The sequence below is a fragment of the Erithacus rubecula genome (assembly GCF_903797595.1).
Source record: "Erithacus rubecula genome assembly, chromosome: 4".
Taxonomy (NCBI): domain Eukaryota; kingdom Metazoa; phylum Chordata; class Aves; order Passeriformes; family Muscicapidae; genus Erithacus; species Erithacus rubecula.
This window is the reverse complement of record NC_136686.1, coordinates 40,069,367-40,141,455: the sequence shown is the minus strand read 5'-3', so window position 1 is coordinate 40,141,455 and position 72,089 is coordinate 40,069,367. Positions and strand designations below refer to the sequence as shown.

General features: G+C 38.7%; 1 protein-coding gene and 1 long non-coding RNA gene across 2 annotated transcripts; one reads left to right on the top strand and one right to left on the bottom strand.

Annotated features, from left to right (window-relative positions):
- Positions 1-15,930: 15,930 nt before the first annotated feature.
- On the bottom strand, positions 15,931-36,469 carry SLC38A4 (solute carrier family 38 member 4). The gene is made up of 16 exons (XM_079305131.1): positions 36,383-36,469; positions 32,636-32,859; positions 31,749-31,839; positions 30,342-30,457; positions 27,466-27,539; positions 27,239-27,331; positions 25,635-25,716; positions 25,461-25,543; positions 25,298-25,356; positions 24,654-24,932; positions 24,456-24,535; positions 23,263-23,363; positions 22,169-22,293; positions 19,442-19,586; positions 18,410-18,507; positions 15,931-16,986 (listed from the first exon to the last, which is right to left on the bottom strand). Exons 2-16 carry the CDS (start codon positions 32,752-32,754, stop codon positions 16,885-16,887), a joined length of 1,647 nt encoding a protein of 548 aa, XP_079161257.1. The 5' UTR covers positions 32,755-32,859; positions 36,383-36,469; the 3' UTR covers positions 15,931-16,884.
- Positions 36,470-46,017: 9,548 nt separating this feature from the next.
- LOC306801664 lies at positions 46,018-57,177 on the top strand. Its single transcript, XR_013774154.1, has 4 exons — positions 46,018-46,108; positions 47,444-48,126; positions 49,540-49,687; positions 56,214-57,177. It is a non-coding gene; the product is annotated as an uncharacterized lncRNA (long non-coding RNA).
- The last annotated feature ends 14,912 nt before the right edge of the window (positions 57,178-72,089 follow it).

Sequence of the window (72,089 nt, the reverse complement as noted above, 5' to 3'; positions counted from 1 at the left end):
ATCAGATGTCATTGTGGATAGCTCAGTGAAAACATCTGGTAGGGAGGATCAAAGGCAAATGCTATTTTGGGTTGGAATAGAGTGCTATTGAAAGTAATATGATAACATAATGTTTCAATCAATAGTGTTTGGTAGGTTGTGTTCAGTTTCAAATGTAGAGGTACAGCCAAAGAAGCACATTGGAAAGAACCAGATTTTTGGATGTGGTGGTGCTGAAGAGACAGGTTGATATTGGACCAACAGGGTGGCTGGGCTCTCCTCCTGATACTGTTGTTGGATTGTGGGACACTTAAATCAAGACACCATTTACTTATTTGACATAAGGTAGGCAGCTGGAACTGCTTAGTTATGGTAGTAGTAGAGACTTCAGCACTAGAAATCTTTACCCAGGGCTTGATGTTTTATCTCCATGAGAATTCAGAGAGCCCTCCAGTCTGTGCTGACATAAGAAGAGGCTCATTGCTACATAGCAATCCTTAGCCTTAAAGTGTATCAGGATCAAATAAGAGAGGAAGGAGAATATAAGGAGAAAATTAGTGACCATTTAGAAACCACATAAAGATTCTAGAAGCACATTTGAAATATGGAAGAAGCATGCCAAATAATTTCTCACTGAGGAAAACTGGTGAACTGTAATAGACCCAGCAGAAAAGCTGTGTTCCTAGTTCATCCACATTTATGTAGCCAGATTATCCACATTTAAACTCACCAGATGTAAAATACTTTGTCCATGTCTGAAATCTTTTTGTTTTCCTAGAAAGAAATAGGTCTCACATGCCAGAACAGCACCTGTTTTTTTTTTTTCCTTTGACCAGTCTACAAAGAATAAGATAGGTCTGAAATAATCCACACTAGGTTTTTTCCCCCAGATTTCTGATTCCAACATAGTTTAACCCATGAGGGACTCTATACATACACTAGAACAACAAACATTTTGATAAATTAGCTGTCTTAACACAGACTGATGAATTTTATCATGAGCTAGTGGACAAATGCAAGGCATAATCAATCTAAGATGGATGAGGTTTACTGAGGAGAGCAGGAGAATTCCAAGTTAAATCCATTGGGGAAATGTCATTATTAAACTTCAGCTGATTGATTTACAGAATCATAGAATCATTAAAGTAGCAAAAGATCTCTAAGATCATCACCAGGTTAGAAGTTCTGTGTCTAGTGAAGCGAAATCAGATGTGGGGTTACAAACAAGATGCAGGCATTTAAGATGCAGGGTCTATAATGGAGTGCAAACCAACAGCAGTCAGACATATAGAGGCACACTGTGCTTACTGAGCATCACCTGTGAGCATTGAGGTAAACTGCTTACCTATCCTCCCATTCTCTGGACTGACTCTACAAAACTTATTCTGCTATTTTAAAGTGATTCTGGAGCATATGAACAATATCTGGGATAGCAAATGCAGACAAAATAGGTGGAGATCAAAGGTGGGCAAAAGAGAAACTCCTGGGGGTTTAGAAAACAGGACTTGTGGGAAAGGCTGAGGGAAATATGCAATTATTTGGGTTGAATATTCTGTTTAAGATAGCTGAGAAAGAAAAAAAACCCCAAAAAACTAAACATGGAGAGTGGCTATTTTAGTGAGTTATGCTGAATATTTAGCTTGGGTAGCACATGCCTCAGAATTTCTTATTGCAAAACCTGCTTCGTATTTGATGTCATATGGCTGCTTAGGCCATGTGTTCCAGAACAGCATACCACCTTGAAATAAGATCTTGGAAGGAGGATAGCTCAGATGGCTCCCAGGGAATGACTATGGGATTCTGGGTTTCAGCCCTTGGGTGTAGGATTATCAGGGCATGTCCTGTGGTCCTTGGCAGAATGTGTTATCTAGTACCTATGACAAGAAAATAAAAAAAGGATTTCATAGTGTTGTGCCATATTTTTCCATCAGGAAATGGAGACCCTTTGAGAAGAGATTCCTTCCAAGGCTATGTCTTGGCAAACAGAGGCCAAGTGGGGCATTATCTTCAAAAGCTCATCTTAGGCTCCCTTGTGCAGTGAAGTCTAATAATTCACAGGAAGGATATGTAAAATGTTAACTAAATGCTGTTTGAAGACTGTTCAACAATAGCCAGCCTGGAGCTGCCAATCTTTCATGGTCTAGGAGCCAGAAACCAGAAAAAAATGGGGTAATAAAGGGCAGTGTGTCTTAAAGTGCTCAATTTATTATGCAAAAAATGTTATGATCAAACACTGTGCTGTTTGCTTGATCTTTGCTTTCTTCAACTCAATTATCTTTTAAACATACCAGTAAGTATGCTCATTATTGCATGCAATGATTTGTATGTATCTACAAAATCCTGCTCTTGCAGCAAACTTACTGGCTATAGTTACCCAGAGGCAGAACTACAGAATGAAGCCATCTAGGATTAATCTCCCCATGACTGTTTCATGCTACCCTGCAGCACCTATAAGGCTGAAATTTGGCTCATGAACACACACTGCTAACCAACTCCCAGGTGCTGCAGCCTCACCTCAAGTCCTGGGACTCTGCATCATTACTTCCAAGTAAACAAACAGGAAAAGGCTTATTTTAGCAATTCCTAGATGCTGTAAGCCATGGATTCCAGTGCTTTCCAGCCTGAAAGAATTATCTCCATCTGCCCAGCCAAACACAAGTGCAGTGGGGAGCAGCTCAGGTGGTTTTGTGCACGGCTGAAAGGTGCTATTGGCTCAGATTGTGCCTTTTGAGGGGTAAAGCCAGGCAGGTTAGTCATAGGTGGTATCATGAAGAAGATGCACAAGTTTTTTCCAGTCACACTGAAGATGTGCTGTCTGAGGAACATGACTGAACAAGTTCCTCATGTAGGCAAGAGTCACCAAAAAACCCAAAAGCATCACAGAATCATTAAGGTTGGAAAAGATAGTTTAGATCATTGAGGTGAACACGTTACAATGGTTGAATTTACAACTTTATGACACCTAGTGAGGAAAGCCAGTGTGAGACCAGTGCTGCAAGTGCAGAGGGCTATTATCAGGCTTTTTGAAAGCAATTGCTGCCACATCTAGGTGTGTCTCATAAACTTGGTTGAAATTTCCCCCCATTTTGCAAATACTTATTTATAATGAGAAATAAATAACTTCCATGTTCAGTAGACATACAGATCTGAAAAATCACATGGGAAAGTCTGTAGAGGTTGGAATTTTTATTTATTTTGCTCAAATTTGGTCTCAATTTCAGAATGAAGTGTTAAGACTGTAATGACTGCTGTACCTGCAAGGACAGCCTACACCTAGGAACATCTCCTCTGCCACAACTTAAAGGACAAGCAGATCACCCTTTAGCTGAGTGAAGCATCATTGATCTGAACTGCAGCCCCAAGTTGCAGATAAAGCCATCAGCATGGTACTTAGCCTGTGGATCCCAAGCCAGTCAGGACCTTTTAGCACAGCAGCAGTACAAATGTTAATAATAAATCAGTGAATGGTTGAGAGATTTGCCCTAAAAGGAAATCTCCCAGCTCTATTCTTTCCAGCTATGTTGTTTCTGGGAGGTTGCTGTGCTGTTTTCCTACCAAAAAAGCGCCCTTTTTTCTCCTCTATACGAGATGCCAAGTCTTGAGGTCCCACTGCTCTGAATAATTAAGAACAGAAAGTCCTTTCCTGCAACGTGACTTAGGCCTTGTGATCTGCTATGGTTTTCTGATTTCTGATTCTGACTTTAAATGACCAGATTTTGAATTCAATATGAGGCTGAATAAGCAGTTACTCATACATGCAACCTGATTTCATCAAATGGAGCTAGCTGAGCATGACTGCTTAGCTGCTGGCGTAAAGAGCTCATGACCTGCCTGCAATGATGGTGTGGTCATTTTTAGCAACAGTACATTTTCCTTCCTTTTCAGATTTAGGGCAAGTATGTTACTGGACACAGGAAAGAAACACAGTATCTGACATTCCATATGAAGGAGAGGAACTGACTAACTGAACAAAAAGTGGGGCAAAAGTCCTCAGCTGAGCGTGTCATGCCCGTGAATCAAGTTGTGTTATTACCTTTTGGTGTTCTTTTTTAGCCAGCGTGCTAATCCCATGATTCAAATGGCTCTTAGGAGGCAGGAAAGGGCAGTCTGACCTCTTGTAGCCCCTGAGGGAGGCCACTGTGATTTTTCCAAACAGCAGGTGTTTATTCCAGAGAACTGGCAAAATGCAAACCCCGGATTAGAGCTGCCATCCTTGAGCAACCACTACTGAATTGGTAAAAGCTTTGCTTCAATAAGAGCTGGATGAAAACCAAAGATGGTCTCAGGGTCTGATCATGGAGGTCTTATCCTGCTTCCTGTTCTCGGTTGAAAAATTTGTTTTGTGGATGTTTTCCTGCTTGCAGTTTTGCTGTTGTGTAGTTCTGTGTTTCAGTCCAGAAATGGTAACTTTTACTAGCAGTTGAAATGGCTCATCTGTTACCTCACCAGTTAAAGAGGTGTTAGATAATGATACTTAGTCAGTTAAAGAGCAATTCAGGACACTTTGGATTTCATATGAAGACAGATTTGTAGATGTTAAGCCTGTTGAACAAACTTACATTCCTGGCCCTAATTTGATTACAGAAGTAAGTTATGAACAATCAGAAAGTGTGGAAGGTAACATAAGCATTGTGCAGAACCCTGAGAGAGGCTGGGAGGCAACCTGCCAGAGATAAAACTAGTAACAGAGGTATCTGGGAATTACTTGGTATAAATCTTTCCTCTTATCAAATTTCCCTGTGGCCTCCACAACTAGTAGAAATCTCTCTATCTATAGAAGAACTTATGGACAGCTGCCAGTAGATGATGCCTGGAAATCAAGTATGAGACAGCTGGTGCTTGACCTTGCTTTACTTGATCCCTATTTACAAAAAAAGCTGGACATCTCAGGGCTCCCATGACTCCAGTGGGAATCACCCTTTCCAGACCCGTGGAACAGCCTTCTCAAGAAGATCTATAAGCCACAAGTGAAATTTTCCATATCCCCTGGAGACTTCCTCCAGCTAGCCATTGAATCATATCCCCAAAGGGAGTTTCAAAGATGTTCATTGAGAGTGATTGATTTTTTTTTCCAAAACTGTCATTGGAGTCTTGGAATAGGCCATGCAATTGCAGCCTGAGAAAATCTAACTAACAGCCTTGCAACAGATCCAGAAAATTGCACAACAAGGCTTAAAAACTCTTAGCATATTGCCTGAGTGACACAAGGATTTTAAGAGGCACGTTGATAATTAAAATAAACCTGCCATATTGACAAAAATTGAAGGAAAAAGAGTGAGTTATGTAAGAACTACCCAAAGCTTTAATCCAGAGATTTTAGAAAAAAAAAAGGAAAAAAAAAGAAAAAATCTACCTTTTTTCTGTCTTCTTCTTTGCCCTCTTCTGCTGTAGCCTGTCCCTCAACCTAACAAAAGTAGCTCAGAAAAAATTAACATTTCATACTAATTTCCAGATTCCAGGATCTCCCAGTAGAGGGAAGTATTGTTTCATTTCCTTTGGCTTTGAAAAGCTTTGCCAGGGGAAATAAAGCAAAAGTACAGGGAGATCAATAATGTACAAAGAAGGAGATGGAAATGATCACTTAGACCTTAGTCTTGCAGGTACACACCTTCTTGCATACGCAGGAGCTCAAAATAAGTGAATTCATAAAAGCTGCATTGTTGGGCTCTACATCATTTAATATGCATGTGAAGGACACAGAAACTGTACCAAACAAAAGTCCTGCAATGGAAACTAAAAGCACAAATTATTCTTTTCCCTGCTATTATCAGTGGATGATAGTCTGTAGTCTAAGCTTTTGCATGTTTCCTGCTGTTATGTGTCAGCTCTAATTATCCAGGGGAAAGTGGGGATGAAATATCTGAGTCATACAGATACCATGGCTTCCCAAGACAGCTCTCCAAAAAGCCAACTTGAATTTCTGCACGATGCTGCCAGGTGAAATAATTCAGGGAGGGCTTCCCAATTATTGTGTGCTGTCCTGTGGGTACTGGAAACTAGCAGAGGGTCATTGCTCTTGAGGTCCTGAGGCAGGAAGCAGGAGGCAGTCAGGCTTGGATCCTGCCACGTGTACCAGCTCCTGGTGCTGTGCTCTGGGGCTGTGGATGTGATGGATCAGTGGGAACAGAGTCATCTGTTTGTGCCCAAACCAAATAAAACTGATTTGTGTGCCCCAACCATACTAAAAATACTAGGACCAGAGTAAAAACTCTGACAGGCATCCTTAATTTATTCACACACCCCTCAGCTGATTTTCCCCTGTGCTAATTCAGTGTCCTGCAGACCAAGATAGACAGGGACAATTTGGAGAGCTTGGCCTGGAGGCAGAAGTGGCATAGTCATCTTAGTCTGGGTTGAAAGTAAATTTGCCCACATGGACATGATCTATGTGGTATTGCATAGATCCATGTGCCTGAGTAGAAACAGCTTTGTTCTTTCTGCCCTGTGAGGTGTTATCTGCAGAGGGATTAAGTTGCTGGCTGGTGAGAGAGAGCAGACAGAACAGATCATGTTGCACAGCCTTTCTGCACCTCAGAATGACAGTACCTTATGTGGCTTCACCTTTCAGGTGCTGGTATCAGTGTGAGCTCCAGCACCCTGAGCTGCAGCACTGGCCTGGTGCCCTGGGTAATCATCAAGGGCTGAACTGCTCAGGGATCCCTTCTTCTGCTGCCCCATCTGCATGACTCTCAGGATCCCCTCCAAACTTGCCCTAGGTGCACCTCATGGAACGTCTCAGAGGTGACTGAGTGAGTTCTTTTTCCTGTGGGACAAATGAGGTGATCCTCCTATATCCTGGTTTTGAATAATTTCTCCCAGCATTTTAGGTTCTGTCATCAGCTTAGCAGTACAATGCTATTTGCAAAACTTCTTTTTCCAGACAACACAATGCTGCTATTTTCCCAGTAAAGGCAAAGACATGATTTTTATGCACTTGAATATGATTCCTCCTTGCTCTGTTATCTTTCTTACTACCCATGGCAGCAGTAATTAAAACTTTAATGGCCACAACTTTGTACTTATGGACCATCCCAATTATGTTTTTTCCTACCTAGAAATACCATATAAAGTTATTCTTCCTTTTTTTTTCTTTTTTTTTTCCCTTTTTCTTGAAATAAATGAGATAAAATCTGTCTTCCCCATGTAGAGTCAAGACAGAAGTACCTTTTCTCTCCCAGTTCAGAAGTATATTAACCTAGTGACTGACCTGGCATTTTCTCAGCTGTAAGTGGGGAAAACACATTTTTTCCCTGTCTAGAATCTATTGCGGTAAATTTGTCATCTTAAAGTCAGATTTATTTCTGCTTCCCCACTTCTGCTGACTGCCAAATACCTCAGGAATCATGTGAAATTATTCTGCATGCAGCAGCTCATGGTGGCTTTGTCAAAACATGAGTCAAAGAGCTGGACAGACAGAACACCACTACTCTCTGCATGGTGGCATAGAGCAAATAGTGACTGTGTATGATCTGTCTCCATACATGGCTCTTAATCAATCATTTTGAGGGTGATGTTTTAAAAGGCAGGAGTGGGTATGGCAGAAAATCCTCCTTAGCTTGTTAGTGGTAGTTGTGAGGATTAGTATGTCATGCTTTGCAGGAACTCAAGAACCTGTTATACTCTTTACAGAGGTATGAGCAATAGGGAAACAGCAATGTAGAGATTGTTCTAAAATATACATTTTTCTTGTGCACATTGTAGGTTACTGAGTGCAGAGCTATTTAACATTGCCAGAAATGTCAGAGAAATTTTCTTTCCTCATACAGAATGTTAAGTGCAATCAGGAGCAGTTTTGTTGGTTACAATATATAGATTAACTCAGAGAACAGGTATCAATCGATTTGTTTTAACATCAATTTAACTCAGAAGTTAAAGGATATCAGACAGCTGCCTTCAGTGACCTCACATGTGATGACAGATGAGCATGTGTTCACTGGAGAAAGGACTTCAGCACTTTGAAATAACTTGTCTTCTGCTCTGTTACTGCCCTTTGCTAGAAATGCTATCCCATGGCACAGCCACTGGGAGGGAGGTGTGAGTGCTCAGCCAGGGGTTCAGAGCATGATCTGCCTGCTGGGTTCAGGTTGCTCTGGCGAGCTCTGGAGAGGAGCCTGGGCACTGCTGGGTGCATGCTGGGGCAGGTGATCCCAATGGCCAGCAAGCAGCTGTTTCTGCTGTCACTAGGTGACATTCATTTCTCTTCCTCCTTCTGGAAGGATTTAGTGTCTCACTCTTAGCAGTTTATAAGGTTTTGCTAATGCTGAAAACCCTTGTCAGAGTTATGTGGCCACATGCTTTCTCCAGGCAGAAGTGTCAGCAGAATTATCCGCAGGCACCAGTCAGGGCAAGTGTCTGGCTGTTTCTGATTCCTTTGAATAAAAGTTGTTGCTGGGTCTAGAGTGGAAGCATGCCAGTGAGCAGTGCCAATTAGGAAAGGGCATTTAACACAAAAAGGAGATCTAATCAGTGTCTAGTAAACAAAGACATCTTGCCTTGTGTCAACAATACACTGGGCACATGGCTATAGCTTCCTCCAATTGTGTGGCCTCCATGATATGCAACTTTGTCCAACAATGTTTACAACAGCCACCCACATAAGCTGGTCTTAAAAACGACATTGTTTTAGGCTGAGACTCATCAGTGTGATGACAGACATTGTAAAAGAAAAGGCAAAACACAATTCCTTATATTGCATAAATCTCAGGACTGGATTATTGATTTTTTTTTTTCTGTCAGGTTACACCCCTGCCTTCCTTCTTTCTGCCTATCATATGTAAGGTTGTAACCATGGACAGATATGACAGAGAGCAACTGCTAAATGTTCTCTCAAAGACAGGACAAAATTTCATCTTCTCCTACTACTACTGCTGCTACTACTACTACTTTACACATTTTGTGTCTTACTGGGATTTACTTCATTGAATTTAAAATCTCTAAGAATTTTGGATGTAATTAAGCAGAATGCTTTCAAAGGGCCTATTAATATTATCAGTAGATCAATGGAAACTGTATACAAATGTTCATTTCACACCCAACTCAATTATCTGAGTGCAGGGTAAATGTAAATATAAGGTGATTTTAACCCACATGTTAGAAATATTGCATATTTGGTTCAGTACATCACATGCTTGGCATATCACATTTTGTGTTCATGGTTTCAATGAAGATCAGTAAACAGTGACACCCCAGAAGAAAGCCCAGTGGATTATGCTGTAATTGATATATTATACAGAGGTGACAGATTCTGTGAATAAACCACATGCTCAGTGTGCGTGCAATTGTTTTCCATTATAAGTTAATACATGGTGATCTTTAAAACAGAAGGGAAATTATTTCAGGATTATGTAGAATATGTTCCTTCCTGTTTTGTGAATCTTTCTACTTGCTTTTAATAGAGCAACTTCATGCCAGCCAGTGATAGACATATCACTGTTCTATCAAGTCTGTATACTTTAGCAGAGATTATCTAACTCTTCGGGACAGTTAACTCTGTGTTTCCTAACCGATGCACATTGTCATAGGAAGATGATGTATTGCTATGAATCCTTCTGTTTTCCTTAGTTCTGGAGGGTTTCAGTCAGATGTTGGATTTCTCACAAGCTATTTCCCATCACTTTTTCCAGCCCCAAGTGACCAGTAACTCATACAATACGTGGTGCATTGGCCGCCTCCATCTCAAGGGATTGTGTCTGCTCTCTCACTGGCAAGCTGAAACTTTTAACAAAGACTTGAATGAGTCCCTTGGGGAATAGACCTTTCTGCAAATATATATTTGTGTAAGGGTTGCTATAGCAATGTGTGTTTGTGTATTTTCTGTCACAGTTTGCAAGTCTCCCCAAAGCAGCAGCAATCATTCTGATGAATTCATTTGCACATCGGTGCTTTTCAAGACATCTCCTTGCATGAGAATTGTCACAAAGTATTTATGTGTTTAGGAATGAGAAAAGTGAAACACATGGGTGATACTTAGATACTTAAGCAGATGTTGCAGAAAAGTTAATATTTCCCTACTTCTTCACCTTCTGCACTCCAACTGAAGGAGAAAGGTTTTGTATCTCTGTTCTGAAGTGGGGGTGTTTTTTTCTGAGTTCAACAGGGCAAAAGAGTTGCCTTTATTATTGACTGCTGATTAAAGGAAAGAAAATGCTGTGCCTGGCTCCATGGTGCCAGAAGGCAATGCTCACAAAGTCTTGCAGGGCCTCTGCTCCTGGGATTTACAGTTTATTGCTAGTACCCATACCCTGGATTAGTTCATATTATTTGATGATGGTGAGGCATATGTTTAATAGAAAAGCCAAACGTGGAATTGAAAAAAAAAACTTTATTAGGGAAGTAGTCCAGTTTGCCCATAGAAGACTTTTCTTATTCTCATTCTAGTGATTTGCTTCATGGTATTTGGAGTGATAACCAATCAAAATATTCCATCAGGCTGTGCTAAGTAATACAAAAAACTTTTTCACATGTGCACACAGCTGTGAGGTCTTTCTCTGATGTAGCATTGAATCTGGAAGATGCTGACTGAGGACTGTGTTATTTGACTCCAGTGTTTTAGCAAAACTTCCCTCTGCTGCATAAATAGTCTACCCCTGATGGTGGTTGTGTTTCAGAGTGGCTGGAGTACAGATTGAGGTGGTGTTATCTGCAGGCTCCCAGTTTCTGAAGTTAAGGTTGATCCCTTTGCTGCTGGTGGCACAGTGTCTATGGGGGGAAGTGTTTTCAGTCCTATCCAGAGGACAACAGTGATATTTCATTTCATTTTACTGAAATATTGAACTTGTCCTTGTCTTTCTTTAGTACCTGAAGCCAGATAGAATATTCCCATTTAACCAAAATATATGTTCATGGCTTTGGCCATTTATATGACTGCATGTAGAAAAATGAGTCACCCCAGACTAGTTTGCCTGAGTCACCCCATGGGGAATGTGTTAATCTGAATGCAATTCAATGTATTTCATGTAGTACTATGAGATCTTGGACATTGGAGGCAATTTCAGAGGAACTTCTCTTCTGAGTAATCTTATCTTTGATTTCCCAATAGCTTCTAAAAGCACAGCTACTTTAATTGCCAACTTTTTCAGCCACAAATTGTGCAAATGCTTGCCCAGAAAATAGTGCAAATGCTTGCCCAGCTTGCTATAGGTGAGGTTAGTAGGAGTATTCAGCATCTTGCAGACTCCTAATGAGCAATACCAGGAACAGCCACATTTCCTGCAACTGCTTAGGGTTTAGCATCTGATTCCCTGTAGAAAATAATGGGGAAATAATTTTCTGTTGGACTTGTATCTGCCCAGTTACTCATAGGTGTAAAAGCAGGGGTAATATGCTTGTTGTCTGTGAGACTGGGCTGTAAAAAGGGCTAATTGTTATTTTGCAGAAGGTTTATAAGAAGAGCTTCAGAGCACAAAAAAGTTATTAAGAGTAAAGGGTAAATTAAGACAGCTCAGGCACCTTTAGAAGATTTATATCAGTTCATTGCAGGTTCCAGACAGATGTAAGTTATATCACTCTGTAGATGAAGGAGGGAAACAGGTGGCTCCAAATTGCTGAAATGGGTCTTTGAGAATGTAAGTAGGGCACCTATTTCTGTCCACTAGTGATATATCAGACTGTAGTGCCTCTGAAATGTGGAGGGGTGTTAAAACCTAAGGGGAGCCCATCAAGTGACCCATAGGAAACAGTAGCTAAGGTGAGATATATGAAATAGGTATACTAGGTGCCTGCCTCAGCAGCTGCTTCTTCTGGGGAAGTTTAGCAATGTTTTGTGCCAAGCCCTCCAACTTTGCTTAGGATAGACCAAGTTAAAGGTGGGGATTCAAAGGAGAAACATCAATCCTAGTGTGAGCACTTGTATTAACTCCTGCGTGTGGAGTTTGTTGGGTTAGTCTGACTGTGGCAATCTGGAAACTGGCTCAATTGCTAGAGCTATGAGTTTAAAAACTAAACTCAACCATCTGGGAAAGAAAGGGTGGGAAGAGTTGGATAGTCTGTGGTAGAAAAGAGAGAAGGTCCTAGATGAGAGAGTGAAAAGGAGGGTGATGATGATGGCACACAGTCATTGCTTCCTGCCATCTGCAAGCTTCCCCTGAGAGGAGGTACAGACCCTCCTTTTGGGATAAACAGGTAATTTATGTGTAGACAATCTGGTACTGAGGATAGGTTAACTTTCCCAAGCCTCAAAATAAATGAGCCAGAAGAGGTGCGTGCTACATGTAAAGCTGAATGAATGCTGTGGATACTTTCCATTTGAGTATGTGGAACCTTGAAATATCCACTTCAAAGTGTCCTGGAGAGCTACAGCCAAGCAAGCATCCTTTTATGTTTAGTTTTGCTTCTGCTGGGAGATAAACACCTTCTGTTTCACTGTTAGTAACAGCATAAGGTCACCTTCCCATTTTATGTAGCAAAATTAGGACATCATCTTGATTTCCAAAGTTATTTATCATTATGAGATGCATTGGGTTTAGAGCTTGGTTCACCTGGTGGGCAAGGGAATCAGGCTCCACAAGACAACTCCTGTCAGTGCTAATGCTCTGCAAATGAAGGCAGCAGCTCTGTAGCACTGTGAATGCCTCCACCACCTCTTTGTTCAGAGGGTACTGAAGTATCTGTGATGTGTCCTGCATAGCTGGAAACAAGATCTCTTACACACTGTAATGGTTGTGAGCCAGCTAGCCCATCCAATCTTTTTCTTTGACTTAATTAAATGTTGGAAATGAACAGCTGGAGCCAATGTTGTTGCTTCAAACATTAGCCTAACACTAGCTAGTCCAGGTGTGGAATAGGAGAATACCTGAAAGCCCTTTCAGCTTCATTTACCTCATACTCTAAAGAAAACATTTTTTATCACCCAGATTCAGCACAAGAATTTAACTGTGTTCAGGAAATGATGATTTAATTAACTAAAACCATGCTTGTTTTTTTCTTTCAGGATAGTACCAGACAATACAATATGCCACTAGAGCACCAAGGCTGAGCCCCACAGAAGGAAACCCTGTGACCCTGAGCTCACCCTGGACCCTCAGCCAAAGCACTGGGGCTGTCTATGCTGGATGTGAGAGGGCTGGCCCTGTCCATTTTCCAGGAGAGGTGGAGGCCAAGAGCTTTAACACCTCTGGAGCCCACAGCACTTTGCCAGGCAGGTTAATGGAAAACAGATGGGGCTCTGCCAGAATTTTGTTGCAATTGCACAATTTCAGTAAAACTTCCATTGAAATTTATAGTCAAATAAATGGAAATATTCCATCTATAGCACCACCTAGAGCTCTCGGTGAGTAATTGCTGACTAGCTTTATTTACTGTTAAGTCAATCATTGAGAACCAGCAGGGTTTAATAAAAGTGAACACCAGACCCTTCTACTCTGACTTACCTAGGCTTGCTGCCCTTCCTTAAGATAGATGCTATGGAATAGAGATATTAGTTATTTATGGACTAGAGATGATTTTGTCCTTTAACGACTGTCCCATCTTCTGCCCTTTACTAAATCCAGAGATGAAATATTCCTTACTTCTATTTTTGTTTTCTTTTTTTTTTTTTTCCCCCTGTATCACTTCTGACAGTCTTGACACATCCATTTAATGTCACACCTCTATGGCCACTAAAATTTCTAACATTTTCATTGATTTTATTTTTTTTAGTCCTTGAAGACATACTTTTCACTTTTCCTTAACTCCCTTCATTCATTTACTGCAAGTGTAATTGTTTAATTAAAATAGCCTACTTACACAAGAAAATTATACCTCATCAAGACAGATCAGAGGTGATGCTGCAGGGAATGAAGGCTGCCTGACTAGAAGGGAGGATGTTTGTGGAACAGGTGTTGAGCACATGTCTGAGGCTGCAGTGCCTCCCTTGTTAGTGGGCAGGTTGCAAATTCTGGCTTGCCATGGGCATGGTTCTCACATGAGCTCATTGAAGCTGGGGCTGTGTGTAGACCAGTGTATTTTGGGCTATGAGTATGCATCAGACAAGTATGTAACAGCAGGAAAGCCTGCAGCTGCAGTGGAAGGAAGTATTTATACATAGTGGAACCATGTGGTGTGTTCTCCTCTACTATAGTTAGTGATATCCTATTTATATTCTCATACTATATTTAGTTGTTGTACCAGATATCCCAGCTAATCCAAAGAATGAGGTATTCAATATCTCACAGATAACCCCACTTTTAACACCAGACATTCACCATACCTGATGACATCAATTCAGCTCCATGAACAGACAGAAAACAGGGAATGCCAAAGGGTTATTATATGAAGGGGTTGCCATTTTGCTAATCTTTGAATACATGGATACACAAATTTCTCTCTTGAGAGGGAATGAAGTTTAACAATATCTGTGTTAAGACTACCACCTTGACTCTGCTCAATTTTCTAACAAAAATTCATCTTCTGCTAGATTAAAGCAGATGAAGAAAAATCTGCAGTCTTCAAAAAGTTTCTTTATTATACATTAATGGATGGTCTAATAATAAAAAACCACAGCAAGCCTATTGTCTACATTACAAAATGAATAAGAAACTCCAACATCCAGCATTCCTGTCAGTGCTAATAGTTAGTGAACAATACTGCCCTTACTCCCAGAGTGAGCAGCAGCTGCATATCACTGTGACAAACGTATTTTAACTCAAAGACTTGACATTTACAGCCACTCTACCTCTGTCTTTTTTTGCCATAAAAAGGGGATGCGTTGTGTCACTGTTCTATAGTTCTTTTACTTTTCTTGAGGTCATCTATATATTTTAGGTGGAGTACATAGATTCCTAAGTCTCTACATTCAGCTGTAGTCACAATATGTGTTTTTACTGTGAAATTAAGATGCAGTTACAATTTAATATATACAACTCTCAGTAATGGCAACAGGAAGAGAGATATGGTGGTGTTCTACTATTAATTGTAGTCCATGATAAAGGTCTCTTCAGTAATAAAGCAATATTATTTGTATTAGTCTGTTTAAAATAGGAAAAAATATTATTGGCACTGTTTTCTTTAAAAAAATTCAAAGCCAGACTTAGGATTCATGACCAAGAGTTTCCCAGTATATTAGGGATACAGTACTCAAGTGAGCAGATAATACTGCTCAGAAAGATAGCATTTGACATGGAATATATATTTGATATTCCTTTCCAGTTAATCTGTAAGTATATACAATTCATACACACACAGACACAAACAAACAGAATTTTGTGTGAAGGCAAGGTGGGAGCAGAGACAATTTTCAAGTGCTTCACAGCCTTCTGAACTCACAGGTATGTACTCAACAGATTTCAAAGCCAGCAAGTGAAAACTCCTATTACATGAGCTTGAATTTGTGTAAATGTGATAAACCCAACAATTGCACCTTCCCACTCATTCCCTCTGCTAAGGAGCCAGCAAGACCTCTCTGGCTGATTTTCCTTGGTGAGTGCAGAGAGCATATCTAGTGAGTACTCCACAACACAGCCCAGTTCATGATTTGACTGTTAATTAAGCATGAATACAACACGAATTACAACCCTTTTTTTCCTGTCTTGCACAGCTGTATAGAATGATACACTTGAGATTATCAGTAATGCAGTTACCCTCACATTAATTATACAGGATGTTTTTGAATACTTACGTGTCCATAGACAAGATGAGGTACAGCAAGTGAGCAAATAATTCAAATTCGTGGTGTACAATGTTAACACAAAACTTAAAGACATATTAAAAATTCTCAAGAGGAAAACATCTTGAAATTTATTATAACATAAGTCGTAAACATATCAATATGTTTTTACACAAGTAGCAGTTAGTGCTTGCTACAAGTATATTTCAACCACTGGTGAAATAAAATGAACCTTTTACAAACTCACCAATTCAATATGTTTCCTTCTAAACAATATTAAGTGTGTGGCTACGAAAACAGAGTGACACATAAAAAAGTCAAAAATCATATACCACAGGGTAACATTTTTATGACTAGAGGAAAACAAAAAATTATGTACATAAATACATATATTTTTATATATAGCAAATTACAGTTTCCTGCACTGAACATTTATCAAATACACAAGTACTGAACAATACTGGATAGGGTGCTTTGTCACACTTTGTGGTCTCCTTAAATTCCTGTGAGTGGAAGACAAGTTTTTATGGAGGATACAACTTGTTCAGTGATGTAAGCTCACACAATAATTAAGAATTAAAGAACAACAACAAAAAAAAAAAAAAAAAAAAGAAAACCAAACCAAAAAACATACAACAGAATTGACTGATATTTCCAGCACAGGCATCTTTAAAAACAAAATGAGAATACTCCACTGTTCTTCAAGCACATGCCCCAATATGTGTCATAGAGTTTTATTCTGTACAACAGCTAAGTGGTAAATCTGGGCAACAAATCTAATACTCAGCTTTGTCCACTGGCTTGTCAAAGCCTTTGTCTCTCTGATAGGCAGGTCAGTCTATCAGGCAGGGAGGAATCACCTTCCAGATCCCCTCCAGAAATCATACCCCTTCTCTTGGACCTGGGCAGCCACCCCCACAATCTTCAGATCAAAAACAAGGCACTGGCTGGGTTTCTAGCCATTACCTTTTCAAGGCTCTAGGAACTGTGGTTACTATCATCATGGGAGATTTTGAAAGGGGTGACACCAAGCTATGTTTGAGGACTATGTACAAAGTTATTTTGGTTTTGAAAATAGAAAGCATTCACACCACACTTTTCATTTCATCTGGCCAGAAATGCTAAGCTCAGATTCCTAATGCATAAATAACAATCCTTATTGACAAGGATGATATAGACTCCATTGGGTTCTTGTGACCTTACCAGAAACTGTCTTCAAAGTATTACAGTTACTAGCTAGGAATAGCAATCCCATTCAGGTGTTCTTCAGAGCACACAATACAAATATTTATATGTCATAAAAAGCACATGGTGGTCTTCAAAGGTTAATGTTGTCTTGAACTTGGGGGATTGTAAATCCAGTCCATTACAATAAGAGTCATACTCACAACCATGAAGATTATGCCAACTATGAGGAAAATTAGAGCCTGCAATTGGAAAATGAAATTTAATGAATAAAGCAAGTAACTGAGCAGGTAGTAGCTCACAGATTGTCCCACTGGATCTGCATTAGTGTAATACCCATGGCCTAAGTTTGGCTTATTCTATGTGACTAAAACCCGAGTAAAGTTGTACAGGGATAAATGAATCAAAATTAGTCCTGTGTGAATTTCAGTCCAAGAGAGATGGAATTCACACAGCTAGATCTGAAAACAACCCACTTTGGTACTGTGAATAATAATAATAAAAATAATGAAGAGACAACTTTTTTTTTTTTTTTAGTCTTTAAAAAATGACAGATTTTCAGTCAATGATTATAGTCTCTGGCTTTAAGAACAATTTCACAGTTAATCTGTTTAATCCTTATTAGACAAACAGATAAGCCCATATCTCTTATCTGACAGTATTTCTGTATATATTCAAGTGATTCAGATGCTTGTAGTCACCGTTTGCTTTAGTGGAGTTTTAGTTAAAAACCATAATCTGTCCACACTTAACAATACTCTGTCTCGTGAAACAAAGATGAATGTTGCATGTGATCTCAGTGCAGGGTGTGAAATTCTAGATGTGCCTACCACACAGCAACTGAAGAGTGAATAAAGACACACGAAAAAATATTCACAGTCTCTCTACAATAACAGCAACAAAAGACATTTTAGAAATAATATCACCATAATAAATTTCTTTTATACTTGAAGTATGTATCAGTTGAATTCACATGACTTTTGTGAACATATATATATGTACATATATAGATGTGTATGTACCCATCTGTTTACATTATGTGCCCACATACATATTTCATCAATAACTTTTCTAATTACATTTTCAAAGAACATTTCCTCAGTGGTAGTTAAATGTGCAGTTATCTATGTTCAGGATGAAAGGTACTGCATTGGCAGTCCAGCATGACATATAGACACATGCTGTACATAAATGATACACCTTCATATGTGCATCCTATCGGTGTGTGGGTCTCTCTCAAAGGAGAGCTTGCTATTACTTATTTATCTATGCAGTACAAAATCCTTTTTAACCTTGGCCTCAAGTCTTCCTGTTTATCCACAGCTGGTCTTCTAAAGTGAACCAACTTCTTATAGGCTGTCAAGGTTCTATTTATGCAAATGCAGGTGTCAACCAGAGTTTAGACCAGATTAAGTAAGTCTCTTTTACTAGTGGTTTAAGACTTTATCCTAAACACTTAGGTGAGTGCCAGGAGCAGTAGGGCACTAAAGGCTTTGTCTTGAGAAGCCTCAGGGGAATCCTACTGCCCAACCTGTATTTTGAGTGAGACACTGCCATTTAGGAGCAAGTGCCAGATGTTGCAAGTCAAAGGTCTGACTATTAATGAAGAGTGGAAATCACACACCCTGCCACCCTTCCTTTTGCAATTGCCCCCAGTTCTCTTACCCCAATCTTCTGGGGAGACCTCAGGGGTTCCTTCTTAACGATTCGCAGGTAGAAGGCACCAGGAAGGATGAAAATCAACATTGTAGCAGAGGAAGCTCCTGGAAGAGAAAGCAGAGCTGAGTGCTGCACATTTTACAGAAAATCAGAGAGGTGCATCTGCAAAAGAGAGCCTGTGGGGAGGAAGCTGCCATTCTGAGCCCAGCTGTACAGAGGGTTCTGCCTGTAGATACCATTCATGGAGAGCCATGGATGTGCAAACACTTATTTGGGTGCTTGGGGCCTTGTTACAGGGAAGGTGTTTTCACAGTGGTGTGACCGTGGTGGAGATGTCTGCATGGCAGCTGGTGAAGCAAGAACAAATAGACATTTCCAGGACCCTGGAATGCAGGTATCAAAAAGAGAGTGGATGAACTGTGGCTGAGAAGTGCCGACTCCTCTCTGCTCAGCAGAGTCCAGCGTGAAGACCTGGGCATAAAAGGCAGGGAGGAGCAAACCAGCTGCAGAAACCCCATGGAAACACCTTTCTCAAGGGCATCTGCATCCCTGAGTCCTCAAGCACTTCAGAGCACAGAGGCTCTTCATGGACCTCTTTGGTCAGAGGCCAAACCTGACCCAAAGAAAGTGGTATGGAGAGAACGGTTAATGTCAAAAGAAATGTTTCTTTCTTTTTCTAGAGCAACAGTTTGGAAGTCAATACATTTTTTCATGCTATAGATGTTTGAAAATCAATGGTGATTCCCCTCTCCTCCACATATATTAAATTCCCTTTTGGTTAAAAATGTAACAGCATGTCGTCATCAGTTTTATATTGGGATTATTGGACTACTTGTGCCTCATGCAAAGTAACAACAAAGTTGGATAGCCTGTAGCTTTTTCTGTCAGTGGTTTGGGAATTCTTACATCCCCTTTAACTTCAATTTGTGTTTATATTTCTCTGCTGTGAGACCCAAACAGAGATTGACCTTCAGCCCATGAATGTAAATATGTTGTAGAAAGATAACAGAGTCAACAAAAAGTATTTATGAAACCTACCGATAAATCCAAAAATGTCTTTAATAGTTGGGACAAAAATTACAAGCAGATTATTAAAAGCCAAAATTACTGCTGCAATCAGGAAATGTCTTATCCAGCTGAATGGCCTTTTGGGAAACAGCAATGCACTGATAGATGAACGGATCTGCAAGATGAAAAACAGCAGGGAAAGTAAAACAACAATTAATTTTTCTTTGCTTTTACTTAAAAAAGACATCTATATTAATTACTTCTGCTGTGAGAAATCCCGACTGAAAAAATGTGTTTTTAGTCTTTGATTCCCTTAATAATCTCACTCTGATGTAGGTTTTTTAGAACTGAGTTCACAGTTTGATGCAGAAACTCAAATATTTACAGTGTAGGAGAAAGTCAAGTAAATAGGGTGTAAAATCAGGGACATGAAATCTGTTCATCTGAAAGATGCTAGTATCAGCAAAAAAATCCTTAAAGAACCCCCCTATAAGTACTAATCAGCAGACAAAAAGAGAGCATGTGTGAAATATGAATTGCTGTATTCCTGAACCTGATGAAAATCCCACAAGAATCCCACCAGTCATTTACTTTTCTGAGAGAAAGATGAAGCTGTTGTTTTACCTAACCATTGAACATATACATATACAAATCTGAAAAGGGAAGCACATTTTTTAATGCCACTTGGAAATGATAATCCTAAAACCTCTTGCAGAGGATTCATTTCTACTTCACTGACTTTTTCACACATCATGTTTTTTTTTGCTTTTACAACAGAAAAGATGGTAAGTAGGTAAAAGATCAAAAGCAAATCTATTTGGAGGCTGGAGATAATGTTATTCTTAAGTACCACAATTACCTTAAAAGTTGATTCTTAGAAATTGAACAAAAATATTTGTATACTCAGAAAAGCTGCAATTGCACTTCTATTTGGTTGTTTTAAAAAAACATATAACTATTTCTGAATATATATGTAACATATACATATAACTGAATATATATATGGGGTTCTCTCAGTGTAGTACACCACTTGAAAACACACTGAGTTTTGTATTTAATGTTTTTCAGGTTGATTGATGTAAACTAATATTAGGAAGAAAGAGGCAGATTGAAAGTATTTTATCCAGTTTTTGAGTTGGTGGAAAACAGGTTTATTAAAAAAAAAAACTTCTTCCTGCATTCCTGCGAACTTACTGTCAGCATATTGTGCATTATTCCTTTTATGTTACAGTCCTTAAAAAGAAGCTATCAAACTGAAGTTTTACAGTGACTAATGGTATATAAATCGCTATTAAATTTATTTTTCTGTCAATGCTTTTTTTTTTTTTTAATAAAAGACTCTGACTACTTTAAGAAAATACAAATGGTATGATTCATAACAAAAATAGTTGATACAATGATACTGCTTGTTTGAAGTAATAAGATCTGCTGAGCTGGCTGTTCTGGTAGGATGTGTAAAGCTCTTTAATATTCTGGCTTAGATGCAAATAGTATTTTCTCAGGAATTCTTTCAATGGAACAATCAGTGCTGTGATATGTAACTGCTAGCTATTCAAATATAAAAATGATTATACAGAAATCTAAAAATACAAAATGCTATACCTGACAGACAGGCTTTTGCAATGCCCGTAGCTTGTTTTCCCATGAAGACTGATGAATTTGTTAGGAATATTTTAAACATTTAGGCACTGGTTTGAATGTGATGTTTAAGGCAGGGCACTGGAGCTCTCCACACTAGAAGGACTGACCACTCTGGGTGCCTTATACCTGAACTTGTATTTTTTTTTTATTTAGTAGACAACATCAAACAGTGATCACTGCTTTTAGGCATTTGTCAGCAAGCCTGGGAACAGCACCTACACAGAGAGTGTTTTGCATCCAGGACAACAGAGCAACAGGACCCCAGGGTGCTCAGATGGGAGCAGTGCTGTGATGCAGCTTGCTGGGAGCCCTCCAGCAGCATGGTGCTGGGCTTGTACATGCTGTGCTAATGACACACCAGCCTCCCAAAACAAAATGAGGAGGATCAGCTATCTTCTCCTCTGCTGCATGGCAGCTCAGGGAAGGCACAAGGCACAGTCTTATGAATTCAGAGGCCTGGAGCTCTGCTCACTGGGGAGATTGATCCCTGAGGAAGGTTGGTCCCTCTGCAGAGTGGTTTGTTTAGCTTTTCAGTGCCTTTCTGTCCCTACTACTATGGTTATTGTGTTTTTCCCAATGTAGAGCACACAGAATCTCCAAACTTTGCCAGACAACTGACTTTGCAGTTCTTTCATGCCTCTTTTTTTCTGGCATTTAGTTTCCTCACCTGTCTATAGACTCAAGCCTGTAAGGTGAGCACAGGAGCTCTGTCCTTGTATTTTGGCAGCCCAGTGTGGGAGTCCTGCACAATGTGTGACTGAACTTCGTGTGTCTGTCCTAAGTTTGGATGCTATAGTAGATGCCTGTGTCTGTATTAGGAAATCTGATAAGTGGGTTCAGTATATCTCCAAGACTTTGGTACTTAGCACAGCTCTGATAAATATAGTACAGAAAGAGTCAGAGAGAGACAGAGAAGTTATTCCTGATTTATTTAAGTCTTTCAAATTTTGCAACCCCAACTGCCTAAGGTCCATGCTCTGGTCAAACTGCATATGAGAAGACAGACCTCTATATAAAAAGCTTGGACTTATTTTTCTTCAGTGTTAAAATCTGTCTGTGCTGATCACATTCAGTCACTGTATATGGGTTATCCCTGATTTCAGCTCTGTTACTTACAGGGAAGAGGACAAGGGGCACGGTCAGGGTTACAGCCACCAGCACTGCCAGGCGAACTGACAGCAAAAGGGTGTCAAAGGTGTACACTTTAGTGTATGTGTGAAGTAGCTCATCTTCAACTTCTCCTACAGAAAGGAAAGAGAAAGGAGTTAAATCACTTAAGCAGTGCCTTGCACAGTTAAAAGGATCTTTATACTGCAGCCAGATAAAAGATAAGATTAAGTTTAGCCCAGCTGCTGTCATTAGATACAAGTTATGGGCTAGACATGAAAGAGGAATTTTCCCACTGTGACTGATACAAGTCCATCATTCAGAGATGATGAGGGTAATACAGCTCTGAGGTGATGCTTTGTACTCTAGTATCTTTGAGATGACTTTGAGAAAGTCATTAAGTAGAACCTGAAGTAAAAATAATTTCTGTGATATGAAACAGCTCACTGAGCTGGCAACAGTTCCTTTTGACCTCCACCCAGATGCCCCAGCTCTCAAACAGAGCCCTCTTGCCCCAGTGATAGGGAGCAGATTGTGCTGTATCATTCACTTCTCTGCTGTATGGAGGAACTAACAAGGTAAAAAGAGGTGGTGTTTGCACAAAATGGTGTGCTAATAGAGGGACTCCTCTGTTTGCCTATCAGTTAGTCTAGCTCATCCAGATTTTTTTTACACTAGAATGATTTGCACCTGTTTTTCAGCATAGATGAAACTGAACTGGTGGCGTCAGAGACAGATTGGATAGCACTTAATAGTGTCATGTAAAACTGTTGAGCACTAGAGTATTTTTAGTACTCTTGGCCTTTTCCAAGAGTCAAGTTTACAGCAGCTTCTTCTCTGGGTTCACAAAGTCAAGGGAAACAAAACTAGTCCCCCTAGTAGGTGCCTCTGAGTCCCTCACAGGTGAGGGACTTGTGGCCTGACAGTTGGGTAAGTCCCACAGTTCATTCAGAAGGTTACACACTGTGTATTATAATTGAATGTTGCTTAAACTTGTATTCAGGCCCCCAGAAAATGCACTAGTACTTGAGTCCTTGATAAAACCAGCTCACCTGCATTAAAAACTGAGAGAAAATTCTGCAGAAAACAGGACTTAGACCTACCATAGAAGGTAAGGTATCCAAAGAGGGCAGCCAGAAGATACATGATGAGCATGCCAGTGATGGAGATATTTGAGACATTCTGCATCCGCTTTCGGGAGCGACTGAAGTAAGAAAGAAAGAGAATAACAATCCTATAAAGCCTCTATTTGTACAAGAAGTGCTCTGAAGAGTCTTAGGTCTCTGTCATAGCCTTACTGGACAGTAAGTTCATAGCAACTATATTGAGCTACACAGAGCTCTCGATACTTTACAGCTCTGTGCAGAGCAGCACAGATTCATAAAATGTGTGGAAACTGCATTTCTAGTGCTTTCTCTGTGGCAACACAAAAGTGTGCTGCATTATTTTCTATATCATTATTTATTAAATGCCAATCTCAAATGATGTATTTTAGATTAAAAAATGGAGGGACTAGAATTACATGTCTGTTAATAATAATAGAGAGGAGTTTTCATCCATCTCTATATGAACATACCCTTATATCTACATAGGGCTGTTCTGCAGGTTCAAGAACCCTTTGCAGATCACATCCTTTCTTCATAAATCCTTTGGTTAAAGAAAATCTTCATCTTATAGGACCTGCAAGCATTTTCTCAAGTCATATGAGGGTTTTTACTGCTTCTGAGGTTAAACCTACTGAAATAGGCAGTAGTGGTTCTTATCCTCCTTGAGTTTTGCAACACATCCTCCTGTAATGCAATTTTTGTTGTTCAACAAATGCCTTTTATATGCCCTTCCCAACTATCAACTCTGTGCTGTTTCAAGCAAGTGTATTTGATTTCTGATATATGTTAAGTACAACAGGCTGAGTGAAGAGCCTCCAAAGAGATCCAAAACAATGGCATCCCAAGAAACTTTAAGAGTAAGCAGCAACTGACACAGACACAGAACACATTTAGGTATTATTAGAAACCAGAATTATCTGTTTCATTGCAACTAAGTTTCCCAGTTTATTTCAGATCATTTGAAGGACTGACCAGATTCCTCCTTTATAAGTAATATTGATCAATGCAGAGGTTCTCTGTTGCCAATATCTGACTATAACATCAAAGCAAAGCCAAAATCTGCTTACTATGGAAAGTAGTAAATCATTCTCATGTAGGTGTTTACAGACCAGCAATCAAGGGACAACATGTAGAAGGTGATCTCTATCTATGGTTAACTGGAAGTATTGGACAAAATTTAAGAACCTTACTCTTTGAGTTCACTGTATATTGGTAGCACCTCAGGGTGGCATACGAATGCAAATGCCAGGATGGGTATTGCATAGGCAGTCTGTAAAATAAAGCTCCCATTAGTAAGAATGGTCACGGCTGCACCTCTGACTTTTGGCAGGCAGCAGTTTTGCTGTGGTACAAGTGGTGGAAGACAAATTCTACAGAATCTCCCTTACCCGTGAGTTGAACACAAAGTATTTTGGCTGGCACTTGTCACTGTTGTCACTGTGTGCTTCATATTCTACACTGCTTTTTGGGGACGAGTCTTTTGGCTCCTCAAGGCTTGGAAAGTGCCCAGCTGTGTTGTCCATCATGAAATTCACACCAGATCCAAGAGACCCATTTGATAACATGACCATGTGCATTGGCACTGTGTTATTGGTGGTGGTCCAGTTTTCAACTCCATGGTGCATGATGGGAAGAGGACAAGGTATTTGGGATTTCTTGAAGATCACCTACAAAAAATAGACAATGCTGTCAGAAGAGTACCACTATAGGAGATTATACATCTGTGGTATTCTAACTAAGGTATAAACAGACACTGAGAAAGAGAAGAATCAAGAAAGCAAGTGCTGCCAATTCTGCTTCTTCTCCAAATATTTGTTGTTACTCTGCCTCTGCTGTTTTCCTGCTTTGTTTTTATATTCTCAAGTGTTTTTTAAACTGATTTTTTATTCTGACTTCATTTATCAATGGGTTGTTGATTTGATTCACTTGCAGGGGCTATTCTAACATCCACATTAAATTGTCATGGTATGAAGGTGTTTAATGTTTACAGAGTCTGTATTTGGCTAGAGACAATATCCAAACAGTCACCTACCACACTGACAAAGAAAACCATACAGGTCAGCGAAAACCCACTCGTATAACCAAGATAACCTGTGAAGCAAGAAAAACAAAACAGAACAAAATAGTTTAGTTACATATAAAATTACTATCCTAACAGGACTAAGAAATGAGCTTAAGCAAGGTATTAAGCTTACCTAAACTTTTTAGAAGGGAGAGGGGAAGAATAACCACAACTGTTACAAGTATAACGAGGTAGTTCCCATTAAGGTACCATTCTCTAAAGAGGAAGAATAAAAATAAAAACAATCATCATTGACATCATAGTGAAAATTTTTCAGCTCAGGTTCAGGCTAGAAAAAGACACCTACCCAGAATTCTCCTCAAGTTTCATGAATGCTCTGATGACTTCAGGAAGTTCATATTTAATAATGAAGAGGTAGCTTGACATTGCTGAAAATAATCCAAACAAAAAAAAAATACCTTCAGAGAAAACTGGAGTTTCAAAACAAGAGAAAAGTGTTTGCTTAAGTAGAGAAATTAGTTTTGTTGAAATAACAGTGTGACTAAATTAAAAAAAAAAAATTATATTGTTATGAACATGTTCTGAATGACATCTAGCATTCTGTATTAGAGTACAATACAGCTACTACTGAATTTATATCATAGTTAAATCACTTTTAACTTTTCCTTTTGCTTTTTTTCTATATATTTTCTTTTCCAGTGGATGCTGTCCATCCCCATCCTGTAGTAACTTTAGTTGTTACTTCCTCTAGATCTCTTCAGCTACCTTATCATTCCTATTTTCAACTTCTTTCTTCCAGTGTATTCTCTCTATATAAAGAATGTCAAGATTCCTGATGTAAGAGTGGACTTCTAAACATCTCATTTAAAATGTACTGCCAGAAGTAATGCTTTTTTCATTTGCTTTACATTTGTCACAGGGAGGTCTCTGGCCTCTGGGTCAGTCTGGACAAGAACTAGAGGAACAGCTATTCCTCTTTAATAGGGAAGCATGCTTCATGTCTGAATTCAACCAATTTGATATCCAGGCTTGAGGAAGGAAAGGAATACCATAGAATAACTACTTTTTGTGAACAAAATAAAAAAGTCTTTTGCAGTACAGAGATGTGAACTACTTCTGTTTGTGTAGCAAAATTGCTGTAATGGGATTATATTGATTTATTGATGGAGATTTGAAAAACGTACTAAGTTCTAATAGAGAAATCACCAAAAAAACTACATAAATTTAATTGACTAATGGCACATTTAATTTAAATTTCAATTACTTCTCCTTAAGGAATCTGTAAAAAATTGTAAACTCCCTTTTGCTTTCAGACCTTGTGTTCTTCAGCCTGCTAAAAGGCTTCTTCCAGGACAGTGAAGCAAAAAAGCTTTGATGAATGAATATAACTCTATCACTACTGTTTATATTGTTCTGAGAGGATGGAGGTTACTTCACAGATATTTCACAGGAAGGGAAATTAAAAATTAATTTAAACACACATTTTAGGAATAACACAACCCAACTGTTATTTGAAGGAGAGAATTCAGCTGAAAATTGAATTACTGAGGAGCTTTTTATGGAGAAGTCAGAAGGCTGTGCTGTTCCTTTTAGGTCAAACTAGTCTTTTCTAAGTTGAAGCATATGCTTCAACTAGATGCTAAGAGTAGTCTGAGCCATACTAAACAAAGAGAATGGCCAGTTCCTTGAGGACAGTCAGTCAGTCAGACCACATCACTGAAGCCTCTTCACTGGCCATGCAGAGATCCCAGGCAACAGTCTTTCACCATACACCCAAGTGTCAGGTAGCTGAAAAAAGTGAGATGAATTCCTCATATCCTTCATTTTTACAATACAATGCTTGCTGTATCTGGCTCATCTCTGATGCCGTTTAGCCAGACAGAGGAGTGAAAGAAATCACTTGTGCTCTGTAGAAAGAGCATTGGAAGCGAGAAAACTTTCATCTCTTACCTCCAATATTCTGCATCGTGACTGCAATGAAAACACTACACTTCCCAGGCCAGCCAAATGCCTTTGCTCCCAGTTTTTCATATATTAATGAACCTGAAAAAAACCCAACAGAAAAGCAAAGCCAGAAAAGAAACATGAGCCACTATATTGGATGTACTTGATAAATTGCATTCCAATGTAAAATACATGCATGCAATACAGACTCTTTGTCAATCACAGCCTCCTACCTCCTTCTTTTGATATCTTCAGTAAAAGGTGGACCGAGTAGAGTGACAATATTGCTACGCTGAGCAGCAAAACTCTGCAAGGCAAAGCAGAAATCAGAATCCTAAGCAGCACATCAGAAACATTCAGTTGATTTGAACATACACTTCTCATGAACTTCAACATGTAAATAGTTTCCAGCAAGTTCATTCTTTGGTCTTCTAGTGCTAAATGCAGAGCTAAGTGTCAGCTGTACCTTATTCGTGAGTAGAGTTGCATCCTGTACATTCTAAAAGCCCCTGAAGGCATTTTACCTCCAGTAAGTGCCAATTCTGGGGTAATCACAAGGAAAGAATCTTATATCTTAACAAGACCCCATTAAAGTAAACAGATTTCTATTCAAGAATCTGGTCTTTGGACTCTCACCAGCCCACTGACTTTTTATTTTCAAATCTCCCCTTAATTAGAGCTGACAAAAAGCCCCACAAAAATGAAACCCAAAACTAAATTGTGATTGGGACAACTTTAATGCTATCTCTTGGCTGGTCACTGCTTTTATCACTGTGCAGTGAAGGCTATTTGCCTGCTGTGTATGTACATTAGGAATCTTGCACAATGTTAAAGCATGGCAACACAGTGGAAAACCTGTTCTTGGAGCACTGGTAGCTTAGTCTTGTAGTCTTAGTCTGCCTGAAGGTACTGGTACCTGAATTCAATAATTCTGATTACTGCTATGTTCCTTGCACACAACAAGTTCATCCTATGTGATTCCAGCTATCTGCCTCTTGTAAACTGCTTGTGAAAAATGTAGCTTTGTGTGACATTCTCAGGGTGCAGCATATCTTATTACATTAACTATCTTGTCATCAGCTTGCCCAAGAGCTGGTGAGGAAGAGAAGACGATGATAACATGACAGAGATAGAAAATGTGGGTGCTCTTTATCCATGGCTGAACAGGAGTTTGTGCCCACACCTTCCACTCCACTGAACACGTGGTTTGGTTTGGACACAGGCTCCATACCACAGTAAACCTCCCCTGTGGGACGGATATAATTGTAACTTTTGGGGAACTTCTGAGTTTTCTGAGGTTTCTCTTCACCCTGTATAACACATTCCAGCATGAAAGCACTTGGGCAACATGAGAAGAGTAAATTGCAAAAATTTAGATGATGTCAGCATCAGCTAAATTAGAATTCATGTCTGATAGTTTCCATTTAGTAGAAGGGATTTTTCTGTCCCACTAACACTAACAACATGATCTGTGAAAACAGAGAAATTTCTAACAAGTGGATAATTGCTGCGGGGTAACAATATCTACACATAAGTTTATATTTTAAATAAGATTCCTCCCTCTACCAGAAGGGAGAATGTTCTACTGCAAGAAATATGGAAGTAGCATAGTAAAGAAAGTGAGCTGTGGGGGCAGAAACCTTTGTTTTTTGCTTTAACATTACTCCCTACTTTAGCACTGCCAACACAGGTAATGCTATTAGGCTTGTATCAGAATTTTTAGCCACCAGTAAGTATGAAGATATTATACAGGTATTATTTTTCCCTGTTAGTGAGGCTTAAAATATCACAGTTTTCTTTCCAGTGATCATATATGAACATACCAGTTAGTACAGGTGCCCAGAGAAAGTTTTAGGAGAGAAAAATCCTACATTTTTCTGACCCTGATACAATGTCAATTTTAGAACTGGCTTCCATTTTTTTGCTCTGCAAGTACTATATGTAAACCAATTGAGTGCAGGTGTTATGAAGTGCTTATACAGAACAGCATTTGAATCTACAATTAATTTTCAGTTAAAAATTATGTTGGTATAACAGGAGATGTTTCTCAGCAACTGGAAGCTACATGTAACATTTCAAATGCTGTTGCTGTCATAGTTACACCATCCCCACAAACAAGAAACTCTAGAAAAACATGCTAGATTTCAGTAATGTAAAAAATGGCTTATTATCACACACTAATAGCATGGTTTATGCCAATCTCAGGGAAGGCTAAAATTAAGACTTCAGCTAAAATGAAAACCAGTTATTAACAAAAGTCCCAAATTTATTTTTGATACAGTTTGTCTCATTAAAAGGACCCAAATGTTAGCCTTTTCACTCAAAGCATGTTGTCATTTCAGATTATATAGAATATTGTTATACATAAGTATTATTATATAGAATACTCTTCTTCCATTTCCACATAGTGATTAGACAATTGGAGTGATGCAAACATATTTACGAGAGATTTAATTCCTTGTTGGATTCCCATACTGAACTGGCAATATCACTCTTGTTATTTTAGGACCAGCATGCTGTTCTTTCCTTCTGTTTTTTGACTGCACAGTATCAATTCACAGTTGTTGTTGGATACTGCTGGGAATCAGGGAAAAAGCAGCCTTGAGGCTTTGCCTTTCCCAGGTCTTTACAAGGTCAAGAAATTATAACAATGATTATGGACCTGCAGGATGTGTGAGAGACGTGATGTTTTGCTTAAAGCATGTTTCCAAAGAGGTGTTGCCTTCCTTGACCAATGAGTCTTTCCTATTTTGTTTTTCAAGTACTACCCTATATATTTGTGTAGTATTTCTTTAAACAAAGTTCTCTTTCTCTCTTGCTTCTCCATTACACGAGGAACTCTGTTGCATTATCCTTTTCGTTGCTCCTATAGCCTTAAAATGCAACACACAGTCATATTCCTAACACAAAAGAGGTCGAAAATATTAAAAACATAAAAAGGTTTTCAGCAGTGGATGATTCCTTGTGGTGAAGCTGAAATGCATTCATTGCAGAGGATCTTGTAAGAATCTTCAGCTAACAAACCAAGCTTAACATACCTCTCTAACCATGAAAACTTCAGCTCCAGCCCCTGCTTATATTCTATTTGCTTCTTTTTCTATGTACTTACATGAAAAGGATAATTCCTGTGTTGGCCATGGCATAGGAGAGCCCTAAGATGCCGCTGCCCATAATGGCATTGCTGAGGTTGAACGAGGACATTCCAAAGGAAGTTCTACCCCTGTGCTGTTGGGTGCAAGAACAGAAAATGGCAATTCATTTGCATTTTACTGAGCGTGACTGGCTAATTATCCTTATTGCTGGTGTTCCCTGTACTGTTCCCTTGGTCCCTAGAGGTGGAGCTTTTTCAAGGTTCCCAAGCCCAGGGGCACTTGTCACCATAAGAAGCCTCTTTACCCAAAGCCAGCTAAGCTGGTAGTGCTTGTCTCTTCTCACTCTTTCATTGTCTCAATCAGGAGGAGTTCTACATTCCTGACAGGTGACTGAGGTGACACTGTCACGCAGTCTGTGCTGGCCTGCCTCTATGCTGTTATAAAATAGATTTTTCAAGTATTGATTTTTAAATATTCAGATTTTCAAAAAATGAATACAACAGATTATTGAATTTGTCTCCAAGTAGAATACGTTTTTTTCTTTGGGGATCTAAAAATGTGTCTGGGAGAGGAAAGAAAGTAGTGCTGTGTGCCTAGGGCTGGAAGCAGAAGAATGGAAGAAGACAAAACCTAGGAGAGAGGGGATGGTGTGTGGGTGAGTTACAACTGAGTAACACCAAATGGAAATGACAAAGGAAACTCAGCTCCTAATTTCAGTTTAGAATCACAAATAATATTTTTGATTTGATGTTATCTTTCCTTAATAAAATCTGTAACACAACTGATAAAATAATGCCTTTCATTTCATCAAATTCACTTAAAATTGAGTAACTTTATATCCTGAGCAGAGAGGCAGCCACATGCACATCCCAGGAACAGGTGCTATGCTTCCACTTGCATGTGGAGCTGTCTAGGGAGCTGGAGGTGTGCTGACCATGTGCTCAGCATCATAAAGCCAAAACAATACTGTTCTTTCTTTAAAGCAATGCAGCTGAATGTAGATTCATTTAGACTGATCCTGGAAACTAGAAATACAAACATGTATGCACTGAGGCACAGATCTACCTGGCTGTAGGCACAACAAAGTCCTTCTGAGCCCAGTGTCCTGTCAGGAGATGGGTGCAAACCCACCCTGTCTACACATCTCAGCTGAGATTATATGGAAATGCTACTGAAGTCCAAGTGTGATCTGAGGAATTTTTCTGATTACTTGTGAAGAAAATACTCAGTTTTACTTGAAAGACAACAGAAAGAGTTTGCTGGACTAACTGTTAGAATATGTGTTTATTCTTTGAAAGCCAATATTATGCTGGCTGGCCTCCAGAGTAATTTTGATTACTGACAATTTTAGAAAAAATTCAGGTCAATAATATCTACTTTGCAATTATTCATTCATTCATTCATTAAAAATGAATAAAACTTACATATTCTTCATTATAGTCTTCTAATTTCTTTTTATCCAGATATCCATTTGTAAGGAACTTCTGACTTTCTGCATCATCACTAGCAAAGGGACTGAACACAAGGAAAAATAAGAAAACATTAGATAAAGCTTATGGCACACATTTTATTTGAGTAGCACCTTTTGTGATCAGTGGAAGCTTTCCTTTGATGTTTCTATGAATATTTAAAACTCCTTCAGAGAAAAGCTCCGTTCTCATGTAAAGTTCTTATGTCCAATGGCATGTTTAGTGGATCTTTGCTCTGATTTGGAGTTAATTTTTGGACTCAGTGATCCTCAAGCTACATTTGATAGTAGATGTTGGAAAGCAGATCTGTGCTGGCACTATCATGTTAAGCTGAGCACAGGCTTCACGTCCGGGGATCAAAGTGCCTTGCCCTGCCCTGTTGGAGATACGTGCTGGAGGCTGCAGCAAGCTGAGAGCTAGAGACTGATGGCTGGTTTCCAGATTTATTTTTTTCAACCAGGCAGGTGCTAGTGCTGTCATGGGTTCTGCTGGAATGTCTGAGGCTGGGCTGTCTCTGCTGCTGTCCATACCTAGCTCTGGGGAGCATTCTCCCCAGGGTGCCCAGGCTGAGCTGCTCTGAGAGTGTATTAATTTACACATCCACTATCTGACTGGAGTAGCTGGAAAACGCCAAGGTGTGCTCTGTGTTGGGATCCTGCAGATACCAGTGCAGGTGGTGGCAGGCAAGGGGCACCTGGGCTGCCTTGCTGCTCTGGGCACACTGTCCTCCATAGCACAGCTCAGGCAGCGTCAGTGCCATGGGGCAGCTGCCCAGATGCCATTACTGAGGGTTGTTTATTGGTTCCTGCTCTCTAGCCTTAAGAGAACAGGTAAATGCTCACCTCCCCATGGCAGCCTTCTCTGAAGCAGCAGGCTCTGTGTAGTTGTCCTCCAGGCTGTCCTCGCTGCTGCTCTGGCCATCAGGCTGGATGTTGACTTTGTGCAGCTCCATGCGATCCATTAGAGCGGTCAGCGCTTTCCAGCACTCGCCTCCTCAGGGTAAACAGCACTGTGCCCTCTGCCTGCAGGCCCTCTCCAGCATGCAGGGCTGCCAGAACGCTCTGTTCTGCAAACAAAACACAACAGGACTCATTTCTTCAAATTGGATAAACCAGTGTGAATTGTTTGGTTTGTGTTCGGTCTTTGTAATAGAATGAGGAGAGGAAACTGTTGCAGACTGGGAAAATTCTGGGCAAGCATAAATGTCTCTTTATATGCCAGCACTTGGTTCTCCTGTCTCCCTCCAAATGGTGAAGGGTGCAGAGGCCAAGAGATGCACAACGGATATCAGCATCTGGAAAAAATACAGCCCAGCAGAAAATAATTTCCTGAACTACTGCTTTTGACTTTCTAGGAGTGGGTAATGAAATGCCTTCCAATAAAAGCAGGAGTATAGCTAGCTTTCCCATTTATTGTAAGATTAATGTTGTCACAGGTTTAAATATTTTGTAGATTTGTCTCTTTCACGAGGATCTGACAGAGGTGAGCATTCTCTGTATGGTCACTTTTTGATAATTAGGAGGTGCAATTCTGATAGTTCCATTTCTGAGTGCACCAGTGCTTAATTCTTACTTGACCCATCACTGGAAGCTCTGTCTCACACAGGATTATTACATGGATATCAGCCTATTATCTTTACCCCATGATAAAAATTCTAGCCTTTTAAAAATCATATGAATAAATGCTCAACTCTTTATTTTTTATATGGGCCAAAAGAAACTGTATCATCCATATTTACAAAGACTACTTCACCTCTGGGATTTCAGCAGTTGTGTGCTACAGACTCATCTGTAGATACACATGTGAATTAATTTGCTTCTTATCTGATTCAAGAGGAGAACACTGTGCAAGAAATGTTGAAGTTGCAGTCCTTCTCCCTTCCCAAAGATATTCCTTGATGCATTCCATATTTCCATTCCACAGCTGAGGGGACACCAGTGAAGGGAGTGAGCAGAGATCAGAGAGTACATGCTTGGGGCCAGAGTTACAGTTTCCTGGCCATTTACCAGCTGCCTTGCAAGAAGGCACACTGGACAATTAATGACAATTTTCATCAATATGACATGCCAAATGCAGCTCAGTACTCCATAATAACAGTATCAGAAAACACTGCAACAAATAATTTCTGAGTCTGGCTCTTTGCAACACTTAATCTGCAATTATTCAACAGCCTTTCTCCTGGGTTTGTATTTATGGGAGTATGGGTCCAGCTCAATGACCAGACCTTTGCTATCCTCTGATACTGATCATATGCTGTTCTTGAGAACATCTACAAGCATATCTGTAGTGGCAAGATGCTGGAGTGCATATGTTTAAAATGCAAATATAAACTTTCAATACCAACCCTGGAGGTTAAAATTGACTCCAGGCCAGATATTAATGTCAAATTCCTTGCTTCTTACTAAAAACATTCACCCAGACCAGACAACTGAAAAGGAGAAGCAATATCACAGTGCATTAGGAAATTTCCTACCAGAGAGAGCGGCTGGCTTTAATTCTTTCTGCTGCCTCATGCAGTGCTTGTGTGTGTGAGGGGATGAGTGACTCAGGCATCAGGGCAGAGCTGCTGGCACTCACATTTCAGTGCCTGGGGCATTCTGCCTGCTCAGGATATGAATAACTCCAAGAGATAAAAAACAAATAACACTCCCTCCTCACCCCTCCATCCCCAACAGAGCACTAACAACTATGGTTTCATTCACAGAACTGTCTTCAAAAGCAGACACTGCCTTGTCTGAGAAAGAGTTTTTCCAATTCTTGATGCTTATTTTTAATCTGTGGTATAAAAGTCAGGCAAACAAGTCTAACTGTGCTTATCCCTGTTCCGGTAAAGGGTAAAACCTCCCCTGTATGCACTGCCTAAACTCTTGTTGGAGAAATGTCTTTTCCAGAAATGTCATTCCAAAAAAATACAGATCTTCAAAGAGACAGGAAATGGAGGAAAAGTAATCAAAAAAGTTGCCAGGAGTTAAGCCACACAAAGATTAGGCTGAGGATAAAAGCTTGTACAGAACAGCAAACAATTTGGAAAAATTGACTGAAAATACATGTTACAGTGTAATAATCATCTGGACATTGCCCTGTCAAACATTTACACAAGTCATCTGATTTATGTGTGTCACCTCAAGAGGCTGTGAAATTACTGCATAAAGCAATGATTACCTGTTTTATTTTATTGTTTTTAATTTGTTAATTCCTAAAAGTCTTCTGGTGAAAGTACAAAGCCTCAAGTGGCAAAATTAAGTCTGTTGAGTGTCCCATAAACCGGGCCTGCTATTAGATTTGAATCCAGCAAACACTAATGACTGTGATTATGACCAATGATGCCTTTGAACTTTAGTAGAACTTGGCAGAGCTGGTCCTTAGCTGTTGGCAATTCATATCTTCAGGTTCTGTACCTCTGGAGTCATAACTCAGTCTGAAAGATATTTGGATAAAGGGGAATGCACTGACATTGGGTGCACAGTTGCACCCCTTTGGAGGTTTGTGCTGGCTGGATTGCTGCTCCTGGGGGGATGGCCAGGAACCAGGGCAGGGATGGTGAAAGCGCCACCAAGGCTGGGCAGAGCTGTCCCTGGCAGAAGCTTAGCCTATAATATTGGAGGAGAAACATCGAACTTCATCTGCTTTAGCTTCCCTGGGATTTTATACTTTCTGCTTCAGAGCTATGATTTTGGTACCTAAACATAAAGGAGAAATTTCTTCAGTGTTCCTCAAACTTGCCTTCAATACAGTGATGTTTTTGCTGCTTCTTGTAGCCTTTGGCTGAACAGAAGAAGATATTTTTACTAAAGTATGATATTAAAATGGAAATATTCATCGCAGAAGAAATTCACCTATTATTAGAGGGCAGTTATTTATCTCTATAAAACGAATTTTCCTCTTCAAGTATAGGGTACTCTTCTTCATAATTTATTAAGTAATGGTTTCCAGTGATGATTTGGAAAATGACAACATTTTTGGCATCTGATTTCACAAGGTTATTGATTTCTGTCCAGTCTGCAGTTAGAACATTAGGCGAATGGACAACCACTGAACAAATAATGCCAGGTCATAGATATGACTAACACTTTCATGGGTTTTGCAATATCAATATTTGTGATCTCTGCCATGGTATCTGATTTAGCAGATTTTGTCAGATTCTTCACCTTCATGACTTTAGAAGAAGTGTTGCAGCTGTGAAATTAACTATTAAAATGTAAAGCCTACTTTCCCATTAATTTGTTTAAAGAAGCCAAGTAACTCAAGAGCATGGAAAAAAATTGTCAGAAGATAGCCAAGGGCTGCAAAGGAAAGCAATCATTCATATTTCTTAATTGACTGGGAAATTCTGAAAATGAATACTTTTGCTGCTTCTATAGTTGCTTAGGTTTTGATTTTCTGTCCAAAAAAGAAGACTAAATTTCATTCCTGAAGAAATAACAAAGATATTTGCCAGTGCAAATTACCATGTCAGTAAATCATAAGAGTCCATAATTCATATTACATTTATATTTACAGATAAATTACATGTATAATTCCCAATTTCTGAAGATGTGGCCAGTGCCTAAAAAGCATTGATAAAATTTTATAAAGAAAAAAATCTTTACCTCTGAGTTGAACAGGTTCCTTTCCTCACTTGCTAGTCAGCTTATATCTTTTAGGAGTTGCACCTGTAAGAAAAAGTTTACTCATATGCAACCTAGAGCAGTTGAACAGTGATTTAAAGACAAATGGGAGTGTATGGGATGAACCAATCAACAGCTGCTACACCCAACAACTCCCTTTGATAAACTTGCGTCAGCTCTTTCAAAAAAAAAGGAGAAAAAAAAGAAGAAAGGTAAATGAGTTTATTGGAGCACACTGATGGCAAACATCTTAGTTACCAGAGCTATTTGCACTCTGAGCTCAGCCCTGTTTCAAAATGCTTATCCTCAGAACCCACCACCCCAGCCTGATCACACTTTCATTTGACAGTCTGGATTTTTAAATAATGCACATGCATTAACCTTGCAGTAACACAATAACAAAGAGCCTGGAGAATAAGTTCTGGGACAAACACCTGTTTGCTCCCACACTGGTCTTATCTCTGTGACAACAGAGCTACATCTTGCACTCTCTGGAAATGTGTGCTTTCAAAGGGACTGCTTGACCTGTGCCTTAGTTTCCCACTTGAAATATTTAATGTAATTTCAACTGAGGAGATATATGTCCAGTGACAAATGTTATTAATTTAATGACAATATAGGACTGTGGAGAAGCACTTAATTATCTGTGATGTGCCTATAATACTTCAGAATTTACTGTAAAATTTTGTCCAATGACCATAATTAAAACCCACAACTAACCCTCCAGCCCTCCCACCCATGTGGGCTTTGTGATTAAAGCCCTCAGACTGGCCTGATTGTGAAGGCAGGAGGGCAAGTGAGGGAATGTAATTTTTAATTCTTAGAGTTTCCTGTGGAGCACTCAGACTGCTTTAGCTCAGGCTGGGTGACAACCTGTGGGAATCCAGCCCTGCTCCACTGTTACCAGGCCTTCTGCTTGCTTGCTGCCAGCACCAGTATGGTGTGCTGGCTTCAGAGCTCCCCCCCAGAAAAGAAACTTGAGTTCCAATATAGACTCAGACAAATAGTTTAACAAAAATAAGCTCTGTCTCCCTCAGTTCTGCATTCCCATGAAAAGGCAACTGATTGTAAGGCCAGTCATGCCATATGATGCCAAAAGTAGTGCAATCCAAAGATTAAGAGGTGCAAGGTTTGGAGCCAGAGGTCCTATCTTGATTTAAACCTAACTGGAAGAATGAACAAATTTTTGGGCCTAGACTGGTTAAATGGACTTTGAGTCTGAAAGCTCCCTGTGTTTTCCATTTCATCAGTTGATCTAATGAGGGAAACAGGCTTTCTCTCTAAGGCATATGACCAAGAATAGGTGGCTTTAATGTGTTAAGGCAGCTCTCAGCAGCAGTTTGGCACCAAGTTGTCCTATGCCATTGCTAGGGTGAGGGAGCAAAGCTGCTGGGGGAGCTGGGGGAGGCAGCTGTGCTCTGCTTGAGCCTGTTTGCTTTGCACACTTGACAGGGCTGTGGGTATGGGCAGCCTCCTTGTTGCACTGCTGCTCATGTGGCTGTTTCATGTAACAATAGGGGGGAGAAAAACATTTCTTTAAACAAAGGAAAATAAGACCTCAAACCATAAAGAAAACAGCAGGGAGATTTGGGGACACATGTACTAACAAATCAGCAACAGCTGTGAAAATTACTTCTGATGCATTTTTTTTTAGCCTGATTAAATAAATAATAATCAAGATCAGAGGTAATTTCCTTTTCAAAGACCACAAATATCCATGTCTATCTCTGATTCGCACTGAGTCTAAGCAGCATGGCACAATTCTCTCTGTAGCCACATCATGGTAGTTGGGTGGATCTTTCCTCAGTGCTTGGGGGGAAGGAGTCATCAGGGTTGATGGTGCTCAGCAGTGTCCTTCTCCCAGCACCTGATGCCTTAAAAATGTCAGGCAAGGTGTGTAGGCAGGTAGAGCTGGTAGAAATCATTCACATTCCTGTAGGCAATTTTTTCTGCAGAGAAGGGCCAGCTAACACAGTTTTTTTGACATTGGTTTTTGACTCTGACAGTTCTTTCTGCCTATCCCTAACTAGAAAAGCAGTGCTTAATTTTCATCAGATAAGACTTCTTTCAGTGGAGCACAAATGTCAGTGTCCAGTCTTCACACTGAAGAAAGGCACATGGTAACTCAAGACCCATTCTGTTTTGTTTTCATCCTGGCTGTGTTCGATTTCACTATTTGTAAAGAAAACTTTGTGTTTGCTAGTATTGCTTGAGGTCATGCACAAGTTCAGAGAAATAAAAATACATTTTCTTTTTGCTTTTTGACAAATAACAGGATTAAATTCTTGATTAAAATGTTGGAAACAGTGAACAAAAGAAAGCACAACATTGTGGTATCCACCCTTGTCTCTTGTAGCTGGATCTTGCTTTTTGTGCGACATGTCTCTGCCACAGAGTCATGCAGTCAGAATAGCTCCATTTACATTCAAAAAAAGGGCCAAGTGTACTCTTAGTTACTTTTCCACCAAAAACAACTAAATAAAGCTCTTCTTTGTTAATTTATAGGATCATACTACAAGCTCCGTTAGTCACCTCGGTGCCTATGGATCACCCTGCAGTGCACCAAGGAGTGTTTGGCCAGCCCAGATCCCTGTTTACCCTTTCTCTGAGGAAGCCAGATTAACTGCAGTTAAAATTATGATATTTGTTATATTTTTCTCTTCTGGGGCTTTTTGGCTACTTTATGTCTCATGGAGAAAACTCCTCTTGCAGTAGCACCTGCCATCACTAGCAAGAGAAATTTCCAGGCACAGTCAATCTGAGGACTGAGGAGGTTTCCTGAATAGAGGAAGCAGGAACAATCTTCTGTGGCTATAAGTGTGTATTTCCAGAGTCTTCTACAGTTAGAAAGGTGTTTCCAGAGCAGAGGTTTTTGGCAGAACCTAGATCTAGCAGTGGTGACAGTGCCATTAAAAAAGGCTCAGTGGTCCTTTGCTCTGCAACCACAACCTCCCACATTTGCTACACAACAGGTTCCATTTTTTGAACAGCAAAATGCTCTTTAGGAAGCAAAACCTCTTAGCCATTTCTCAGAGCCCTTGTTTGAGCCAAAGAGTAATCAGACCTGGGCTGGTTGTGTAAACTGTAGGTGCTGGCCCAGAGATTGGTATTTGATATCCCCCAAACATGGGGATGACTGCTGGGGGAAGTCCAGCATGTTCTGCTGCCTGCCTCTGCCCCAGCTTTTGCCCCCATGCAGCTGGTGGTCAGCCTCCAGGACCTGGGCTTGGGCAATGCAGGTCAGGGCTGTGCTGCTGTCCTTGTGGCTGCTTGCACTGCTGTGTCTGGAGTCTAGGCTGACAAGAAGTTTTATAGCATGCAATAAGATTGTAGTGAACATGCTGGAAATGTTTTTATCAAAATACTAAGCTTTTTACTTTTTTTATTTTATTTTTTTTTCTGTATTTTGGCCTCGTTTTTATTGAGCTTGAGGTCGTGCTAAATGTCTCATTAACATTTTCCTGTTTTGTAATAATTGCTGTTCTCTGACTCATGCTAATTTCCTCTTGACACAAGGGCCTTTATCTGTCTTTGTGTTGCTTCTTGCTCAAATGCTATCTTCTGAAGTTGAAGGAGATTTTGCTGTAGCTCTGTGTTTAGTTTTCACTCTGTGCTCATTGTCATTGGCACTGAGACAGTGTGCAGGGTAAACTGAAGTGTATTTTGCAATTTTGTTGTGGCTGTCTGCTCAGCACTAATACACTACAAGTAAAAGTAATCCTAGTGATGATAAACCAGCTGCATTCAAAGCACCTGTCCCTACATATCCATATATACAGAGGTCCAAAACCCACCTTAAAAGGTTTAGAAGTTCTTTTGCAGGGATATTTTCAGTATTATTTGACTCTTATTTTACCCTTAGAAGTACACATTGAAGATTAGAGTTTTTTCTCAGTTTTTTAATGTTTAAGGCCAAGAGGGGCAGTGATACCTCCTGCATCTCAAGCAACCTGAATTCGCACTCAAATCCTGCAAATTCAAGGTGCTGCATGATTTCAGTTGGACAGAAACATTTTAACTTTTCAATATAGAAAAGTCTGGAAAGGTTTTTGAGGCTTTACAAGGCAAAGTCGTGTCTGAGATGACCTGGTGTTGGTGTGGAGGAGGCTGGATCCACTGCTTTCCACAATTCCTTCACAACCAGAGTTTTGATGAGTCTGTGAAACTGCTCAGTGTGCCACAGACACAGACACGAAGATATTAAAAATGCTCTCAAAAATACTGATGGCAGGAATGCATGTAGGTGAGACATGGCCAGACACTAGACAAACAACATTCCATATGCCAGAAACAAGTTATAAAAAAGACTTTCCGAGGCATTCAATGGTCCATTGACTTGTTGAAGATATTTCCTGAAGAAAGTGGGCAGGTTTTGCCTTAAGTGGTCTTTTTGTCTTCACACACACACACTGTAAATATATAACTACCCACAAAAGAGCTCAAAGTGATCTTTTAAAATACTAATATTCACAAATTTGCAAAACAAAACTGAGGATGTTTGGTAAATATATTAAGTTCTGTGTATCAGAATAACTGGCATGTTCTGAGAAATGTTGTAACATCCTGTGTTTCTTTCCAAAACCAGAATTTCTTCTTATCCCTAAGTTTATTTCAGTCTCTCTGGCAATAATGATCTTCACAGGGCAAGTATGCAAAGCTGCATTTGCAATTGGCTACTAAGTGAACTAAGTGGACTAAGTGAGCTAAGTGAACTAAGAGGAAGAGCTGAAAAAAAAAATAAATAAGGTCCATGTGATTAATTTATTAAATAGGATTCCTAATAACAAACACAAGTTTCAGAGTCATGACTATAATTTACCATATATTAACTGCTTTTCTACTGTACTTTTTGAATTATAAAATGTTAGATATGTATATAAATAATGTATTATATAAAAATATTATATATAGTATGTGCTTATAATATGAAGTATAACTACTGACAGCACAGAATATATCTTTTGTCACATTACTACCTCTCCCTGTTGCAATAATTTCTGCCACTGCAGAGTGTATTTATTGCTGCCCAATATTTTTAACTAAAAAGGAAAACTGGAGGTTCATAACGCCTGGCAAAAGGGAATTCACTGCAATGACTAAGAATGGAAGCAATTTACCTCAGTGTCTATAGTCTCAATAGAGGGAGAGAGGAACATGACTGAGAATGATTCAAACCCCCTAGAAGGGGCTTATGGTCACTAGCTAGCTTCTTTAATGCACTTCAGACTGCTGCTTAAAGGCTTGCAGTATGAGTCCAGGCTTTGGGAAGGATATAAAATATTACTCATACTACTTCGAAGAAGAACTTGCCAACAACTTTTTTTTTTGTTTGTTTTCTTTCTATTTGAATAACGTCAGGAACAGAGGAAAAACGCCCTCTAGATTTTTACCCCATGCCTTCTGTTGTTCTACATCTTCACCTAAAAAAATTATTTCAGTGGTGCTATTTTCCTCCTCCATTATGTTCAGAATATATTTGGGAGCATCTTGCACTGTCAGGGCAATTATTCCTGGCTTCAAGCATTGCCTGAGAAAAGGCAGAGGTTACCTGAATATTTTCACCACAAGCCTGTGTCTATTGTTTGCTCTGAAACTGTCCATTTGTGCTAGAAAGAACATATTGTCCATACTCTACATGGAATGAAGCTGAGCAAACAAAGCTGCATGGCAAAAGAATGATGAATTCACTAAGTAGTAGATTGGTGCTGCTGTATATTACAGAGTATAAAACTATGATTTTATGTATTTTTAAAAATATTAGCTGAGTAATAGTCAGCTATTATATCCCTTTCTGTACTGAAATATATGAGAAGTCTTATTGCAATTTATCCAGTCTCTTTTCACTCTGCCTTTTGTTAAGGGTAGAGAACAGCATTTTCAGCAGACAACAGAGTGCCCGAGGTTTCTCACATCTGCTGCCGTGTTCTGCCCAAATGCAAGAGATTCAGGCTCTCGAATGTACCACTGGTTTGACACGTGAGCTTTAGCATGGAGAGTTGCTGAGACTCAGGAGCTCTAGGAGCATCATACTAGGCATGCCTTTGGAACCTCTGCTTCTTTTAGGATCTGGAAAACATGTAGGACCAAAAAGAAAAGGAGCTAAACTTTGTTTAGTATTTTGTTGTCCTTCCTTATTTTAGGAGGCTAATTTCTGCAGGAGCTGCAATGACTTGCTAAATCCTGAACAATTCATCAGAACTGGCCCAGCTCAGATCCAACCTTCCAGAACATTTCACCTCTGCTGCACCTCTCATGCAGGCCCTTCAGCTGTGAGTAAGGAAAGGTTTCCAGCAGGATGACATGCTTATGGATCCCTCTTTGCTGGGGGCCAGTGCCTGTCCCATTGCATGACCAGAGGTGTCCACTGCAGCCCGTACCTGCAGTGATCTACTGTGAGATAAACACACTCCCAGCCACACAGACTGGGAAGAGCTCACTGCTCATTATTTCACAGGAAGCACGTGGAACACATACATTCATTTTTGTTCATGTTTAGTGAGCCAGAGGACCCTGTGTTTGTTCAGTAGAGTACAGTTTCAAATGCTTCTATATGTGCCAGCAGGATGTGCTGGGATGGGAGGCCTGGCCATCATGACTCCTAATCCCCTGGTCACAGAGTGAAGGCCTGGAAGACTCATTAAACCATCTGGATTGTATTTGCTGGAGTACAGCCAGCAGGTCAAAGGTGTGGGAGAGATTATCCCCTTCCTTCAGGCAATTTTGAGTTTTGCTCCCCCAAGGAGGAGTACAACAAGATGGTGGTGGAGTGCAAGGCATCAAAGGTAAGATTGAAGGACTTAGCCTGCAGAAATAAGGATGAGTAGGGATATTCACCAGTATCACTGGTGAAACTTAGTTATCAGAATTACAGTTCTGTTTATAAAAGTAACGTTAATGTAAACCAGATACAATTAAAACCAGCCTGAGAAAACAATCAGTTTCCTCTTTCATTAGCAGACTTTGTGGGAGACCAGTGTGCTATCTGAACAGTATATAATTCTTTGCACCACTTAACATTTCTCAGACTCTGAAAGCAGAGTCAGCTCTAGAAGCAGTCACAATGAGATATCTTTCTTAAAAAGGTTTGTGTTCACACAAGGGTAAAAGCACGCCTTTGCAGACTTGTGGGTGTTGTCACAACAATTTCCCATTTATTAAAATCAGAGAAAGAGAGGTGAAACCAATGCATTTCTGGCCCAGTAGTGTCTGAGCCCATTAAACTCTTCTGGCAGAGAGGGAACTGCTGTTCTCCCAGAGTACTCACAAGGGGTCCTGCAGTTTGTCCAGGAAAAAAACTTAATTCCTGGTTCTGCTGCAGACTTTTCATCCTTATTGAATACACCTCTAAGGCAACATTCATGGAGAGCTTAGGTACCAGAGTGGCAGCCAGTGCTCACACATCAATGTCCTAGGCACTGATATTTTCCCCAGAGAGTGTCTTTTCTGGCATGGCCACTGCCTGGGCAGGGCTAAGCATCTCAGCACCCAGGCAACTCAGGCTCTGCAAAACCAAAGATTATTTACTATTCAATCTGCCTAATCTGTTCAAAAGACACCAGGCATGCACATACTGGTGTGGGATGTGACAGCCTAACAAAGCTTCAGTTGTCCTCTGTTGCACTCCTAAGGGCTGGACTGACTTTGAGCATGGGCAGTGCTGGTGCATGTTTGTCCAAAACACACCTCTCACATAAACTCACAACTGCTCAGGGTCAGGTGTGGCAATGTCCTTGATGGATTTAATCCACTCTCTGCTCCGCAGTCCTCAGTCTGCAGAACTGGCAATGTAGCACATCTCTCTTTCATTTGGACTTCATAGGGATGAGAACATTCAAGGCTAAGCAGCAGAGGAGCATGAAAAGTCCTCAGGAAAAGCTGTCTGCTATTTATCAGCTATTTAATGAGGTACAAAGCCACATGAAACAACATGAAATGCAAAAAAGGTTTAAAACATGCTCTATGTGACATATTCTTGTTCCTACAATATTTTTCTTTTGAAACTTCATAGCTAGAAAACCTTTGATCAGTTCCACATACTTCTTTTGATAGCATACTGCACCCATGGAAGTGACTTTCTATAATGCTTCATAGTTTGTAAAAAAAAAATAAATTAAATCACCAGATGACTTATAACTATGATTCATGTTATTGTTATTGCTCATTATTATCATTTGTCATATGAGACAATGCCTGGCTATGCACTTTTCCTCCTTTGAAAGAGAAATCTGGCTCAGCTCTGAAAGCTCCAAATTCTGTTTATTATACTAGCTGAAACATGTTTATTACACTGTCATGTTTTTATATCCCTCCTGCTACCTTGTGCAAAACATACTTTTGCACTGACCAAATTGTGAAAATTCTGCAAGGCTTTTCTCTCTCTCGTCACGCCACTGATCCACCGAGTTTAGCAGCCTCATGTGGTGGTAGCCTGTATCTGACCCAACAGTGTCCTCTCCCTCTCAGTACCACACCTAGTCCTGAGAGGCCTTTCACGGGGAAGTGAAAGCCTTAATGACTTCCAATCCTAAGATTTCCCGAGTTTTAAGCTCTATTCTATCCTCAAATATGTGAAGTAGAGAGAGTTATGTACTACCTGCCTGTATGGTTGTTATACATATACATGTATATATACTATAGTATAATAATGTTTGATTGAGAGGAAAAACCATAGGAGAAATATATATATAATAGCTAAAAATAACAGTGATAAAGCAACATTAATGACAACCCTATTTTCATGTTGCAGCTGCAGTGAGTTTCTACATAATTTCAACCAATAAGCTTTTAAGGCATTTTAGCCAAAGCCTTTTGAACCCTAAGCTACACTGACTCTACAATCTATGGCAGGAAGTCTGTCAAGTGGCATTCTGAACACAAATAACAAAGAAAATCATCTTATGAGAACTCAGTCACTGTTGTAACTCCTTGATTTTGTACCCCTTCTGAAAGACTTGCAAGCTCTACCTTTGGACAAGTGCTATCTAGAAATGTGTTTCCCCTGATTTCTGCCATTTTATCTAATAGGTTGCATTACCCTCCCCTCAAAAACTTACGTCATCAGGTTTGTCTGTGACTCCATAACCAGAGGAGTATTGCCAGAAACAGGTGGAAGGTTCAGGGTTACATGAAAGCCTCTCAAGCACTTTGCTTGGCTTAGCAATGATGTCAATATTTATTGTCACTGTCACAGACCAGAAAGATTACCCAGACACAGCCAGGATACTGCATTTGCAGTTTGTATAGGGTTACATGCAGCATTCTCCCTCTGACACTGAATTTAAGAGATATTGCATCACAACAGGTGTCAATAGATGAATTTTTCATTCAGCCCAAACACTGTTGGGAGAGGAAGGGAACCAGTGGCTGACGTATCTGGGTTCCTGTTTCCTGCTCCATAGATTCCAGCTGGGTTTGAGCCTCATAGGAATGATGCTAATTCTGTAGTCCCACAACTCCCTTAAGTCAACATAAGCAAATGCTGATGCTAAAAGAGGCAGTGCCAACTCCCCACTGACCCAATCAGTGCTTTCATTCTCTTTGCTTCCCCAAGGACTGCAAATAGTAATATATATGTATGGGAGGGAAAAAAAGAAAAAAAGGTTAGTTTTAACCCAGAGTGTTGTCCTGTTCCCACTGTGTGGCTGCATGAACATCTGGCAGATGGGAAAGTGAGGTGCAAATGGCAATAAGCAGGCAGAGGGCTGGAAGGTAAGCCAGGACTGGTTATTACAGTTAAATTAATTCTGGAACTAGCAAGAAAATTACAGCACTTGTACAATATCCCCTCATGGCTAAAAGGGAGTGGAGGGAGGGTGTGCAAAATCACAAGACAAACATCCCTGGTCCATTATATCTGGATTAGGCAGATTAGATGAAACATATTTTCCGACTCAGAAAATGCCATCAGACCTGTTTAAACTAGGTTAAATGTACCTAAAGAACCCCTAACTTACAAAGTGCTTCACATTGTCTATGTTGACATCCAAAATGAAGTACTGGTAGTTTATAATAAAGCATAGCCTAATCAAGATGCTCTTTTAAATCAAAACCATTGCCTCATTTTTTTTAAAATGAAAATCACTTTCCTCGTAAAAAGTTTTTATGTTTCAGAAAATTATATTGAGAATAATGTGTCTTAATAATGACTCTTATAATGGCATTACTTAAAACAATTAAATCAATTAGTTCAATAAAATTCTTCAACAGAACTGCAATATTTTGACACTATGACTGATTGAGTTTACTGCCTTTGCAATTAATGAAAGATTGGTTCTTTTTGCAATTACACTCTGATTATTCCACAGCAAGAACATTTTCCATTACTCATCCCCCACTGCTCTCAAAGGGCCTTTACTTTGGGCTTTTAGTTCTCTCTTTAATCCTAAATTAACAGAGTTTATCAAAGCCCTTGCTCACTAAAACTCTTGGAAAAATTTGGTTTTGTATTTTAGCTGTGCTAAAACTTCATCAAAATAAGAAAGTCCAAGAAGTAACTAAATAATAAGGCACAGACACCTAATATTTTTTGTTTAATTTAAAAATAGTAGTTGTGACTGTTAAAGAACAAGTAAGAGTTAATGCTAAAAACCTGTGATAAAAAAAAAAAAACTGTTTAGTACAAAACAGAATAAAGACTCTTTTCATAGCCCAAGTAATCAAGCTTCTGTCAAAGTGAGATAATTGTCATTCAAACTTGCAATTCAAACACAGCTGCTAAAAATCAGAGACAAGAAGTCAGACACTTCACTTCACTTTGAGCACTAACTCAGAAGCAAGTACAGAGGCTTGGCAGTAGCTGAGACCTTGCAATTCTGTCCAGTTGTGGAAGCACAGAAAAAAAATCTCTAAATTGGCAAATTTTGTTTTTCTAAAGTTGAAAACAAATGTGTCTACCATGCTGGTTAAGATAGTACTTAATGAGAAAAATCTATTAGTATATTAGCTTTTATTTAACTGAAAACCCCTAAAGTACTAAAGGTGGCTCTTGACTTCAAGGATACAATTAATATTTCCTAATAGTAAAATTTTTTCTTGGCTCAACAGATTGAATGAACATGGCAGGTAGGACTGTGAGCCCAGTGCAATGACAGGCACCATTTTTGCAAAGAATCATAATTCTTTACTCTGCTCTTTCCTGTTGAAAATCATCAGAAATTAAATATACAGGCATTGCTAAAACAGAGCTGTATTATTTATTAATCATTTAGTCACCACTAGTTTCCTTTCCCTTTTTTCCCCCTCAAATGTTAAAAATAATTTAACATGGTATAAGTTTTGTTGCTTACTCTGCTTGACTCTGTTAAGTAGAGTTTGAAGTAAAACCTGGAAAAAAAACTTCTCACAGGAAATTAATGTTTTCTTGTATGTGCTGCATATTCATACACCACTACTGTTCATTATACTGTTTTGCAAATGTGCACAAATATCAACTAGTAATTTCATAAATCTGAAAGCCACAATTCCCAGGTGATGACCGTGACCCTAGAAAAAACCTAGAGACAACAACCTCTTTACGAGACATACCTTGCAATAGGTGTTTGTTTAACTGGAAATCCACAAGAGCAGCTGCCCAGTGCAAGGGTACATATTTGCTTCTGAATCCTTTCTCAAAGACACTATTTAAACATGTTGATGAACTGAGCTGTGTTTTTCCCCACCTCCATTCCAGCAAAATAAGGAGACTCAGAAGATAAAATTTGTTTTGTTATTGCAAGTAGTGCTATGTGGTAAGTGAGAAATTTGTTTTCTATAGTCCTGTGTAATTATGAAGGTGGAAAATGTCCATCTCCTGTACAGATGCAATGTCTGTGAGTACTGCTCAGTGATATTTCTATTTGAAAATGAATATACTTCTATTTCTAGAAGTGTTTGTGCATAGAACTCCTTATTGTCCATATTTGGCTTGAGGTTAAAGATCTGCTACTTTAGCTTCACCACTTTGGCAAGAGGAAACAAATATTTCTTGTATTGAGACTGTAACTCCAGGCTATAAGATGTGTTTCAGTCTGGTTCTGATTTATGTTAAGCTGTAAACGACTGAGATTTCTAACATGGGTTTATGATGTGTGCAACACTAAGTTTCATGCAGCATCCTGATAAGGAGCAGTGATAACAGAGATTTTTTTCAAATGCTCCAGTTCTGTGCTAAGTTTGATGCTTTCCTCTAGAGGGGAAAATTTGTGTCTCTTGAGCCTGTCACTCTTTACACTTTCTTCCTGGACTCTGTTTTAGCCTTTCCTCTGCCATTTTATGGATAGGAGACCCTTAACCCAGTGAACAACTCCAACTGGCAGAAGAAATTTCTAAAGTTCTCCTTCTCTCTTAGAACTGGTTTGTGCAACCATTCTCCAAAACCAAAGGGATCAGGAATGGTGATCTGAGATGGTGTCACTCACCTTCTCCTCCACCACTGGACAATGGTACAAATTGTCAGAAAAGACTTGACTCAGTGTCCCTTCTACTCCTGTGGGCAGCATGGGACAAACTTCACCCTCACACGGAGAGGGATGTGATCTGAGGGTACACTAGGTGGCCAAAAATAAACTTTCTCAGAGTAGGAATTATATTTTCCATGGTAAAAGAGAAACAAAAAGGTGCAAGATGAGTCATGTTTTTAAGATGTGTGAAGTTCTGTCACACCTGCTTCAAATGTCCATTAACCTCTTACTCTTTTGTTTGCCCTGTGTTTTCACTTGCTTTGGAGTTTGTAGGCAATAAATCATAAAGTAGAAACATGGGCTGAATTCTGAGATATTTATTCAGACTAAAGTCTTGTTACTGGCAAAGGTCTGTCTGAGTAGCCTTATCATCCCCTAAGTTTTTCACTGTAAAAAGGAAATATACTAAAAATACATCTTCCTGCAGCATCCAGCAATTTTTGGTTTCATAGTGGAATTTTCTGGCTCTGGCTAACTTACCCCATCCTTTCTCATCCCCTGCAATGACTTTTATAGCAATTTCTGAAAAATTACTTTTAAATTTTCAGATCCAATTTCTGGACAAATTAAAGGAGAAAAAAGAGAAAATTAGGAAATTATTAGTAATTGCTTTGTGAATGAAGATAATTTTTTAGATTTCTAGGGAAACAGGATTTTATACCTTTAGTTGTAATGTTTTGAAATTTTCTAATTACTTTGAAGAAAACTATGTCTTGAAGCAAAATGATGGTTTGATAGTGTATAGAGAAACTTTTCATGTTGGCTATGAAATCCAAACTGAATAATCAAGACCAGATGTTAATCATGACTGGTACTACTATGATTTTCAAGACCCAACAGTGGTAATGATGTGAGCGATGTTTTAAGACCTAATTTTCAGTTCTGATGAGAAGGAAAATGTGACAATAATTTTCTCCCTATTTCACAATGATTTTATGACAATCAGTTGGTGTTTGTAGAAATTTTTTGTTGGCCAATATGCTGCATGAACATTCATCTTATAATTGGATAGCTAACAATGCAATATTCTTAAATATTCTTTATACGTTTCTTAATTACATAACTCTTACATTTTTGATTTCCTCCTTCAAACTCTGAACTCTTTAGCATGATGTGATTCAGCATCTGTTATTTTGCACAAGGTTGTGTTTTCCATGATAGGACAGTGAAATTTAAAATACTGACAGGATAATGAATCTTTCCTTTCTCTATACTTCACACTTGTGGATAATAATGAAAATCATCATACTGTAGTTTTGATGCTTTTGGTTTCTGGTTCTAATAGTTCACAGTAGTAGATGAAAATAATGTCAAATTATGGACCAAGGGTGTCTGTTCCACAACTTCCAAGGTCTGGAATACCTGTTTCTAACTTAATCTGAAATTTTCTGGCATAAAGAAGGAAACAGAAAAGAATTTTAGCCACCAGTGACTGTCACTAAGACGTTCTGGATTTACCACTAAGCAAAAGCAATGAATACATATTGGTAACTTTAAAACAATCTATTGTGACTCTGAAGAGTGATACATACAACAAATTATATCATGCTGGTACAAATTTTTAACCATGTACCTAGATTTTTAAAAAATTTCTTCATTCTATTCTATTCTATTCTATTCTATTCTATTCTATTCTATTCTATTCTATTCTATTCTATTCTATTCTATTCTATTCTATTCTCAAGGTTAAACTTTGAATCTATTCTAAAGATAATGGCCATGAGTAAGCCAGAGGTGTCAACTGTTTCAACATGTACACAGTGACTGCCTAAGGGATGGTGGGAGGTGGCTTTTAACACATTCCTGTGGTGAAACTTGCCATTTTGTATTGGTTTTCTCCAGAGAGCTCAGATGCTGTGTTCTGGAATCTATTTATTTGAAAAAACTCATTTGTGTCTTATCATACATGAGATGGACAGAGCTACCAGGCTTTACCCTGGTGATATTACATGAGTATTTACATTTGGGGTGAAATTTTTCCAATAAAGATCCTTAATATGGAACTTATTTAATTCATTCCAGTCCTCCTTTGCTCCAGTTCTTCTATGCACAAGTGACAGAAAGAGACAACATGATGACTTACTGTCTAAAGAGGATTTCTTTGTACATTTATTAATACAGCTGAAGAATATTGGTATGGAAAATATGAATAGAGAATATCCCAATAAATGAAAAAAAATTTAATTACTCGTCTTCTTAGTGATAATTCTTTTGAAATGTGGGTAGACTGGTACCTTAGTCATGTTCTACTTAGTCACATGCCACAAGAAAGGTGAAATTCACTATGTTCTATTCACTATATTCCTATTCCTATGTTTGTGTCATTGGACAGCATTTTCTAAAATTTTTAGTGTTGTTGCTTTTGACCCTAAAACTGCCATGTCAGATATTGACTTGTGTTTGGTATGAAGGCCTTACAGCAGATGATTGGAAGGACATTTCTCACTTCTAGTCCTGTAGCATTTGATTTTGTAGAGCGTGAAGTCTGTCCTATGCAGGAACTGAGCAACAAGTTGGACAGTAACATCCAAACACAGAAGCATTTAAAACTTGGAGCACAAAACACAATCAACATTATTTCAACAATATCTATGATTCCATTTAACATGAAGGGCCCTAATTTAAGCTGTGTAAAAAAAAAACAAACCAAACTTCTATGGTGCATGCCAGGGCAACGTCTGAACCTATCACACTTTTCTCTTTCTGACTGTTGGAGTAAATTCTCAAAAAATAACTATCCCTTCTCATTACCTGCTAATGATGCACATTTGTGATCTGAGTTTCTCCATCCAACCATGTTCTTCCTGACTTTTGAGGAAGATGTGTCTGTTTATACACACTGTTTATCCATTTCAGAAATGACCATCCACTCTTACTGACTGGCATGAAGCAGAGGAGAAAGTGTTTCCCTTTAAAGTACAGTTTTTACAAGGTCAACATGGAAGCACACAAGCAAGTCCCAGGATGATAATCAGACCTTATGGACCATTTGGTTTTTTATGGTAAATTCTGACTTTTCCACTGGGGTCCTTAAAACCTACAGTTTGAGTAAACACATATGTATTTAGAAATATTTTGGTAGCAATTTTGCTTCAAAATTTTTATTATCCGTTGTAAGAGATTTTGTCAAATATAGACATTTCCCTCAAAAATTGGTTAAAAATGCCCATGAAAGGAAAACATTTAATCAGGTAAACCTAAAAATGCATACAAGAATTGTCCTGACATACACAGGGTAGCTCATGGAGAAAAATACTCTCAGAAACCTCCTCGCTCTTTTTCAGAGCAAATGATTAGGACAGTAAATAGGTGCCAAAAAGATAAAAGTATTCAATTACTTCCAACTAAGCACCCATTTCATAAACATTAGGCTGGAAAATCACTCAAGTAATTGCTCAAAAGGAATGCACTGGAGTCTACAGGTTACATTTCTGATGTCATTTAGTTAAATGGAATCATTAAATACAAGAACTAAGGGCCTGGTTCTCCTTTACACAGAAGTGTCTTTATGTGATTCTGGCAGTAGAGATGGGCTGCAAAACAAGTGCTGCAATTAATGCCTGACTGAAGGACCACTGGTACCAGCTGAAACAGTGAAATGGAAACTCATCCCCAAATTTTCCTAAAGGTTTTTCCAAATGAGAAATCCCATAACTGTAATCAAAATTACTAACTACTAAAGAATAGAAACAAATGTATTGATTTTTTAATTTGATTTTTATGACTGAAGACTTTGGAAAGGTATTTATGCTGGGCTAAAAATACACTGGAAGAGTACAAAGGGATTCTGTGGATTTGGTTTAGGAATAGGTTTTTTGTGTTTTGGCCAACTCATTACAGGAAAACAAGTATTTTTCACAGAAATGCTGACATAACTTTACTAATAGCACCTTTAACAGAGGTTGTTACAATGTGTATTTACTCAGGTACAGGATTAAATAAGAGATGTGAACTCACCATAGCAACCCCTGCAACACATTGCAGATATGCTGCTTCTAAGATACAGCAAATGTTTCTGAAGAAATACACATGAATATGAGGCAAACAACTATCAGTTCCAAATTGTGTTTCAAAACCACTTTGCCATACAGTATAACAAAAGAGTTATAACTTGCTGCTCTGTAAATTAATGTATTACTGGATATTGTCATTGTGTTATGATTTTTGGCTCAAAATATAAGTTTAGATGATTCTGATTCCCCAATTCACTATAGTAAAAGTAGTGACAAACACACCATTGAGCTCCTTGTAAATATTGTTGTGATTCCTTACACTCCCTAGGAATCCAGGCAACTCACCTATCTGTTTTGAACTACCTGCTGCTGATGTTCTGAGATCTTGCAATAATATTAGTGTTCAACATAACATGTTCAGCAGAATTTTTTGAATAGAGTTAAAGTTGGAAGTAAGTTTTCTTCTAAACAGTCTTTCCCCCTACTTTTAGACACTTTACTGTTTCTTCTTCATAATCCTTCTGCATCTTGAATTTTATCATCTAATATATGTCCCTTCCATTTATCTTTATTCAGGTTGGTTTTTCCTGTTTTGCATAAAAAACTGTCATTGTATTTACAAACGTCCTACTTGGTTGTTGTTGTTGTTTTTTTTTTTCCTATAAGTGTTTTCATTTTCACCTTCAAACCACTTAGTCAGTGCCTAAGGTGAGATACTGATGATATCCAGTGGGATACCTCCTGAAATTAAGTTTTGCTGCTGTGTCTTTCTTATACATTACCCAAAAATTTGTGGCAGAATTTAGTCATGCAAAAAGAACTAAGTGATTATGTTGTTTCGGGTTTTTTCTTGATATTAAGCAACTCTATTGTCTTTTGCCAGATTTCAGTTGTAGAGGGGGAGCACCTGTTTTCTCACATTGCCTGGGATGATTGATAAAGAAGACAAGAAGTATTCTGGACTGCTACATAAACTTTTTTCCACCCATTCTTTTATCACTGTTCAAGGTTTTGTCTCTGTGGTGCACAAATGCAGGAACTCTAAATAAATATGGAATATTTTTGGTAGCAGAGGAAGAGGTTTAATTAAAACCTCAAAGCATTTTATTAAGCCCTCATTGTCAATCTTCATACCTACATTTTTTCAGAAGGAAATGGTTTTTATTCTTACAAACGAACAAGTTTGTTCATTGAAGATGTTAAAAATTCTGTTTAAAAAAAATCTACTGACAAAATGCATCCCCTAATATGCAACTTATTTTTCTTTCAATTTTTATTCCCTTGCCATGGCTAACTCTTGGTGCAAAACATGCAGCTGCTCAGGTGAGAAGAGGTGGTTCAGTCAGGGTGGATGAAACCCTGTCTGAGAAGTTATGTGACAATTTCCACCTTTGCTATCATCCAAAACTTTCTTTAAGCTGCTCACTGTGCTCAGTTTTGAGTTTGCTCAGGTTAAGGTTAATGTTAATTGTGACTCTGTGCTGGCAGAGATTGTCACAGTGTATTTGAGCTCTTCCTTGGCTTCTTTATATCTTTAGTCCTCCTAGGTATTTTTTGACTTGCTTGTGGTTTTATTTTTATTTATTTTTTTTGCCTGGCTGATTGATTCAAGATACACCCACTTTAAGTTTACAAGCTGCAGAAATGAGGAAACACTGTTTGTGGATTTCAGATGGTTGAAATTATAATATTAATTTTGCCAACATATGTTTATTATAAATCAATAATATTTTAAATTACTTCTCATTACTTCCCAGGCATACACACTTACTTCAGTTTAACTGATGGAAATAGCCTAGTCACCATGGCATTGAGTTTCTCATATTAGCTAGAGACCCTTGTGATTAACTTTCACAGGGATATAACCACCCTTGTACTTGCTATTGTAAATCCAGATCACTAAACCCTTCACAAACTGTATCAAAATAAGTGGTCTGCCTATATGGCTCTCCAAACAAACCATTTTCTGAAACTCGTGACATTCACTGGTGGGATGAGGCCAGCATCAAGTTCAACTGCTTCTGAGACCCTGAATTCAACAGAGTTTCTATTTATAACTATTTCCATTAATTGAAAATGGCTTTGACACCAGGACAGACCAGAGCTTGGTCTTTGGTCTCTGGATCCACTCTCCAGGGAGAGAGAGCCCTGCCTGTCTCCCACACCTTGCCTTTTCCCTGTCCAAAGCAACAGCCACTTATGGAGCTGTGGAAATAGTTCATGACTTCCTGCTATACATGTTGTTGTAGATATTTACTGGGTGAACCCATTCATTAAAAGCAAAATCACATCCCCTCTCCTCATTATCCTTCCTTCTCAAGAATGTATTTCATATTGACTTTTCCCCCACCAGCCTTACCCCTGATGAAAGCAATCTATTCCACATATTGCAACCTGGTGTTAAAACTTCTGTTTTGTAGTGCTTAATGTTTTATTTTTCTTAAAACTGAATGTCTTAATTTTTTTTTTAATAGGAAGAAAAAATCATAAGCTTTGTAAAAATGAAATGTCAGCATTACATGGCTCAGAGAAGTACCATGAATGTTTTGTTATTGTCATCTCAGGTTTCTGGACAGTGTGACTTATTACTTGCTGTATCTTGTTTTTGCATGGTGTTTTCAATGGAAATATTTCAAAAAGAATGTTTCTTTCTCTTTTACAGTGAGCATTTCTGTTTGACATTATATAGTATTTCCTCATCAGTGGTGCTTGAAATATGCAAGAATTAAGGATTGGTATAATATTATGTGGCTCACAGCTGCTCCTCACACCACCAGAGGGAATGGGACACCCTGAGAGCTGAATAGATTTAGAAAATGACTAAAAATTATTAAGTTTCTCTCCCAGATTTGAACAAAGGGTCTCTTTCTAACACTGAACTCCATAATCAAATCTGTTGATGGACATTTCTTCCCTTATTTATATTTCTTTACAATTTGTTTGGCTTTTGTTTTGTAGGTTTGTTTTTTTATTTTTTGGGGTTTTTTTTTGTTTTTTCCAGGTTTGAGTTACTGGTTTTTTGTTTGTTTTTTTTTTTTTTTGGCATAGGGTTGGTTGGTTTGTTTGTTTGCAGATATTTGATTTAAGAGAACAAGGAGATCAAATAATCCTCAGGTATTTTTCTTACTGGAACAAATCTGTATAAGTTCTTTTATTATAATTTTCCTTGTCACTGCAATAAAATTTCCATAGATTATCATTACAGATATATTTTACAATGAAGAAATGAGTAACACAACACAAGCATATCCATTCTCTTAATTGAACGAGCTACAGCTTTTTGGCTGAAACAAACAATAATATTATTTATAACTCAAATTACATTCCACAAACTGTGCGCTCATCTATAAAGAGACTATAAATGGCATGGTAGGGTTTCATATTGGTTTTTCTTTTTTTCTTTTTTTCTTTTTTTTTCTCCAGTGACTTTCCTGTTGACCCCTCTCTTAATTTACAAATAAAACCTTGACTTTCTTGACTGCCAGCACTGAAAATCCACACTGGAATCTGAGATCAAGCTGTGTCCTTTCTGCTTTATGCCAAAATAGACTCTGGTTCACCTCCTCAATGCTGAGGTGGCTCTGCAGGGCTGGCAAGAATGTAAAGAAACAACAGTGGTTCTGTGAGTAAAAAAGATGAAGTGAACACGTTCTCTCAGAAGTAGGAAGATACCAATTTTCAAGGCAGCTTTATAGAAAACAGCTGTTCTTTGAAACAAATGCTCATAGGGCGCTTGGGGTGAGACATCTCATTGCTCGCTGTTCCTGCACCATCTTTTCCCCTTTGGTCTTTCAGCCTGTGGATCAACCCAGCTGAGGTGCAGGTGGCTGTCAGCAGTGCTGGGCTCAGGTGTTTCTGCCCTCTTTGAGCTGTTTGTGCCCTTGTGGTGATGCTGAGACTGCTGTGTGCATGGGGTGCAGGTGTGTCCTGTGGAGATCCAAAGCCTGTCTCCTTCAAGCCAGGTCCCAACACAGCTCTGCAAACAGCTGGGCTGCCTTGGATAAATGCTCATCCTGCTGCTTCTGTGTTTGTGGGATATGAGATGAAATCCAGGAAGTCAGTTTCCTAATTATTTTTCAAGTTCTGATCAAGGGCATATATTCAGCTTGTTTTTTGCACTTATGTAACACCTTCCAAAATTCTTTTGAAGTTAATCTTCTGTATCATAGTTGGGAAATACGTGCTCTCAGTAGAAATCTGATGATTATAAAATCCTTTTGGATCGAGCACCAAAACTTTGAGATGTTTACCTTCCATTGGGCAGTGAGTGTCTCTGCAGAGGTCAGGAACCCACTTCAGTCAAACACAGGGACCAAGCCCTCTGCTGCCATGAAGCCTATCAAGGGAGAAAGGCTCACTCCTTGCAAGGACAGCAGTTTACACAGGGCAGAGAGCACAAGGTCTGACAGCAGTCAGAAAAGGTACCAACAGGCACTGCTCCAGTGGTCTTTTAGAAGCTGCAATTAATTATTCCTGCTGCCATCCAGGAGTACTGAGGCAACAATAGGTGTGAAACACTCTCAGGAAAATGGTGACAGGTGAGGTCAAGCAAAGACAGAATTGTATCCAAAGGCACACATGAAGCCCCCTTCCTTCCCTGCCTGTAGAGAGCCTTAGCACTGTTGGCAGAACACAGGTTAGCTGCTCAATCCTATAATTCACTGTATTTTATTTCTCATTTATTAAAGAATAGAGAGAAGGTAATGATGCATAACAGACTGCTGCCCCTGGAGCTCTTTCAGGCTGTGGACCACAAAATCCCAGATTGCAACTCTGAGAAATAATCAGCTACAGTACTGTTGGTTCTTAGGGACAAGTAAAGTTCATGATGACCTGCTGACGTCTGGATTGTCTGCTGCCCTGTACTGCTGCCTGTTCCACTGGCTGTCCCCTGCACCCCATCCACCAGCTGGGCTGAGAGCACAGGGCTCATCATGCAGTGCTGCCACAACCCTTCTGGAGACCCTGAGGAGCATTGAGAAGCAGAGCAGAAACACAATTTTTACTTCGTAACAGGACAGATTTAACAGAAGAAACATTGAGCCATAGGGAACGTGTATTGGCATTTACAGTTCCTTCTGCAGGTACATCCTATGTGAAATGTGAGTCTCTTCACTGTCCCCTGGATTTGATGAAAGAGATATTTACTTGTAGACTAAGAGAAAAGGAAGTTAATTACAAAAGTCAATAAATATAGTTTCCACACAAACCAGAGTTTTATGCAGAATTTCTTCTGGAAGAAATTGCTTTGTGCTTGCTATGACTAAATAAAACCTCAGTTTTATTTTTGATGCAATGTTTTAGTCTACTTCTGCAAATATGTAGTTGAGTTCTAATTTTAATAAACACAGCAATATGAATATTTACTTTTTTCTGCCCAAGGGATAAAAATCTAAATGTGGGAGAAAATATATCTGTTAACACTGAGCCTATTTAAATCTTTCCTACCAGTCACCATTAAAAAGGTAATTATTTTTCAGGAGTAAACCCAAATTCATGAAACCAAAGACATCCACAGTTAAGACATTGACTCTTTTTTTCTCTTAGCTCAATACAATTTGTTTATGTATTACAGCATCTACTGCAGGTTATGTAAGACTTGTTGCAAGAACTTCTGATATCTGATGAATAAAGGACAAAGTCTCAGTTTAGTTTTGAATTTTCAGGGTTTAGTGGATTCTTCTGTAACCCTGTCCCAGGTCTTACTGCACCAGATGGTTCAGCTGTAAATCACGTCTCTCTCTGGTTAATGGAGAAACTCCTGTCACCGCACACCTTGAGGTTGCAACCCTGCATGCACAAATGTAATCAAAGGACATTCCTTGGGAAAAAGTGCTAAAATTCCCACATTGACCGACAAATTTATTTTTCAAATAGATGAGCTACTAGATTGCATTATCAGAAACAACCTTAACATTTTATGAGTTATCAGACACTTAAATTAGAAGAATGATTGCCTGAATCAAAATTCTATCCTTAGCTCACTTTTTAATATTCAGACTACATGGACATCCATTTTGACATCACAGAAACTAGTTAGCAATCAGAAAGCTTAATCTTGTTCATTTCATTCAGATGAATATTCTCATTGGGGTTAATGAAGTTCTCACAAGAATAATATGAACATGGTTGCTTAGTTCTTGCCTAGATAATGTTAAATCATTTGATTAAATCCTTTTTTTCCCCTCAAGGCTACTGACAAGAAAAATTAACCAAGGCTCACAAATATCCAGCTATGATACAGTACAAACTGCATACATTCCCAAGGAGAAAAATAAAGAAAGTTTCTTTAATCAGAAATATGCTTTTAATATGAGAATGAAGACAGAGCAACACTGCTGGATTACCATAATCAAATGGGCCAACTCACAAAAAACCCCAAACCCAAATATGCAGACGAATTGCCTTCAGAAATTAAATGGATTCTGCATAAAAATATTTTGCATTTTACTTGCAAATGTACACTTTTCCCGAGGACAAATGTGTTTGCTCATTTGATTAAGTAATGCATACTGTGACATACCAGAAAATATGCAGAACAGTAGATTAAGGGGCACATGGACACCCTGATCATGGCACTTCTTGTCTTCTTGGCTCTAGAACTGGCATTGAAACACAATGCCCATCACATGGGTGAAATGCACCGTGGGAATATAGGCAATATACACTCCATTACTGCTCTTTGCTTTATGGATATAAAATTGAGAGGAGATAAGTGTTTTTAATCTGTAGAAATTCACATTGCATGAAGAAAATTACATCAAGCAAATGCTGATGTCTCCACACTGAAGAGCATTTTTAGCAAGGATTGTACCTGTGAATGTTTGACAATCCCTACAATCACACAGTGGTGATTAATAGTTAACAAAGAGCAGTTAAAGTCCTATGGTATACAATCAGCTCTGAATTTTATACATATCGAAATCCATAAAATCCTATATAATGTTGCCTCAGTAGGGGGCTGGCATGTAAGGCCACAACATTTTAACCTGTCCCAAGGACAAACTGTGCTATTGCTCCAGGCAGTGCAATGGGAGGGGAAGAGCTGCTCCATGTGGCAGTTGCTTGAGCTGTGCAGGCAGCTCAGTAAACTTGGGGTAGGGACAGCACCATTTATTTTCACCAAATCACCAATAGCCATGTCTAGAAAAATGAATTAAGGTTATGCAACTTTTTGTATTTTCTACTTCTTGATTTTCTAATTGATAAATAGCTATTACACTTTGCTCATTTGATTAAATAGTATTTACAGTTTTATTTTTGTGATTACCCCTCTCTTTTGAAATACAAAAATCAAAGAAAAATAAGTCAATAACAAGAGTTTAAGTCTTTTATCACTTTCAAATTAGTTTTTTTTTGGAAAAGTATAGCTTCATTAATCTGAGTCTACTTAAAAGCCTAACATTTTTTAGCTCAAACCTTCTAGGACATTTCACCCTCAGAGCCAAAATGGAGATGTTTTGAAAGAGGAAAAGATTGTGAGGCTACTGAAATGTGGTAATACAGGAAAAAATAGATAAAAAACTGTCACAGTGTTCTAAGTCAGTGTGTTCCAGCAGCTGCATCATCATCCCTCCACTTGGAAAACCAGCACATCTTTTTTTTCTCGTCTCTTACCTCCCTCCCTTCCTGCCTCAATCCTTCATTTCTGCCCTTTTGCCACAGGAATAAGTAAGAGAATGGCAAGACTTGGCAGGAAAAGTAAGAGAGATAGATATCTAGAATAAAAAATAAAAATGTGCAATAAGAAAATGGTGGAGCAGATTGTGGAAGACAGTCAGACTGCTTGTTAGTACAGGTGGATACTGGGTTGAGACTAAAACAGAATATTTAATGTATGTCTGTAGTAATTATCAATATCAATATCACTATATAATGGCTGTTAAAAGCATAAAACTAAGAAAATAAAAATTGATAGAATTCATAAAAACCATTATGATAATTTAAATCCTTATTATCAGTGTTTACTTATGTCTTAGGGTAGAATAATGAACCTTTAATTGCAGGCAAGCGATTTTATGTAGGAATAAATCAGTGATAGCATATATCCAACAATACTCTTGATTTTGGCACTCATTCAGCATTCTCTATATTGAGTCTTAATGCAAAACATCTGAAGCACACTGTTAATAAAGCTGTTAGGTACAACCCGAAGAATGAAATGTTCCCCATTCTCTCCCTTTTTTTTTCCTTTCAACCCACATAGCCCTTATTTTTACAGAATGGCTTCACTTTTTTGATCTCCACACTAAGGGAAAAATGGAGCCAAACAAAATAAAACACACATGCAGCAAGCACAGTTGATTTCTGAGGCTGGAAGGGTGAAATGCAGAATGACTTCTTGTTCCAGGAATGTTTTGCTAAGCATGGAGAAATATTGTTTTCTAAAGGAAATACACATATTAAATATTCTTAACAGTGTCATGTAAAAAGACTGATGACTGTATTTTAAAAGCAGGAAATCTTAATATTAGTCCAGAGTAAGAAGCATATATGTTAATTTGTTCTGGTTTCAGTGCATATTAAACAGAATTAAACCCCCCATCCTTGTGTAAACACTCAGACTCCTGAGTGTCTCAGGCAGCCCTGGCCAGAGGTCCATAGCCAGCAAATTCCCCTTCACACACTACCAGAGGCTGGCTCAAGCACCCAGTGTGGTCTGGGCAGCAGCCTGAGGTGCTTTCTTACCATTTAAAGGCATTTTTTGATACTTGCAATTCCCTGTGCTTTCATGGGAGATGTGCTCCCCAGCCAGCAGGGTGCTGCTGGGCACATCTGGGCATAGAGAGCAAGGTCTACTGCAGCTGAGTTAAAATCTCTACCAAAATTACTAATGTTTGCCTGATTTAGAAGATGGAAAACCATAAGGTAAATAACAAGGCTGTTGGTGCTACAAAGTCAAAGGAAGAGAATTATGGTGATGTTCCAAAAAAATACCAACCTGAAGAGAATGAACTTTTTACTTTCTGTATGAGCCTGGGAAATAAATAAGAGGAAAATTAGGCAATGTTATCTAAAATTATTTCTGATGGCTAATATTTTGAAATGTCCAGAATCCCAAACTCAGCTATCAAGCCAGCATCCCAATATCCAAAAATCTATGCAGACTTTGCAAATAAACTGCAAAGGCTATGATAAGAATTTAGTACCAAAGACAGGAACAAGATCTCTCCACTTTTCTCATCTGCCTCAGCTACTTATCTAGCTACCTACAATGCCTTATTATGTATATATATACAAATATATATATATACACACAAATTTTGTTCTAAACATCCAAATGTCAATAATAGTATCACCAAAGTTAATGTTTTAGCTCTTATTAAGCTCATTTTATTAGCTCTATTTAAACAGAGTATTGCAAATTCTCGAGGAAGAACTAGATTTGAATTTGGATATATTTAGGAATAATGCAGTTCTAAATATTTCAAGTTAGAAGCATTTATTTGTAAAGTGAAATGGAGTATACTCAGGATTTCATGGCCAGAAGTGAAATTATTTCTCTGGCTTCACATTTAATTGGACTAATTAACGGCCAGACTCAGCATAATTGTTCTATTTCCAAGGAAAGGACTCAGGGTACCATATTTTACAAGAACTGTATTATCTGATATATCTTTTATACTAAATTCTGGGGGAAAAAATTGCAATATAAAGAGAAAATCTTATTTTAGATAACCTGTTTCACAATTTTACACAACCTATTTCACAAGCCTCTCTGAAACCAAGATGTTTAAGTGACCAGAAAAATCTTGCTTGTTTTGTTTATATAACTTTTATATAATTCATTTATGGCTGATATTTCTTGAGTTTATGTAGCCTTATATTCCTGATCTCTCTTTAAAAATTATTTTATAACTAGAACTGAAACATACACACAGAAGTTCTCTTAACAGAATTCTAGGGCTGTGAGTTCAAGCACTCAAAGGATTTAGAAATGTAAGAATTAAGAATACCAGTGAATTCTTAGGTCACTTCCCTTTTATAAATATGAATAATATTTAATGATGTTCCTCTATTCTCTGTTGCTGTTCCCACTAAGAATTTTTCCACAAGTCTTTGGTTGGATGGCTGTGGAAGGTAGTCCCTCCAGGTCAACAAACCCACTGCTAAAGTTCTAGATTTTATTTCAAAACTTCATGAGTTTTACTGGGTCATATTTTTTTCTTAATATTGCCCATTCATTAGCTATTGAAGGATGGAAGTTATGAATAGGCATATAAAGTGCTTGTCTTAGCTTCTTATGTGCCACAAAAATAATCCAGCCCAAATAAAACTGGAGAAGTTATGAGGAACTTAAATCACAGGTCACAGGTTGGTAATGAGAAGTATTGGACAGTCTAATATTAGTGCAGGCTGAGACTGATGAGTTCTGCCTGAAAGCTCCAGCCCATAATTAATGTAAGAATATGAAGAACATAAATTCATTATTAGTTTGGTAGGCATTTTTGTTTGTTTGTTTGTTTTTTAACAGTATTTTCAATAGCTTGGAAGGTCCATATTCTTTCTTGTCATAGACAGCTCTGGAAATCCAACACAAAGGATAAAACACAGGAGAAGAAAAGATTGATATAGACTGAATGGCATTTTAGTTTTCACTTCTCTGAAGTTGCCTATTGCTCTTAAGGAGGTTATAACCCTTTCTGAGCCCACAGACAAAACCATTTAAATCCACCATGGTTAGAATATGCTTTATGAGATGGGCTGAACCTTATAATGGGTTGAGGTCCAGTTTGAGCCTAAAAGCACCCTGAAAATTGCAATATTTATTCAGAAAAGTTCAAAAGAAAAATAATACTACTTTTTATTTTATACAGTTAAATGGTTTCAAAATTGACCACATGTTACAGCAATGTCAAGGAAGGGTTAAATAAGCTCAGAATTAAACGGTAGAACACAAGTCAAACACCCTGTCTGGCTAAATTGCCACCATGTGATTATGCAGAATGTACTAAATTACTGGAGTCTCCATCTACAACATATGGAAAAAAGGAATTTACCTAGTAATAAGTTAAAACTCTTCCTAGTTATGATTTCTCTGAGTTGAGACCAGTACAACACTTCATTGCCTTGGCTTGCTAGAGAACAAAATGCAACCAGATTCAGAAGAAAAGGAGATGACCTCATGAACTTGAATACCTGCCCTACCTTGTGGCTATCATTAATTCAGACTTGTTGACCAAAGGGATCATAAAAATTTTGTTGCAATTAATGACTTATAGTGAATTTTAAAATCCAGAGATATATCTGTTAAATTAATCAGCAACTGTTACCTTGCCCATGTTTATTCAGGTTTTATTTATTGTGAAATATGAGATGACATATTCCACTCGTCACTGTGGAAATATTTATATACTGAGTGGAGAGTAAATAAAATATCTAAAACATAGTAATATCATAATTATTACTAATTATTGAATGAAAGAAACGTTTTGGATTTTGAAGCTGAAAAATCTGATTCAGACACTGAGTTTGAAAAGAATTAAACATTCAATTTATATGTGAAGTTCAGATTCTAGTTTGCAGTTCAAAAACATCTGGGAAAGCAAATACATGATTAACACTTTCTTGGGGCATGGGAGAGTACAAATAATATAAACTTGGAAAATATAGTAAAGTAGCATTAAGTATATACATTAAAAGTCAAGGAAATTACAAGCTGACATCAAAGGGACTGAGGATATTTCAAGGAAGCTGCAATTTCCAGTACAGAAAAGCATTACATAAAATGCATAAGAAAAGGAAATTATCTAAAACCTGAGTCTACATGTGCAAAATTTTACCCAATGTATTTTGATTTTTGACACCATTGATTTTTGATTCTGATTCACCATTGATTCTGATGACATTTAAAATTACAGAAAAGGAGATCAGCTGAAATAGCTTCAAAGAGATTTCAACTACATATAAGCCGATTTCTAATGTTGATTAAAGCAGTAAAACTTATAAAGTTTTTCAGATAAAATAATTAATTTTGCTAAATTTAAGATAAAATTATTTTTTATTCTTTAGTATAAAAGGTGTCCAAAAATTTCTGCATATAGCTGTTGTTTTGAGTAAATAACAGAATTGCAGAACCATAGAATCAGAAATTGGTTTGGGTTGTAAGGGACCTTTGGAGGATCTTAAATTTTAGCCACATGGTCTTTTTGCAGAAGGAGAGAAAATTGGGTGGAAAAATTCAAGCTATCAATTTAACTGTAGATGAGGTAGCAGAGATAGCATATTTTTAAGTGCCAAAAAAATACAAATATGAAGGCCTCATGAAAATCAAGATTGAGATCTGGTAACCCAGTTCCTCAGGGGATGAATAGCTGTGATTTAACTGCTGCAAATATTTAGCTCATGTTATAAACCCATTTATTTCAAAATTGTATACAAGAGAAATACTTTCAGATTTCAAAGTGACAGGTTTGAGGGTTTGAAACTTTTGCTGCTGAGGAAATGTAGTGTGTGGTTCTTTTAAATTTTCCCCTTATGTTAATTAGCATATACATAAACTAGCATTAGTTTTCTTATCTTTCACCCCTTAGACTCCTATGCCTTGATGCAAGGTGTGTAGGTATCAGGATGACCACATGAAGAGGAAGAAGGAGGTTTAGCAAATGGAGATACATGTTGCCACTGAGGGGTTATTCATTTTCTTGCATTAAATACTTGAAATTATTTAACATCTTAATCATGCTCTGTAATCTGTTAGTGTTTAAAAGACAAATATTATTTTAGTCATCTCTTAAACTCCATCATTCATCCTTAATTTTTATTCAAATCAAGGTTAATCTTGACTTGCCAAGGAACAAAACAGGGCTGATTTATTTCTTAGAAGAATTGAGGGCCTTATAAAATAAAATAGCAAAGCAAATGCCAAGAAATTCTTTAATTCAAATTCTACTCCCATGAATCATCTCTCTCTCTCACTCTTTATCTGTGATTTGTGCTTCAGAGGACAGAGCAAGTGGAAATGCCCCTTTTTACTTTCACTGCCATCTACTCATGCAATTTGGCAGCACCTTGGAGTCATGAAGTAGAAAGTGTAAAATGCATTTCTAAAGATTCAAGGTTCCATCTGTTTTTAGATTATAACAGCTATTTCAAATTTTCTATTTTTATTTCTAAGAAAGACACTTTTTGGCGAAGCTGTGTCCATTCTTCAGCTACTTAAAGCTTTGGTGGCTCAAACATATTCTTAAACTTGCAGAATTTGCTGTGGAGAAGATAATATATCAGTAAGTATCTAATTTTCTTTATTTTAATGATTCATTTTTCAAATTTCTGTGTTATGAAGTCAATAACTATTTGCTGTCAGAGAAATGTATAAGTGGATATCTAAATAGTATTTTTCAGTATTCAGTATTGCTCTGCTCATGCTGTGAGTCCAGCAGGAGCTGTGTGGCCCAAGCTTGACTGTTAAGGGGACTGTGAATTGCACCCACACATCTTTCATTTTGCTCAAAACATACAAAGAGTAAGATGAGGCCTTCCTCCAGAAGACCTTGGAAATATAACTGAACATATTATCTTGAGTCTATCTGTGTGTTAAGTAACTGATTGAACAAATAGTACAGTATTGTGTTGCCACTTACAGACAGGTTTGAAATACTGTAGTCTCTCTCCATAGATGTTGATGAGGAAGGAGTTAGGCCTAGATTATCCTGAAGACATCTGCTTTTGCCTTGAAGTCTACTTAGAAATGTCTAAACTTAATGACAATTTTTGGAAAAACTCAGCTATCCATTTTGCAGAAGAAATCAAGTATAGAGGATCTTTGTGTTATCATATTTGGTTTTCAGATAGCATGGGCTGAACATTAGAACTTTACCTGGTCTCTCATTTGTCTTGAGTGGAGCCATATTGCTAGTTAAACTCATAGGCTTCCCAGAAAGCAGGGTGGAGAGCAAGGGTGCACAGGACAACTTTGCTGCTGTGGGGGACAGAGAACCTTCCTTGATTCAAGCTTCCATTCTCATGTCTTGTTTTTTGCTTTAGCTGCTGATGGGTAAATGCAGAATGCAGAAATGGTGATGGAAGGAATTCAAAATCTGCTCCTGTCATAATCAACTGCTGAACTGCACAATCATGTGTCCTTTTGGTCCCTTGTTTGCTATGGTAAATCTCAGGTTTAGAGACAGGCATCAGCTCCTCACATGTCCTTAATGCTTAGCTAAATATCACCTTGCCCCTACGTCAAACAGTCCTGTATCACTCAGATACTGGAACATGCACCTATCTTATGCACACATTTAAGAGGATAATTTAACATAATTTTGCAAACAAACACTAGACCAAGAAAAGCTCTTTAATCTTGGGAGGTCAGGTAGAAAATTAATTTCAGATGTGCCTGGTTTGTTCCACAATGGCTTGTTTCCTTGATCTAGGAAGACAGTGAACATAGACTTCTGTGCCTACTCGTATGCAGTCTCATCCAAAGATGTTCCTGTAGAAAGGAACAGTTATACTTCCAGAAATCCAAATAGAAATTCAGTGAAATCAGTTGGTTTAGTAAAAGCCTTCTGGGTAATCCCTGTTAAAAATGCAGTGAGTTTGGTGCAAATAGTGGAAGTCAGCCTGGATATCTAGTGCTCCTACCACATTTTTTTGCTAAAACCATTCCAACACATCCTAGTTTAAACTATCTGTTAACATGCAGCACTCAGTAATTTTCCTCCAAAATGTTGTTATACTACTCCAATGGTGAGGCAAAAGGTGTTAGTTTAAACAGCTAAAGGCAGCCAGAAAGAGGACAGGTTCACATTCAGGCACAGCTACCACTGAGGGGAGGCAGCTGCTTGCTGCAGATTGCTGCTCCCCATCCACACTGCCCAGCACAACTTGGGGCTCTCCTCTATGGAAGGACTTTTCTCTCTGTAGGTTTCCATCACTGCAGCTGGTGATCCTACTCTTGCTTATAATTCCTGCAAGGTGCATCTTTTAAAGAGCAAGGTATTTTGAAGCACTTCTGTAGCGCCAGTGACATTATCAGAGATAATAGATTCCCTTTTAAAAACATTGGATTGCTAAGACAATTAGAAAACAGGTTATTTTTTGATAAAGGAGATATCATATGCAGCCAGCAGGGCAGATGGCAGGAAACTTGGACCCTGATGTAAATTTTGAAGTTAAGAAACTAGGCAGAGTTTTAGGGTTCACCTATAATAGAAAGCATTTTACAAAATACGAACCTCTCATCTGTGTCAAGATGGCCCCAAAGGTGGGGAAAGAGAAGGAAACTCCTGAGTGAAATACAAGCTTCAGCAAGGAGTGGGCAGGTGCTGCTGGTAAACAAAATGAAGATGGAAGATGAGAGTCAGAGATGTTGTAAAATAATGGTTTCACATTAGAAATAATGTTAATTTAGCACAAAGACAGCTTTGCATCTGACCAGAACACACACTGCATGTTTGATGCAGAAATGTTTGTCATGCAAATTGCAGGTCTTGAAAATCTTTGGAATTTGGTGCAAATCTAACAGTTTTTTCCATATATTTAAGTAGTCTATTTTAAAGGCAAAATGAATCCTGGTGTTTCTTTGCCACTGGTTTTAATACATGGCTGTATTGGAGAGGCTATGTACATGCCATGTAGAGGAACTGCTGTGCCTGGCAGAAGCAGATTGGCATAGAGAAGTGTGATCTGGCAAAGAACAGATCCTTTGCTAATGAATCAGCACATGCAGTTCAGTTTGGACAGAAACAAACTATAAAATGCCAGCTCAGCAGGAACCCTTCCTCGAATACATCAAAGCTGTTCCTTTCTACATGGCACAACTGCTTTCTTTCCAAGAATTTCTAGGCCAGTATTCTTGTTTTCAAACAGCTTTTAAAAGCATATAACCCCCACCCTGCCCCAAATGTCCACAAACTAATAAAAAAGTGGTGTAAAAATTAGAAGCATCAAAATATTAAAATCATCAATCATGCAAAGCACGAGCAAAACTGGTTACAGTCCCCACCTTGCTTATGTGATTATATCTTAAGAAAACCTATTGCTGTTTTTCTGAAGAAGTAGGTATGTTGCACATTTTTTATCTGATTATTTAATGGTTTTCTTTTGTAATGTTTGATTTCCCCTATAACTAAGAACAAAAATACTAATATTTACATGAACTAGATTTCATCTAGTTTCATAATTTCATTTGCATCAGTAATTGTTGGATAGTTTTGCCTATTTCAACAGACTGTGACAGAACAATCAGAAGTAATATCAGAAGTAACACAATAGCTGACTTGTCTTACAGCATTTCTGAGGCTATGGGTTCTGTAAAAGCATAAAAAACCCAGCAGATCAACGTGTTACTAGTTGTAATAGTTTGGTTGTGGTGTTGTGGCTGTTTCAAGGCAGGGAAGTTGCAGTGAGTGGAAACCTGTGAGTTCATCTCCAGCTTTGTGAGGGGCAGCCACAGCAGCCACTCAGAGACACGGGGCAGTAATCACCTGCACCAGCCCTGCAGCCTCATCTGGGTGCTGGCAGGAGCAGGGGAGTGCTCCCAGCCACAGGGTATTCCCCAGCTGTGGCAGAAGGCAGCAGACATCTGGAGCTAGCACTGCTCCCATAGCTTTTTCCAATTTGTTTCACAGTGTTAAGACAAATGGTACTGGCTACCTGTTGTAAAAAAGGCAGGAATGATGTATTGTGATGCAAATATCAGGCTTATGGGAAAGGCTCACAGGTTGTTTGTGTTGGAGCAGAAGAAGGAGATGACAGAGTTGAGCAGCATTTCTGGCCAAGCCAGGCTGGGTTTCCTTCTAAATTTCTCAGCAGTTTTGGTCCTGTGTCTAAACTTCAGCAGAATTTAGGTGTACTGGATTAGACTCAGGCATTGCACAGGTTAGTGATCTTCTGCAAAGTGTTTTTTTAAAATAATAACTTGAAGTATGCATTGGTAAGAACTTGGAGGGGAAACTTGGACATGTCCACAAGTGGGCTGAGGTAGATGCACCTGATAAGGTCAGCAGTGTGCAATGGTTTTCTGGTTTTGCTGTTGATGTGCAACAGTACAAGGAAAATGATCTCACCAGAGAGAGGGCAGTGGGTGCCATACTCAGGGCCCCTGCTGAGAGCTCAGTGAAAAAGGAGATCTTTGGCATGCTTCATGGGTGTTCAGGCATCCAAGACTGCTGCTATTGCAGCCTGCAATGAGATCTGCTGCACTCTAAGATCAGAGCACCACCTGTGGCTTGTATGGAATATTACAGAGGACGCACCACTCCTATGTGGAAGAGGAATCTTCTCTTGGGAACAAACCAGCTCTTGCTATTTCTGGGTAAGCAAAGCAAGCTGTTTGTGAGATGTGAAGGACTTGACCTGATGTCACAGCTGGATCTGCTGAGACCATCTCTTGCTGTGCTAGAAAGAACCAAAGTACAGCCTGACAGATGTCCTAGAATGTATATGAGTACATGGAGTAAAACAGACTAGCAGGATGGAAGCTGTGAGACAATTCTGTGAGGTACTGAGGACACACAAGGAGAGGAATTATTTTTAAAGGTATTCAATACAATATGCAGCAGTTAGGCAGAGGTGCAGCTTCAGATACTGAATTAGAGGCCTCAAAGAACACAGAATTCACCAGGAAATGAAGTAAATAACAAGCACATAAAAACACCCTCTCCCTGGGTGTTCCCATGGTTTTCTACCAGACTAATTCAGCACCTACACCTTTTTTGAGAGCATTAAGGGACCAAAAATGAAGAGATCCTCCATGTAGTAACTTCTCAAACTTACCTTGCTTGACAAAACCAAGCTTCCTTCAAATTCAACTAAGTCCAAGAATTGATGAAGGTGGTGGGGTTTTTTTGCTATAATGACTTTATAAGAAGGGAGAAGTTCCAGTTCAGATCCCTGCTTAGCCAGTTTTCTATTGAACTTTGGTCAGTTCAAATCTCAATCCTCTGCTGCCCCAAGGCTCTTCAGAAGTTTGGGTATAAAACATAGCAAAATGAATAGAAGGCAGGGAAGATGTTGAAGCACAGAATGCTTTTTCATGAATCCAGGACCAGAAGAATAAGAGGGTCATGAGGGACCTGGAGGCTGTATTTCAAGTGTTTGACTTGGAACTATTGCAAAATCACTTTTTAGATCTGGAGCTGTTACATTCACACTCTCCCTTTCTTAAAATAGGGATTTAGAGCAAATCTTTAAGACCTTCAATGCATTCATTCTCCAAATACAAAGACAGGGACAGCAATTCTGCCTTCTCACAGCCAACATGTGCAACTAAATTATTTAATGTGTATGAGGCTTTCAGATATGATTTTGAATTTAGGAGTCAGGAGAAAAAGAGACAATCTCTCTTTAGGTAAGTCTTTGAATAACTGGGCAGCTAGTAAGGAAAATGCGGAATATTTAAGAACTGCTCATGGTTTTGCAGCAATCTATTATTAAAACAAAATATAAGTGATAATACTGTGACAAAGAGTGTGAAATTATGAAAGTCTTTAGCACTTTATCTCTCTAAACTGATGAATGAGCTAAAGTCTGCTTTTTGGAGAGGGCTGCTTAAAGAATCCCCTGTTGAAATATGTTCCACTGTTGATAATTAAAACTAGTCAAATGTCCTGAAAATCCAAAAATGTCAGGGTTCTTATCTGAGAAGGATGGTTGGCCCAATCCAGGCAGTGTGCTTTTTTGATAAACTCCTTTGGACACTGGAATCATCTGTCCAGGAAGGTGGTGGAGTCACCATCCCTGGAGGAGTTTAAAGAAAGATTGGACGTGGCACTCAGTTCCATGATTTATCTGATAAAGTGATGTTAGGCCACAGGTTAGATTTTATGATCTCAAAGGTCTTTTCCAACTTAGTTAACTCTGTGATTCTTTTCTCTAAAGTGAAAAGCAAGAAATTGTGGTATCCCTGCAGGCAGATAAAGGTTGCATCTTTTCCTGTACAAAGCCATGCCTTTGTGTGAGTACACATGCCTGCATTCTCATATTCACTCACTCTGCCCACTGGCAGAGAGTTATGCGTCACATAAATATTTAATCTGCTTTATACTGGAGTGGCCACATAAGAGGTAATATTTAAGGGCATAGAAGGTCTTGTGACTGATGGGATCACAGATAAGGAAAAAAGGCAAACAAAGGAGCTACTGAATGGTCAGAAGCTCTTTTAAAGAAAATGTAAGACAGCATTCCTGAGAGAACCACCTACTTCTAATTCACTCAGCATTTCATGAATGGCCTTGTTTATAGAAGTGCTTGAAAAAATTTAACCTGCCTCACTTGTTTGCACACAAATTACAGCTCTACCTTCGTAACATCTCTGCTTTTTGAAAGATACCTTTAGCTCCCAGTACACATCTG

What these genes read in the sequence shown, in the direction of transcription:
- SLC38A4 (XM_079305131.1), bottom strand. Translation starts at nt 32,754, where the DNA reads ATGGATCGCATGGAGCTGCACAAAGTCAACATCCAGCCTGATGGCCAG. An exon ending in CTCCCTTCTAAAAAGTTTAG is followed by an intron (nt 25,357 to 25,460) that starts GTAAGCTTAATA and finishes CTTGCTTCACAG; the next exon opens with GTTATCTTGGTTATACGAGT. An exon ending in TGGATACCTTACCTTCTATG is followed by an intron (nt 22,294 to 23,262) that starts GTAGGTCTAAGT and finishes TCCTTTCTGTAG; the next exon opens with GAGAAGTTGAAGATGAGCTA.